Source organism: Oncorhynchus tshawytscha, linkage group LG10, assembly GCF_018296145.1.
Source record: "Oncorhynchus tshawytscha isolate Ot180627B linkage group LG10, Otsh_v2.0, whole genome shotgun sequence".
Taxonomy (NCBI): domain Eukaryota; kingdom Metazoa; phylum Chordata; class Actinopteri; order Salmoniformes; family Salmonidae; genus Oncorhynchus; species Oncorhynchus tshawytscha.
Window position 1 is genome coordinate 73,672,822 of NC_056438.1, and position 72,089 is coordinate 73,744,910.

Sequence of the window (72,089 nt, forward strand, 5' to 3'; positions counted from 1 at the left end):
GGGAAGCCCTGCGCTTAACACTAATCCTGTAGTGTTGGGTTTGGGGAAGCCCCCGCGCTTACCACTAATCCTGTAGTGTTGGGTTTGGGGAAGCCCCGCGCTTAACACTAATCCTGTAGTGTTGGGTTTGGGGAAGCCCTGCGCTTAACACTAATCCTGTAGTGTTGGGTTTGGGAAGCCCCGTGCTTAACGCTAATCCTGTAGTGTTGGGTTTGGGGAAGCCCCGCGCTTAACACTAATACTGTAGTGTTGGGTTTGGGGAAGCCCCGCGCTTAACACTAATCCTGTAGTGTTGGGTTTGGGGAAGCCCCGCGCTTAATACTAATCCTGTAGTGTTGGGTTTGGGGAATCCCCGCGCTAACGCTAATCCTGTAGCGTTGGGTTTGGGGAAGCCCCCGCTAACACTAATCCTGTAGTGTTGGGTTTGGGGAAGCCCGCGCTAATACTAATCCTGTAGTGTTGGGTTTGGGGAATCCCCGCGCTTAACACTAATCCTGTAGTGTTGGGTTTGGGGAAGCCCGCGCTTAACACTAATCCTGTAGTGTTGGGTTTGGGGAAGCCCGCGCTTAATACTAATCCTGTAGTGTTGGGTTTGGGGAATCCCCGCGCTAACACTAATCCTGTAGCGTTGGGTTTGGGAAGCCCCGCGCTAATACTAATCCTGTAGTGTTGGGTTTGGGGAATCCCCCGCGCTTAACACTAATCCTGTAGCGTTGGGTTTGGGGAAGCCCCCGCGCTTAATTCAGCCTAACGTTGATTAAACGTAATGCATCATCCTCCATGCTGTAGATACATTACTAATGGTATGGTGCAGATGAGTGACTTGCCAACCAGCGCAGGTCATTCCGGGCTACAACACAGTCACTTTTTAGAGCACCAATCAGAGTCAAGAGGGGTGTGGGGCAGGCGGGCGGGGGTAAAGGTGATGTAATTGGATAGGGGATAGGGAATAAGGGTAACATGAGAGTTAACAGGGGTGAAGAGGTACACATTGACATCCTTCCCGTAATCTTCAAAACAAATGTTATTGGTCTCCTACACATGGGTAGCAGATGTTATTGGTCTCCTACCCATGGGTAGCAGATGTTATTGCTCTCCTACACAAGGGTAGCAGATGTTATTGGTCACCTACCCACGGGTAGCAGATGTTATCGGTCTCCTACACATGGGTAGCAGATGTTATTGCTCTCCTACACAAGGGTAGCAGATGTTATTGGTCACCTACCCACGGGTAGCAGATGTTATCGGTCTCCTACACATGGGTAGCAGATGTTATTGGTCTCCTACACATGGGTAGCTGTCACACCCTGACCATAGTTTGCTTTGTATGTTTCTATGTTTTGGTTGGTCAGGGTGTGATTTGAGTGGTCATTCTATGTCGGATGTCTTGTTTGTCTATTTCTATGTCTGGCCTGATATGGTTCTCAATCAGAGGCAGGTGTTAGTCATTGTCTCTGATTGGGAACCATATTTAGGTAGCCATGGTTTCACTGTGTGTTTGTGGGCGATTGTTCCTGTCTCTGTGTTTTGCACCAGATAGGGCTGTTTTTGGTTTTCCACATTTATTGTTTATGTTAGTTTATTCATGTCTAGTGTCTTTATTAAAAAACATGAATAACCACCACGCTGCGTTTTGGTCCGCCTCTACTTCACCTAAAGGAAACCGTTACAGAATCACCCACCACAACAGGACCAAGCGGCGTGGTAACAGGCAACAGCAGCAGCAGGAGCAGCGTAATAAGGACTTCTGGACGAGAAGAAATCCTCGACGGGAGAGGACCCTGGGCAAAGCCAGGGGAGTGTCGCCGCCCCAAGGTGCAGCAGGAGAAACGGCAGCAGGAGCAGCGAGAGGAATGGACATGGGAGGACGAATTGGACGGAGAAGGACCCTGGGCTCAACCTGGAGAATATCGCCGCCCCAAAGAAGAACTGGAGGCGGCGAAAGCGGAGAGGCGCTGGTATGAGGAGGCAGCGCGGCGTCGTGGATGGAAGCCCGAGAGTCAGCCCCAAAAATGTCTTGGGAGGGGGCACACAGGAAGTGTGGCAAAGCCAGGTAGGAGACCTGCGCCAACTTCCTGTGCTTACCGGGGGGCTAGAGAGACCGGACAGGCACCGTGTAATGCTGTGAAGCGCACGGTGTCCCCAGTGCGGGTGCATAGCCCGGTGCGGTACATTCCAGCTCCGCGTATCGGCCGTGGCTAGAGTGGGCATCGAGCCAATTGCCATGAAGCCGGCTCTACGCATCTGGTCCCCAGTGCGTCTCCTTGGGCCGGCTTACATGGCACCAGCCTTGCGCACGGTGTCCCCGGTTCGCCTGCATAGCCCAGTGCGGGCTATTCCACCTCGCCGCACTGGCAGGGCGACCGGGACCATTCAACCGGGTAAGGTTGGGCAGGCTCGGTGCTCAAGAGCTCCAGTGCGCCTGCACGGTCCGGTCTATCCGTCACCACCTCCACGCACCAGCCATCCGGTGGCAGCCCCCCGCACCAGGCTGTCTCTCCGGCTCATCCTTACAGAGGCTCCCGCCTGTCCAGCGCTGCCGGAGCCTTCCTCCTCTCCAGCGCTGTCGGAGTCTCCCGCCTCTCCAGCGCAGCCGGAGTCTCCCGCCTATTCAGCGCTACCAGAGCTCCCGCCCCTCATTCCAGAGGCACCAGAGCTACTCAGTCCAGCGCTGCCAGAGCCTTCCTCTCCAGCGTTGCCGGAGCTTCCCGTCTGCCCAGCGCCATCTGAGCCACTCGTCTGCCCAGAGCCGCCTGAGCCACCCGTCTGCCCAGAGCCGCCTGAGCCACCCGTCTGCCCAGCGCCGCCTGAGCCACCCGTCTGCCCAGCGCCGCCAGTGCCGCCAGTCTGCCAGGAGCCGCCAGTCTGCCAGGAGCCGCCAGTGCCGCCAGTCTGCCAAGGGCCCGCCAGTGCCACCAGTCAGCCAGGGGCCGCCAGTGCCACCAGTCAACCAGGGGCCGCCAGTGCCGCCAGTCAGCCAGGGGCCGCCAGTGCCGCCAGTCAACCCAGAGGCGCCAGAGCCCCTCAGCCCAGAGGCGCCAGAGCCCCTCTGTCCCGAGCAGCTGCCCCTCTGTCCCGAGCAGCTGCCCCTCTGTCCCGAGCAGCTGCCCCTCTGTCCCGAGCAGCTGTCCCTCTGTCCTGAGCAGCTGTCCCTCTGTCCCGAGCAGCTGTCCCTCTGTCCCGAGCAGCTGTCCCTCTGTCCCGAGCTGCCCCTCTGTCCCGAGCTGCCCCTCTGTCCCGAGCTGCCCCTCAGTCCAGTGGGGTCATTAAGTAGGGTTGCCGTGGCTAGGAGGCCACGGAAGCGGACAAGGTGGGGGACTAAGACTACGGTGAAGTGGTCCAGCACCAGAAGTGAAGTGGTGAAGTGGTCCAGCACTACGTCCAGCACCAGAGCCGCCACCGCGGACAGATGCCCACCCAGACCCTCCCGATAGGTTCAGGTTTTGCGGCCGGAGCCTGCACCTGGGGGGGGGTGCTGTCACACCCTGACCATAGTTTGCTTTGTATGTTTCTATGTTTTGGTTGGTCAGGGTGTGATCTGAGTGGGCATTCTATGTTGGATGTCTTGTTTGTCTATTTCTATGTCTGGCCTGATATGGTTCTCAATCAGAGGCAGGTGTTAGTCATTGTCTCTGATTGGGAACCATATTTAGGTAGCCTGGGTTTCACTGTGTGTTTGGTGTTATGTTATTGCAGATGTTATTGGTCACCTACCCACGGGTAGCAGATGTTATTGGTCTCCTACACATGGGTAGCAGATGTTATTGGTCACCTACCCACGGGTAGCAGATGTTATTGGTCTCCTACACATGGGTAGCATTTGTTATTGGTCTCCTACACATGGGTAGCAGATGTTATTGGTCTCCTACACATGGGTAGCAGATGTTATTGGTCTCATACACATGGGTAGCAGATGTTAATGGTCACCTACCCACGGGTAGCAGATGTTATTGGTCTCCTACCCACGGGTAGCAGATGTTATTGGTCACCTACACATGGTTAGCAGATGTTAATGCGAGTGCAGCGAAATGCTTGTGCTTCTAGTTCCCGACAGTCCAATCATATCTAACAAGTAATATCTAACAATTCCACAACAACTACCTGAAACACACAAATCTACGTAAGGAATGGAATAATAATATATAAATATATGGATGAGCAATGTCATAGCAGCATAGACTAAGATACGATAGATAGAATAGAATGATAGCATAGAATAGAATAGATAGTATAGATAGTATAGAATAAATAGCATATATAGAATAGGTATAATAGAATAGATACTATAGAATAGATAGAATAGAATGATAGCATAGAATAGATAGTATAGAATAAATAGCATATATAGTATAGAATAGGTATAATAGAATAGATACTATAGAATAGATAGAATAGAATGATAGTATAGACTAGATAGAATAGAATAGATAGTATAGAATTAATAGCACATATAGTATAGAATAGGTATAATAGAATAGATAGTATAGAATAAATAGCACATATAGTATAGAATAGGTATAATAGAATATATACTATAGAATAGATAGAATAGAATTATAGAATAGATAGTATAGAATGATAGTATAGAATATAATGATAGAATAGGTAGCATAGAATAGATCGTATAGGATAGAACAGTATAGTATAGAATAGATAGAATAGAATGATTGTATAGAATGATAGAATAGGTAGTATAGAATAGATAGAATAGATAGTATAGGATAGAATAGTATAGAATAGATAGAATAGAATGATAGTATAGAATAGAATAATAGAATAGGTAGCATAGAATAGATAGAATAGATAGTATAGGATAGAATAGAATAGATAGTATAGGATAGAATAGTATAGAATAGACAGAATGATAGTATAGAATAGAATGATAGAATAGATAGAATAGAATGATAGTATAGAATAGCATGATAGTATAGAATAGAATGATAGAATAGATCGAATAGAATGATAGTATAGAATAGAATGATAGAATAGAATGATAGTATAGAATAGATAGAATAGAATGATAGTATAGAATAGAATGATAGTATCGATAGAATAGAATGATAGTATAGAATACAGTATCTTGTCAGGTAGGTTGGAGTGACAGAGCATCCTGATACATTTCAATGCCATGTCTTTAATCATATCCATTATAAAACTCTATGGCATTGTAATAGTTATTTAAACACCCCAAAATACAACTGATTTAATTGGATAGTTTAATCCAAAATCAAAGTCTGTCAAATGTTTTGAGGTGGCAGCTTGGTAGCCTGAAGGTTAGATAGACTGGCCAGCAACCGGAGGGTTGCCGGTTTAAATTCTGAGTGTGATGGAATATGAGCCAATAACCGGAAGCTGAGCCAGAGTTGTGTCCATATTCCAAGCCCATCTTTTCTGTAAATCCTAAATCCATTAGTACAAATCTGCAAGCCTCAATCCAGAATAAATGGGAAAGATCTGCACCATATAATTCCATGAAAATAGATTCAGACTTGAACTATCCCTCCAATGCATCATGACGACAGCTAGCACCACAGCTATAATAGATAGGGGATCACGGGTGAATGGATCTATCAGGGGAGCTAACCAGGGAAGGGGGACCAGGCAACAGCCACAGCACCACTTAGGTCTAAAAACATTCTCTCCATACACCCCAGGACTCACCACCGTCGCCTAGCAACCAGCGAACTCCAAACAGTACCTACTGCATTTCCCGAACTGGCTAGTCCCGCCAGACATAATTATATCTCTCTCTTTAGCCAATCATGTTGCGCTGTGCTCCATAAATAACACATGACTCCTCTACTGAGCCCAAACGTCAACAAACACTTTCTCCAGTCAACAGAGAGAAGAGGAGGAGAAGGAAGAGAGGAGAGAAAGAGAGATACAAGAAAAACAGATAGCCTATGATTACTGCATCATAATGATGCAGAGGCGATGATAAGTAGGGGTGAGGCCTGAAAAACATTGGCAGTAGAAACTAAAGTCCATGCTAGCATAATGGCCTTATACTGTAAGTCATTATTTGAAAACACAAATGCATAAAGATGAGCCAACATACGTTTTCAGGGTTTCAAAACTGTAACAATTCTCCTCCTCTTCTGAGGAGGAGTAGGAAATATCGAACCAATGCGCAGCGTGGTAAGTGTCCATGTTGTTTATTATAACCGGAAAACTGAAACAAAAACAAAAGTAGAACAAAACGCAACAGTTCTGTCAGGTACTCACACAAAACAGAAAACAATCACCCACACCTCAAAATGGGAAAACAGGCTACTTAAGTATGGTTCTCAATCAGAGACAACGATTGCCAGCTGCCTCTGATTGGGAACCAAACACAGGCCAAACACAGAGATAGAAAACATTGAACACAAAACATAGAATGCCCACCCCAACTCACACCCTGACCAAACTAAAACAGAGACATAAAAAAGGAACTGAGGTCAGGACATGACAAAAACATTCACAGTGTCACGCGGAGCGGAACAGGTGAACCCAAGAGCAGACTCAGATGAGGACACTGGGATGAGGTAACCAAGATATTTATTGAAACACAGGGGGAAGATTGAGTGCAAGCAAGGGGAAGTTCGGGTGGGTTGCAGGAAACCAGGTGCGGAGGCTGAGGCTGGAGCGAGAGGGGTTGGGACAGGGTAAGCAGGTCCAGCTTCAGGCAAGGGAAAACAGGCACAACAGGAACAAACGGCTAGAAACATGGACTGACTGCGCAGAGATTACGATCTGGCAGTGTGGAAGTGGCAGGACTGAGTATTTGTAGAGGTCTTGATTATGGAACAGGTTGCAGCTGGTGGGGATCTGCTCTGACTCCAGCTCACCTGTCTCTGCCCACACAATCACACGCACACACACACACAGAGAGAGAGGGAAAGGGAGAGAGCACTGGGGGAGTGGTGACAGGTCAAGGAGACACCGGATGAGCACTAAAGGGCGTGGCAGGAGCAGATGTGACACACTGGCGGCGATTAGAAAACAGCTTATGAGGCCTTAAAACCATGACAACAATGCTTTATAGTTAAAGGTTTTCAATGGCAGTAGAATTGTCTTATATGCCAGATCTTCTATGTATCAAATGTTCGGAGAAATGATCCCTTGACCCTTTGGGAACTATCTTTAGATTTTACGATCAATATTGAATTTCCACCCCAAGACATTTTTGACAGAGTGATCTAAGGTGTCACTGTTGATGGGGCAAGAAGTTACGGCCACAATTACTATCACTTCACAACATCACATGGGTTAAAGCTTGGGTTGCTGGAGACATATTTATTTCTGGAGAAATAATTAGCTAAAGATGTTGTCTGGGTGCTGAACGATAAGAGTTGGTGAAGTGTATGAATATGAAGACCCTTAATGTGTAATAATGCCTTTCCAAAGATTCCAAAGCCCAGCTTATCGTTTCAGGGCGTTGGCATCTCAATACTGGCAATGACCACTGTTTTTCCTGTGCACATTTCCGAAGTGAATCCATTTTTAGGCTACAGTCTAGGCCGCAATGTTCTTCAGTACTGAACCTGGAGAGCCTTTGGGCGTGCAGGCTTTTGTTCCAACATTACACTAACATCCCTCAAATCAACTAATCATAAAGCTCTTGATTAGTTCAATCTGATTAGTTTGATTTGATTAGTTCAATCTGATTAGTTCAATCTGACTGATTAGTGTTGGGTTGGAGCAAAAACCTGCAGGCCTACCAGGAATTAAGTTCACTGGTCTAGGCACTAGGGTCATTGCATTCTTGATGCAGCCATAACATTACGTTACAGTACACATGTGACAATGATGTCACATGATCCTGTAGCTACAGAAGCCACACTGAAATACCCTGTGAGTGATCAGGAGGAGGGATGGTGACTGGTGTGAATGATCGGGAGGAGGGATGGTGACTGGTGTGATTAGTGATCATGAGGAGGGATGGTGACTGGTGTGGATGATCGGGAGGAGGAATGGTCACTGGTGTGAATGATCGGGAGGAGGGATGATGACTGGTGTGATAAGTGATCAGGAGGAGGGATGGTGACTGGTGTGATCAGTGATCACGAGGAGGGATGGTGACTGGTGTGATCAGTGATCATGAAGAGGGATGGTGACTGGTGTGATCAGTGATCAGGAGGAGGGAGGGTGACTGGTGTGATCAGTGATCAGGAGGAGGGATGGTGACTGGTGTGATCAGTGATCAGGAGGAGGGATGGTGACTGGTGTGATCAGTGATCAGGAGGGATGGTGACTGGTGTGATCACTGTGCACCGAAATGCAGTTATCAGATAATAAAGGGGAAAGGGGGATACCTAGTCATTTGTACAACTGAATGCATTCAACTGAAAAGCCAACCCCTCTGAATCAGAGAGGTGCAGGGGGCTTCCTTAATCCACATCCATGTGATCGGCACCCAGAGAACAGTTGTTGTTGGGGGTCAACTGCCTTTCTCAGGAGAAGAATGACAGATATTTACTTTATTGGCTCAAGGATTAGATCTAGCAACCTTTCGGTTACTGGCCCAATGCTCCTACCCATCACTTGTCCTACCTATCTCTGCTGCTTCACTCCTCCATCTGTCTTTCATTGGGCCGCTCACACACCGGGAGGTGCCACTTTCTGGACCCCAATGTGATGTTTCTCTGACTCAAACCACGCCTGTCACTTTGTTCTGTTGATGTAATTCTGTTCTGAGTCCCAAGCCGTTGCTATAGAAGGCATGGTAATGGATCGGCCCGTTGCTATAGAAGGCATGGTAATGGATCGGCCCGTTGCTATAGAAGGCATGGTAATGGATCGGCCCGTTGCTATAGAAGTCATGGTAATGGATTGGCCCGTTGCTATAGAAGGCATGGTAATGGATTGGCCCGTTGCTATAGAAGGCATGGTAATGGATCGGCCCGTTGCTATAGAAGGCATGGTAATGGATCGGCCCGTTGCTATAGAAGGCATGGTAATGGATCGGCCCGTTGCTATAGAAGTCATGGTAATGGATTGGCCCGTTGCTATAGAAGGCATGGTAATGGATTGGCCCGTTGCTATAGAAGGCATGGTAATGGATCGCCCGTTGCTATAGAAGGCATGGTAATGGATCGCCCGTTGCTATAGAAGGCATGGTAATGGATCGCCCGTTGCTATAGAAGTCATGGTAATGGATTGGCCCGTTGCTATAGAAGGCATGGTAATGGATCGGCCCGTTGCTATAGAAGGCATGGTAATGGATCGGCCCGTTGCTATAGAAGGCATGGTAATGGATCGGCCCGTTGCTATAGAAGGCATGGTAATGGATCGGCCCGTTGCTATAGAAGTCATGGTAATGGATTGGCCCGTTGCTATAGAAGGCATGGTAAGGGATTGGCCCGTTGCTATAGAAGGCATGATAATGGAACGGCCCGTTGCTATAGAAGGCATGGTAATGGATCGGCCCGTTGCTATAGAAGGCATGGTAATGGATCGGCCCGTTGCTATAGAAGGCATGGTAATGGATCGCCCGTTGCTATAGAAGGCATGGTAATGGATCGCCCGTTGCTATAGAAGGCATGGTAATGGATCGCCCGTTGCTATAGAAGGCATGGTAATGGATCGGCCCGTTGCTATAGAAGGCATGGTAATGGATCGGCCCGTTGCTATAGAAGGCATCAATTTAAATGATCCTGTGATTGATAGTTGGTGTTCTCAACTCTATTGATCAGTGGAGGCTCCTTGGAGAAGGAAGGGGAGGACCATCCTACTCAGTGAATTTCAGAATAATAAAATAGTGAACCGGTAAAAAAATGTGTCCTGTTTAGATAGAACTATAGTAAATATATTCACGTCACCAAGTCACTGAAAAGGTATCCTGTTTAGATAGAACTATAGTAAATATATTCACGTCACCAAGTCACTGAAAAGGTATCCTGTTTAGATAGAACTATAGTAAATATATTCACGTCACCAAGTCACTGAAAAGGTATCCTGTTTAGATAGAACTATAGTAAATATATTCACGTCACCAAGTCACTGAAAAGGTATCCTGTTTAGATAGAACTATAGTAAATATATTCATGTTACCAAGTCACTGAAAAGGTATCCTGTTTAGATAGAACTATAGTAAATATATTCACGTCACCAAGTCACTGAAAAGGTATCCTGTTTAGATAGAACTATAGTAAATATATTCACGTCACCAAGAAAATTATGTGGATATATTGAAGAAACATCTCAAGACATCAGCCAGGAAGTTAAAGCTTGGTCGCAAATGGTCTTCGAAATGGACAATGACCCCAAGCATAATTCCAAAGTTGTGGCAAAATGGCTTAAGGACCACAAAGTGGCCATCACAAAGCCCTGACCTCAATCCGTAGAAAGTTTGTGGGCAGAACTGAAAAAGCATGTGCAAACAAGGGGGGCTACAAACCTGACTCAGTTACACCAGTTCTGTCAGGAGGAATGGGCCAAAATTCACCCAACTTATTGTGGGAAGCTTGTGGAAGGCTACCTGAAACATTTTACCCAAGTTAAACCATTTAAAGGCAATGCTACAAAATACTATTTGAGTGTATGTAAACTTCTGACCCACTGGGAATGTGATGAAAGTAATAAAAGCTGAAATAAATCATTATCTCTACTATTATTCTGACATTTCACATTCTTAAAATAAAGTGGGGATCCTAACTGACCTAAGGCAGGGAATTTTTACTTGGATTAAATGTCAGGAATGGTGAAAATCTGAGTTTAAATGTATTTGGCTAAGGTGTATGTAAACTTCTGACTTCAACTGTATATATGTTTGTAGGTTAGGTTGTAGCAACCTCATGATGGGTATAGGGCAAATTCAAGTATCATGTAGTAGCCTAAACCTATCATTGTTACATTGAGCTGGGTGAATGGAAAATGAATGACAGTCATCACATATGCTGTAATAGAAAGAAGGCTCATGAAAAAATGTATTGACCTCCACTGCTATTGATGTACTAGGTCTACTTAAGTTATAGAAGAACTAAGGATGTATTCTCTGTATCAACCCCTGTGAATGAAAGTAAGCAAAGATCTGTATTTTACTTTCACAGTAGCTCCCTAGAATTGACAACACAGAAGGCCAGGTTCAGGGAGAAACTCATGGCCATTAAATAGAGGACAAGCTGACAATACATCTCATCCCTGTTTTACTGAATATATCCCTGGATATATTTTCTCAGTAGCCAATGTGGACAATAAACTGTTTCAAGGTCAACACCATTATGGGATTAATTTCCTCCAATATTGTGCTGTTGGCACATAGACAAAAGTGACTTGCTAAAATGATGAAACAGGGATACGGTTGTCAGCAGCGTTTGTTTTCTTGACCTTCCTTAATGTCAGCGCTTTTGGCATCAGCGCCCATGCACCGTGAATAACGTTGGGCCAACGTAGCATAAATCAACCGCAGCAGCAGTGCACCTATCAGCATTACTGAAAAAAAAACGACAGGTAGAACAACGTGCATCTGCCGGTTAACGTTAACTTTAACAAACAAAAGCACATACCACTTATAAAAGGGGAAAACGTTTGTTCTATAATCTTTGCACATACTTTTCATGTGTCTCTTACCTGTCCTGAGTTCGACATTTGTATGCTTCCTCAACGAAAGACAGCAGATTCAGATTGCCAGCTAGGCCTGCAGCCAAAGAATAGCACGCAACACTGACATCTGTAGGTTGATTTTGGTACTTCAGTTTTTAAATTAAGGACTCAACATTTTAAATTATGTACAGAACCGCGGGAAGCAGGGCTGTAGAGGGTGCTGCAGAACCCCCTAAAAAAATCGAAGAAGAAAAATGTCAGGAAATAAAAATATATCTATATAAAAAAAATCCCAAAAAGGAGTGCACTGGGCCTTTACTAATCCTGTAATAGCAGAATGATATAGCCTTTATCTACAGATGCTTTCAGACTTCAGAGGTTAACTTCCTGTGTTTACTCAACACCATGACACAGAAAGAGGAAGGAGGTCAGTCTATCTGTCAGTTGCTGTAAGGGTTGTTATCAGCAAGCAAACAGCAGCTGAGACACTGTTTTGTGGAATGGGAGGAATGCAGAGTACAGACTACAGTGGTGGTTTTCGATAACTGTACCACCAACTGAATTTTGCTCTGCCAGGAGTACCCCTGAAGTACCCCCTCATGTGCATTTTACCAGTAGGCCCAGGGCCAACTAGCCTTTTGGGGGCCCGAAGCGAGATTTGTTTTGGGGGAACCATTTACAGCTAATTTCCTGCAATTCTACCATTTTATAATGACTTGTTTCATGTCAATAAGATTTCTGAGTGAGAATTACTAACAAAATCAATGGGGGTCCCCAGGACATCAGGGCTGGCTAGACTAACTACCAATCTAAAAACATTTAGCTGACATTGCTCATTGAGTGACTGTCAGGGACTGACATAACAAGAGAGAAACTGCTGATGCACAAACACATTTCTAAATTGCCCCTGATGTATTCTACTATTCTAACTCACAATAGTAAATTGAGACCCCACTGAGTTCCCCCAAAGATGTGATAAATAAAAAGCTTATGTCGCTTCTGCCTGGAACCGGCCCTGAGTAGACCTATGGTTTGTGAGTCTTCTCCAGTAACCCCTGTGGTTAGGGCAAGTACCCCCAGGGATCCTAGTCCCCCTGATTGGGAACCACTGGGCCACAGTGTTGAAACATGCCACGACGTACACACACCCTATTCACTATTTAGTACGTTACTTTTGACCAGAAACGTATGGACCCTGGTCAAAAGTAGTGCACTCAATAGAGAATTGTGTAGCATTTGGAACGGGGCCACAGGCAGCACACACACATGCTTAAACACCATATACACACATATCTATGTGCTCATGTGGCCCAATTGACATTGAAAGGAATAAAACCACATTTGAAAATGTGTAGGAATGATAATGGACCTACTGTACATTTACAGTCTCTTCACTCTGTCCAGCTAGATAACAGTCATCTATAGTCTCTTCACTCTGTCCAGCTAGATAACAGTCATCTATAGTCTCTACACTCTGTTCAGCTTGATAACGGTCGTCTATAGTCTCTTCACTCTGTCCAGCTTGATAACAGTCATCTATAGTCTCTTCACTCTGTCCTAACAGTCATCTATAGACTCTACACTCTGTCCAGCTTGATAACAGTCATCTATAGTCTCTAGATAACAGTCATCTATAGTCTCTTCACTCTGTCCTAACAGTCATCTATAGTCTCTTCACTCTGTCCAGCTTGATAACAGTCATCTATAGTCTCTAGATAACAGTCATCTATAATCTCTTCACTCTGTCCAGCTTGATAACAGTCATCTATAGTCTCTTCACTCTGTCCTAACAGTCATCTATAGTCTCTTCACTCTGTCCAGCTAGATAACAGTCATCTATAGTCTCTTCACTCTGTCCAGCTAGATAACAGTCATCTATAGTCTCTAGATAACAGTCATCTATAGTCTCTTCACTCTGTCCAGCTAGATAACAGTCATCTATAGTCTCTACACTCTGTCCAGCTTGATAACAGTCATCTATAGTCTCTTCACTCTGTCCTAACAGTCATCTATAGTCTCTTCACTCTGTCCAGCTTGATAACAGTCATCTATAGTCTCTAGATAACAGTCATCTATAGTCTATTCACTATGTCCAGCTAGATAACAGTCATCTATAGTCTCTACACTCTGTCCAGCTTGATAACAGTCATCTATAGTCTCTAGATAACAGTCATCTATAGTCTATTCACTCTGTCCAGCTAGATAACAGTCATCTATAGTCTCTACACTCTGTCCAGCTAGATAACAGTCATCTATAGTCTCTACACTCTGTCCAGCTTGATAACAGTCATCTATAGTCTCTTCACTCTGTCCAGCTTGATAACAGTCATCTATAGTCTCTAGATAACAGTCATCTATAGTCTATTCACTATGTCCAGTTAGCTAACAGTCATCTATAGTCTCTAGATAACAGTCATCTATAGTCTCTTCCCTCTGTCCAGCTAGATAACAGTCATCCATAGTCTCTAGATAACAGTCATCTATAGTCTCTTCACTCTGTCCAGCTAGATAACAGTCATCTATAGTCTCTAGATAACAGTCATCTATAGTCTCTAGATAACAGTCATCTATAGTCTCTTCCCTCTGTCCAGCTAGATAACAGTCATCTATAGTCTCTAGATAACAGTCATCTATAGTCTCTAGATAACAGTCATCTATAGTCTCTTCCCTCTGTCCAGCTAGATAACAGTCATCTATAGTCTCTAGATAACAGTCATCTATAGTCTCTAGATAACAGTCATCTATAGTCTCTTCACTCTGTCCAGCTAGATAACAGTCATCTATAGTCTCTTCCCTCTGTCCAGCTAGATAACAGTCATCTATAGTCTCTAGATAACAGTCATCTATAGTCTCTTCACTATGTCCAGCTAGCTAATAGTCATTGAACAAAGATAGACAGTCAGGGAGCATCACAAATTCTAAAAGTGATGGACAGAGGACTACTTTTGGCAAATTTTGACTTCAAGGAAATATAATGTATTTCAGGTGTGGCCCTCTGGACCTCTGTGAAGACCAAATGCAGCCCCTGGGGCAAAATACATGTGACACCCCTGGCCTACATTGTAGTACATTATCACTGCTTACTTTGAGGAATATGACACAGTAATGTCTATGACTATAATGTGAAAGACTCTGTTTGACTTACAAGTTGTATATTCACGTCAATCGCCCGACGCCTTCAGAGAGCTTCTTCTCAACCAGAGGAATCCGATGTCCCTCCTAGACGGTCTCTTCTGGCTGTACACACCGTTGGGGTTAACGCTGTAGCACCTGTAGTACCAGAAACCTCCTAGGTAACTCTCAGCACAGTTCACATGCTGTCCTGGTCCATGTCGTAGGTAGAAAACCTCTGGATGTTGTTGTGGGTTAGGGTTATGATGAAAGGGGTTTAGGATTAAGTTGAATTTAATTGTGATACATTTTGAATCCAGATGTGTCATTCAACATAAAAACAACAATACATTTTTTAAAAATGCATTAGGCCCTAATTTATGGATTTCACATGAATGGGAATAGAGATATGATTCTGTTGGTCACAGATACCTTAAAAGGTAGGGGCATGTATCAGAAAACCAGTCAGTATCTGCTGTGATTACCATTTGAGTCATGTAGCTTGACACATCTCCTTCACATATAGTTGATCAGGCTGTTGATTGTGGCCTGTGGAATGTTGTCCCACTCCTCTTCAATGGCTGTGCGAAGTTGTTGGATATTGGCGGGAACTGGAACACGCTGTCATACACGTCGATCCAGAGCATCCCAAACATGCTCAATGGGCTACATGTCTGGCGAGTATGCAGGCCATGGGAGAACTGGTACATTTTCAGCTTCCAGGAATTTTGTACAGATCCTAGTGACATGGGCCATGCATTATCATGCTGAAACATGAGGTGATGGAGGCAGATGAATGGCACAACAATGGGCCTCAGGATCTCATCATGGTATATCTGTGCATTCAAATTGCCATCGATACAATGTAAGTGTCAACATGACAGCTAAGAAAGCCATTTATACAGTGTTACACTGTATACACTGAGTGTACAAAACATTAGGAACACCTTCCTAATACTGAGTTGCACACCCAGAACAGCCTCAATTCATTGGGTCATGGACTCTGCAAGGTGCCAAAAGTGTTCCACGGGGATGCTGGCCCATGTTGACTCCAATGCTTACCACAGTTGTGTCAAGTAGGCTGGATGTCCTTCGGGTGGTGGACCTTTCTTGATACACAAGGGAAACTGTGGAGTGTGGAAAAACCCAGCAGCGTTGAGGTTCTTGACACACTCAAACTGGTGTGCCTTGCACCAACTACCACACCCCGTTAAATATTTTGTATTGCCCATTCACCCTCTGAATGGCACACATATACAATCCATGGTTCAATTGTCTCAAGGCTAAAAAAAGACTTAATTAACCTTAACCTAATCTCTCCTTCATCTACACTGATTGAATTGGATTATAGAAGATATCCCTCTAGTGGTGTGGGGGCTGTGCTTTGGCAAAGTGGGTGGGGTTATATCCTTCCTGTTTGGCCCTGTCCGGGGGTATCATCAGATGGGGCCACAGTGTCTCCTGACCCCTCCTGTCTCAGCCTCCAGTAGTTTATGTGTCGGGGGGCTAGGGTCAGTTTGTTATTTCTGGAGTACGTCTCCTGTCTTATCTGGTGTCCTGTGTGAATTTAAGTATGCTCTCTCCAATTCTCTCTTTCTCTCTTTCTTTCTCTCTCTCTCTCTGAGGACCTGAGCCCTAGGACCATGTCTCAGAACTACCTGGCATGATGACTCCTTGCTGTCCCCAGTCCACCTGGCCGTGCTGCTGCTCCAGTTTCAACTGTTCTGCCTGTGGCTATGGAACCCTGACCTGTTCACCGGACGTGCTACCTGTCCCAGACCTGCTGTTTTTAAATCTTTAAAGACAGCAGGAGCGGTAGAGATACTCTTAATGATCGGCTATGAAAAGCCAACTGACATTTACTCCTGAGGTGCTGACTTGCTGCACCCTCGACAACTACTGTGATTATTATTATTTTACCATGCTGGTCATTTATGAACATTTGAATATCTTGGCCATGTTCTGTTATAATCTCCACCCGGCACAGCCAGAAGAGCTCATAGCCTGGTTCCTCTCTAGGTTTCTTCCTTGGTTTTGGCCTTTCTAGGGAGTTTTTCCTAGCCACTGTGCTTCTACGCATGCATTGCTTGCTGTTTGTGGTTTTAGGCTGGGTTTCTGTACAGCAGTTTGAGATATCAGCTTATGTACAAAGGGCTATATAAATACATTTGATTTGATTTGATTAAACAGATGAGGGGGATCATAGCTTTCACCTGGATTCACCTGGTCAGTCTATATCATGGAAAGAGCAGGTGTTCCTAATATTTTGTACACTCAGTGTATGTAACAGCAGATAATGATAGCAGTGTGGGAACTGGAAAATATGTTTTGGACTTCTCAAGGATCCATTTTGACCTAGATCTAACTTAAAGGTCCCTATTTTTCACAACTTTCAAAAATTGATACAGACTTTCTAGGCCTGCAGGAAAATTGTCTACAAAAGTATACACATTTTCTATTATAGGAATCACCTATAGATCTAGCTATTTATATATTCTTAATCACATTCCTTTACTTTAGATTGTGTGTATTGTTAGATATTACTAGTTAGATATTACTGCACTGTTGGAGCTAGAAACACAAGCGTTTCGTTACACCCACAATAACATCTGCTAAACACGTGTATGTGACAATAACACTTTATTTTATTTTCAAATTACTTTTAGTGACTGGAACGGATGGAGAGCATACAGATGCATGTGAATGGCAGACGACAGAAAATGAAAGTGATTTAATGAAATCACCACAACGTTGCAGTGTCGTCCTACGTGTCACTGACCCGTACTAGATTGCCTATTGCTGCTTTACGTTGACAGAACGGATAAATATTTAACTGTCGCAGAGAAGGTGGGTGGCATCGGGTCTCAGAGAAGAAAATGACACTAGTTGGCCTACGTCATGTGGCTGTGTTATCAATGGTGCGATGACAGGGTAATTGTTTATTTTGTTCATTTAAAAAAAGTGAGAGGAAAAAAACGTTGCTCCACATGGTTCACTAACCGGGTCCGCGCGCGACAATCACATTGACAACCGAGATGAGGGGCGGAAAAACTAGGCCTACCATGTGACTGAAATAGTGTATGTACAGAGGAAAACAGTTTAGGAGAGCATGATATCTATTTACCAGGTCAGATGAGGCAAGTGGCCAAGGGTAAGATATTCTGTCGCTATGGCACTTTACGCGCGGACATAAGTCAGTCGTTTCAGCACCATGGATAGCGAACGGAGACTCACGCAGGTAATCATAGAAATGCGGTCGGAAATCCGGAAATTGGAGTTAGAGAACATGGGGCTGAGAAGAGTTGGAAAGAAGTTAAGAAGGAGTACTACCTCCCCTACATTAGTGGCCGAATACAAAAGTGAGTCAAACATTCAGGTTTTCCTTTTTTCTCACTGTTTTTAGGTGTTGAAGCATATTGTTATTTTCTGTGTTCTTATCATTTGTTTCCCTTGACATGGTCAATTAACTAAAGCAGGGATTGGTAACTTGCTTTCTAATTTGGCACACAGAAACAAGAGGCCATGATTAACTTGGTCAAAAAGAATGGCACCGATTGGCCTATAGGTGGAGTTGTTATAAGCAGTCTCACTTAAACTCTCATATCTATAGGCCCGTTTGACCTAGAGACTTGAAACGTTGTATGTAGGTGTCTTTCCTTATGCTGAACCAATCTGCCTCAAGGAGGTCTGCCCCATAAGGTCCATCAGGATAGATTTTCCTCCATCTTGGAAATTTCGGAAAACATTTTAAAAACAGATTCTCATGAAACATAAGACCAAATAACACCCAATTTAGAATGTAGGCCCATGGCACATCCCTTAACTTAGCACATACGCTAATATGCTCAAATATGCTAAATATGCTATAAAAGTCTTCTCGTGGAAGATCAAATTTGGAATGTAGGCACATGGACATGTCTTAACTGAGTTTGAGATAATACCCCCAAAATATATGTCAATTTAAACCACTGTAAATCCACTCCACAGTGGCCTATCAACTTGAACTTGTCATCGCTGTCAGGCATATCCCTAAGATAAACCACACTGAATTTGTTATTGATATGTAAAAAATAAAAAAGTGAACTAACTCATTCTTTATATGTGTAATGTTAATGTTCAAAATCATATGCAATCATCTTTTCCTCATGAACCGTAGGTCAGATTCACTCCAGATTCTGCATGTAGACTCATTACATCAGAATAGTTGCTCCATTAAAATATAGCTACACTGTACATCTAGATGCACGTTAGCATGCCTAGTTAAATAAAGGTTCAATTAAAAATATATTTATTTTTTTAAAGCACGTATGCCAATGATAAAAATACTTATTAAAATGATTCTTCTCATTAACTATATTGACTCCAGAATGGGTATATGGACTCAATGAATTAGCCTCTAATGAATTTGAGATTGATTAGTTGCTGCATTCAAAGTCAGCCACCTTGCACTACTAGATGGCACCATATCACAACAGGGCTACAATAACTGAACCAATGGACATGGGGCCATGACATTTGGTATGTAAACCGTATGTATATGTCCTTAGAAGCATTGTGACTATAAAGTCACTGCACCAGACAAATTGGTGGCACTATAGATGTCATTGGCACCAGTGGCACCATGGACTTTGTCTCGTGCAAATTAATGTTTGATTTAAATTATGCATAAAAACTATGTGAATTATTGTTATTAGTATATCTGTATAATAATACTAGCCCTATTATTGGTCTGAATTTAGTGAAATGTGTATATTTTATTCTGGAAAATCTGAAATTGTAAGTCTTGCTGCTTGCACAGTCAGCATATATATATATATATATATATATATATATATATGAATATATGCAGTATATATATAAATATTCATATATAACCTCAATACATTAAGTAATGACTTTAAGAAGGATTATCTCCTGCATCCTACAGCACTACACAAAACTTCACTTGTGTCATCCTTGTGGTATTGAAAAATAAACATGGTAATGCTTTCACATAAAGGAAGATAGTTCCTACATGATGTGCTTGCTTTGTTATCCAACTGATCTTGTGTTCTTTCTGTCATCCTTTGAACACTGTTCATTGCTGCTTGCAGTTATATTTTTTGTTTGTATCCTCATGTGAAGAATACATGGGATAATGCAATGCATTTGGCTACACAACATTATTTTACAATCTGTCTATTGCCTTATTCAGAGAGCATCGTCATGACTGTGAGAAGATATTCCATCTTCCAGTCCTTGGTCGATCATCAACCCAGGAGATTTTAATGTGACCAGGGTGCAGAGAGAGAGAGAGAGAGAGAGAGAGAGAGATGGAATAACCCTCTGACGGAGGCACGGTGGACACTGGACAGCATAATGTGACATGTGAAGGGTGACATTTACTTAGTTGTTCCGTTCATCACCTGACCCTCGCCTGACCCTCATCTTCTTGTGATGTGTGTTTTGTCCTATATTTAAATTTATTTATATTTTTAATCCCAGCCTCTGTCCTCGCTTGAGGCCTTTTGCCTTTTGGTAGGCCGCCATTGTAAATAAGAATTTGTTCTTAATGTTCTTAAACTGACTTGCCTAGTTAAATAAAGGTTAAATAAATAACTATAGCCTTGGATTGATAAGAGTGCAACGTTACCCTCTTGTGGGTGTTTACTGTATTGCAGTTGAGGCTCATTATCACGCATGTAGCCATCACCGGCTTCTGTAATTCTCTGAGCAAATACCAACAGTAATTGTAACACAATTATTTTTGTGCATAGCCAAAAGAATTAAAGTCATTTCCCATTTTTAGGGAAACAATCTGAGGCAAATATGGGGGCCCCCATATTTATGGGGGCAAGTAGTTTATTAAAGGTTCAAGGTTGAGATTTCTTTGTAATAATGTACAAAACACCTACACACAAGGCTTTTTTAGATTGAAGTGCCTTCCTGAAGTGCAATAGTGCTTTCACAGGACTACAGGTTACAAAACAACAAACGGATCAACAGCAGTGACAAACATAACCTACCTCTAAACAGTTAGACTTGGCAGTAAGAGAACAGTAAAATAACAGTTAGACTAGGCAGTAAGAGAACAGTAAAATAACAGTTAGACTTGGCAGTAAGAGAACAGTAAAATAACAGTTAGACAAGGCAGTAAGAGAACAGTAAAATAACAGTTAGACTTGGCAATAAGAGAACAGTAAAATAACAGTTAGACTTGGCAATAAGAGAACAGTAAAATAACAGTTAGACTTGGCAATAAGAGAACAGTAAAATAACAGTTAGACTAGGCAGTAAGAGAACAGTAAAATAACAGTTAGACTTGGCAATAAGAGAACAGTAAAATAACAGTTAGACTAGGCAATAAGAGAACAGTAAAATAACAGTTAGACTTGGCAGTAAGAGAACAGTAAAATAACAGTTAGACTTGGCAGTAAGAGAACAGTAAAATAACAGTTAGACTTGGCAATAAGAGAACAGTAAAATAACAGTTAGACTTGGCAATAAGAGAACAGTAAAATAACAGTTAGACTAGGCAGTAAGAGTAAATAACACACATAGGCCTATATTTACTTTAACAAGTCACCTTGAGGGTTCAGAAACAACAAATCACAATTACCTCTCAGGACCTTTAGGACAAAATATTTTAGGCCTACCTGAAAAAAAAGTTGCTTTTATACATTTCACATGGTAACTAAGGGTCTCCTTAAAGGAACAGATGCCATGGTTCCTACCCTGTCACACTATTAGGCCTAGTGACATCATATATACCTCAGTTTACATTAGCACTGTGTCAAGGCTTTATGTGTGCATGCACACTGGTATTTAAATAACAAAACAGCATGGATATCATGTGATTGAGACTGTATTGGCCAACTCATCATAGTTGACAGGTCTAGTGCATGGGTACTGACTACTCAATAATGTAGCTAGCTAAGTATCTAGTGAGCACAAAGAAAGAATGCTAGATTTTGAAATGTGCGCGTTTGTGTAATATTTAAAAAAATCCATGTCACTTCCAATGTTGGCCACCTGATAAAATGCAATATGATATGAACTGAATAGACTGTATACACATACATTGTCCAGACTTGATACTGGGTTAAAGTTAATTGGATATATATCCAACTGGTAGAATGAGGATGAACGTGCTATATCTTTTTGCAACATTATGTTTTCCATGGTTCATCTCGCGTGATTTCGGTTCGCAGTTACCATTGCCCTGTAGAAGCTTGTCCGCCATCACTGCAAGGAGAAGCTAGGCAAAAATTGGGAGAAGAGGAGTGACAACAACAGCGCAGAGAGACGGACCCAAGCCCAAGGGGAAGGTCGAGGGGGATCTTTACCACTTTCCATTTGCAGGCATCCCTGTTGCAGCCTAAAATAGTATTTCATGATAACGTAGAGAAGACGGACGTACTAACTAATCATGTCCAACCTCAAAGGCGGCGTCAAGAAGGACACCAAGATGAGGATAAGAGCCTTTCCTGTAAGTATTGGCCGGGTACGCTGAGACGCGAGCACCGGGGATGTCATTTGCTAAAGACGGGCCTGGCTAGTTAGCTAAACTAGATACTTTGAAAATGTCACTGTCGGCTAACAACACCTAGCTTTGATTCGGTAAGTGTCTGTTATTTGTGCAGTGCACATTGGAAAATATCCTCTAGATAACTGTTCGTTAGCTAACTTGCGGTGTTGCTGACAAACTAGTTTCTAGCTAGGTCGTTGGCTAACTATATACATTGACAGCCAGCTAACCTTATTAGCTAGTTAGTTACCAAGCTAGGTTTCTGCTAACTAGCTACCTGGTTAACTACACTTTTAAGTCAACTATCTATCGTTAGCTAGTAAGCTACCGGCTAACGTACTAACGTTATCTAGTTCCTTAGCTGTGTAGCAAACTGCCCACCCGTAAAAACTGCCTGTAGCGTAGGCCTAACTTACTAACTCAGAAAGGGTATAACCAGAGTTTCTAAACTAATTTGTCAGTGTTTTGTTGTTGTTTTTTAAAAATCGGTGTCGTGATTTGTAGATATTTAGCATGGCAATATGTAGCCTGACTATGTTGCAGAACTAGCTAAACATGTATACCGATTGCTGTACGTTAGTTAGATAACGTTAGTCTCTCTTTTTATGAGAGCAGCCCTACACTGTTGGATGTCAGACATTGGCTGTATGTGTGAAGGAATGACATTGCAGTCAGGGCCCTGGGCTTAGACAGAAATGTACTCTCATCCCCTGAATATCTCGCACACACGCACAGTGTTACACTCTGACTGCTTGAATGCTGCAGGAATAACAGCAGCGGAATGGCCGTGCGAGTGCTTCTGTGACCACGCACTCAGTCTGTGCACCTGGACAGTAGCCAGGGTATGGGATATGCAGTTTTGTCTGCCTGCATACCTGCAGCAGCCCCACCTAATAATAACTGAGCAGGAGAAGGGATAAGCTTTTCATCTTACACAACTACTTGCCCCCCAGTTTATTTGGCCCATGTTCCAAATTTAGGCCCACCAAAGTGACTTTCAGTGTAGTGTGTGTGTGTTTAGGGCTTATGCGTTTGCTTGCATCTCTGCATGCTTGGGCAGGCTTTAATTTAGACTGCCACGAAGAACTGGATTCTATTTAGGCAGTTTTCCCCTTTGCACATGTTGGTGCATCCTGTACCCCTCAGTTCAGTTGTTGGCCCTGATATAATAAAACAGATTATGTAATTACTTTGTGGAGGGGAGGCACTCGGTGTAGAATAATGACTTGTTGGCATGGCCCCTCTCTCTCTCTCTCTCTCTCTCTCTCTCTCTCTTATTTATATATATATATTTTAAACTCTTAGGCTGAGTCAATCTCCCTCAATTACTCCTCATGTCAATGTGTGAGTTGAACATCCATCTCTGGCGGACAAACGGCCATGAAGTCAATCAAAGTTACAGGTTCCAGCCCTCTCCTAATAGGTGTATGGTTGTGGCTGGAGTGCTAATATGCTCTCTGGTCAGGTGACTGGATCCCTGAGGTTTGAATGGCCAAAAGAATGGACATCTTGACAGGGTTTGATAGCTAGCTAAGCTGTTGTAATACTAATAAGCTACGGGACAAAAAGACTTGACTCATCTTGGTGCCTCTGCTGTGCCCACATTAATTTTAATCAGAATCATATCTGTAGTTGATTAAAACAAATGTTATTGTCTGCATATTTTTTCCCCCTCACCTCATCTTGGAATTTTCCATTATTCTGCACCTGCGTAGGGAAAGACAAGATACTTTCCCACAACAAATTCTCTCATTCATTAATGTGTTTATACAGACAGGCTAGCATAACAACTCCTGGTTTGTTCACTTTGTTGTAGTTATAGACCCTATCTGCATTAATAATGTCAGATTATGATCATGTAGGCTAAAGCAAGCAAATATATAATTTACTGCTATGTACTCATTCTACTATTGATAATTACCAATACGTTAAATATAAAGGCTTAGACCGACGTCATGCTATTTCTAACACACCGGAGGTGATGTGACCTGGACACGTCAACCTTTGTTGATGACCATCGTCCAGCCCAACAACTACATGTACTTTTGTTTTTAAGCGTCTTTGAGATGACCTGTATAATGAAAATCCCTAAATGAAATAAATATATTATTGTTTTGGATTTGATTTATCGTGTGTTGTACCATCACAACCTACACAATAGTCCTAATACAGATGTTCTGACTACAATAAGCCTAGTCACTTGATTTCCTAATGCACCAACTCCTACCTTCTCTCTACCAATGAGAAACACAGACATCCCTAATAATAGACCAATGGCGTTGTCTCTGTTTCAAATGTGTCGAGACAAGGTGTGTTTCAACCGCCATGATTGAGTCACTGTGAAGTCATAATTGACTATTTTGTTTTTCATGTTATTATCACTCAAGTTTTAGGCCCTAGCTGCACCCGTGGTTTATCAAAGAAAACCCTTAGAAGATTTTTAAGTTAAGGCTTCAAATCCTCACGCAAATCACACAAATACATACTAGGTGCAGGGCTTGTCGTCGATCATAGCCATACCTAAACAACTTTTGAGACTGTATGAAACACTGTAAGATACTTATAAACTTGCATCATTGTTCTAACCCGATAGCAACCTCTAAATGAATTACCAACGTCTGTGCACTGCTGTCATATATCAATTGACAAAGATGTCATCTGTTCAGATTTGCAGAATGAGGAAACCATCCTTACTAAGAATGAACGGACACAGGTGAAAAGGGTTGAACGGTGCCGTTGTCATTGTTTCTTCATTGTGTCCGATTTCTCTCTCCCTAGATGACAATGGATGAGAAGTATGTCAACAATATCTGGGACCTTCTGAAGAACGCTATCCAGGAGATCCAGAGGAAGAACAACAGCGGGCTGAGCTTTGAGGAGCTCTACAGGAACGCCTACACAATGGTGCTGCACAAACACGGCGAGAAGCTCTACACGGGCCTGCGCGAGGTCGTCACCGAGCACCTCGTCAACAAAGTAAAGGACTACGCCTCCCACAATGCACCACTGTTTATCTTCTATAAATAATTTCCCATAATACGCTGTGAAGGTGACCATCCCTCACGCCTTGTTGTTTGGTTTTTATGGTCTTCAAGAGCAAAAGCATGTGTATGCATATGAAAATCGTAATAAGAGGCATCTGGTAGAAGTCAATTTAATCCGTAATCACAATGTCATTTTATATATCGTAAATGACCGTACCTTCATGAATTTGAGGATATAATCTTGAATCCCATTCAAAATAGTTTGACTGGCCTCCCGGGTGGCACAGTGGTCTAAGGCTGTGCCACCAGAGACTCTGGGTTCGAGCCCAGGCTCTGTCGCAGCCGGCCGCGACCGGGAGGTCCATGGGGCGACGCACAATTGTCCGGTAGGGATATCCTTGTCTCATCACGCACTAGCGACTCCTGTGGCGGGCCGGGTGCAGTGCACGCTAACCAGGTACACAGTGTTTACTCCGAGACATTGGTGCGGCTGGCTTCCGGGTTGGATGCGCGCTGTGTTCAGAAGCAGTGCGGCTTGGTTGGGTTGTGTTTCGGAGGACGCATGGCTTTCGACCTTCGTCTCTCCTGAGCCCGTACGGGAGTTGTAGCGATGAGATAAGATAATAACTGCTAACAATTGGATACCATGAAATTGGGGCGAAAAGGGGGTAAAATTCAACACAAAAAAAGAAAATAAATAAATAATGACAAAATTGGGGGAAAATGTAAAAAATAAATAATAATAATTAAATAAAAAATAAACATTGTGAATGGGTGTTGACTTACACAGCGAATTAGGCCCAGGAGTTTCTGTAACGTTTACCTTTTGTAACGGACACAATTTGATGTGCAAAATCAGCAGAGAACCTGTACACACACACAACACAGTGCAATCCACTTTGCAAATTAAGTACGCACGCAATGAAACAATCCCCCGTTCAGCTAAAATATACGGATGATAGAGCTGATGATAGAGCTATATAGCCTACATGAAAACTCACCACACTCAAAACTGAACCAGACAGACAGACTTGATTAAACTCTTGTGATTGATGAGTATGGGAGTTGTAGCAGTCTATTCTGTCTGGGGACTGGGCTGATTCATATGAACCACCAGCTGGTCTGCACTGGATTTTAGTATTTGGCATCGCCTTCTCTCATGAATATAACATTTAGCATACAGCAGGCCAGATAGCTGGGGTCATAACCTGTATGTCCACATGTTGTCCGTCTCCAGCTGTTCTAACACAGAGCCCTGGGTAGACGTTGCCCATAGGTACAGATCTAGGATCAGTTCATTCAATCTCATTCCTAACTTACACCATTATGTTGGAAACTCCAAAAGATGGAGACACTGATCTCAAATGTCTTTGCCTTGGATCAGTGTCTACAGGCAACTTCAACATAGACAGAAGCTATATCTTTACTAAGACTCTCAGTACTTATCTTATATCTTTACTAAGACTCTCAGTACTTATCTTATATCTTTACTCAGACTCTCAGTACTTATCTTATATCTTTACTAAGACTCTCAGTACTTATCTTATATCTTTACTAAGACTCTCAGTACTTATCTTATGTCTTTCCGCAGGTACGGGAAGATGTCCTAAACTCGTTAAACAATAACTTTCTGCAGACTTTGAATCAAGCGTGGAACGACCACCAGACAGCCATGGTCATGATCAGAGACATCCTGATGTACATGGTAGGTGGACTGCTTTAGGTCTAGTTCACGTGTCAAACTCATTCCACGGCGGGCCGAGTGTCTGCAGGTTTTCGCCCCACCCTTGTACTTGATTGATGAATTAAGGTCACTAACTAGTAAAGAACTCCCCTCACCTGGGTCTTAATTGAAAGTTTGACACTCCTGTTCTAGTGTGTTCTGTGGTTATTGATGGAAGAACAACAGTTTTGTTGTTACACTGAATTGGAAGTGTCCAGTCCATGTCGACCATGTCAAGAAGCACAACTACTGTCTGTATACCAGGGATATGCTGGAAAATATGCCGAATTTACATGAATCTGCAGAATTCCCAAACCCCGGTCCTGAAGGATTCTCCAGATGTTTTTTTAACCCCAGACAGGCCTAATCAGTAGTAAAGTTGTGGAGTTTTGTCTCCAGTGGTTTCCCTAAAGTGTAAATAATAGGTTCCTCGTATGAAAGAATGGCCCTGGCAGACTCTCCTAACGACGTGTCGTGGCGGGGGTTGGGCGGGCCAGCCTTCTAGTTGCTGTTTGCCCTGTTTACCCTGGTCAGACTCCTCAACGACACGTCATGGTGGGTGTTTGGCGGGCCAGCCTTCTAGTTGCTGTTTGCCCTGTTTACCCTGGTCAGACTCCTCAACGACACGTCATGGTGGGTGTTGGGCGGGCCAGCCTTCTAGTTGCTGTTTGCCCTGGGAAGACTCTCCTCAACGACACGTCATGGTGGGTGTTGGGCGGGCCAGCCTTCTAGTTGCTGTTTGCCCTGTTTACCCTGGTCAGACTCCTCAACGACACGTCATGGTGGGTGTTGGGCGGGCCTGCCTTCTAGTTGCTGTTTGCCCTGGTCAGACTCCTCAACGACACGTCATGGTGGGTGTTGGGCGGGCCAGCCTTCTAGTTGCTGTTTGCCCTGTTTACCCTGGTCAGACTCCTCAACGACACGTCATGGTGGGTGTTGGGCTAGTTGCTGGCCAGCCTCCTCTAGTTGCTGTTTGCCCTGGGAAGACTCTCCTCAACGACACGTCATGGTGGGTGTTGGGCGGGCCAGCCTTCTAGTTGCTGTTTGCTGTTTGCCCTGTTTACCCTGGTCAGACTCCTCAACGACACGTCATGGTGGGTGTTGGGCGGGCCAGCCTTCTAGTTGCTGTTTGCCCTGTTTACCCTGGTCAGACTCCTCAACGACACGTCATGTTGGGTGTTGGGCGGGCCTGCCTTCTAGTTGCTGTTTGCCCTGGGAAGACTCTCCTCAACGACACGTCATGGTGGGTGTTGGGCGGGCCAGCCTTCTAGCTGCTGTTTGCCCTGGGAAGACTCTCCTCAACGACATGTCATGGTGGGTGTTGGGCGGGCCAGCCTTCTAGTTGCTGTTTGCCCTGGGAAGACTCTCCTCAACGACATGTCATGGTGGGTGTTGGGCGGGCCAGCCTTCTTTTGCTGTTTACCCTGTTTACCCTGGGCAGACTCTTCAACGACACGTCATGGTGGGGGTTGGGCGGGCCAGCCTTCTAGTTGCTGTTTGCCCTGGGAAGACTCTCCTCAACGACATGTCATGGTGGGTGTTGGGCGGGCCTGCCTTCTAGTTGCTGTTTGCCCTGGGAAGACTCTCCTCAACGACACGTCATGGTGGGTGTTGGGCGGGCCAGCCTTCTAGTTGCTGTTTGCCCTGGGAAGACTCTCCTCAACGACATGTCATGGTGGGTGTTGGGCGGGCCAGCCTTCTTTTGTTTACCCTGTTTACCCTGGGCAGTTCAACGACACCCTGGGCCAGAGTTGCTGTTTGCCCTCTCCTCAACGACATGTCATGGTGGGTGTTGGGCGGGCCAGCCTTCTTTTGCTGTTTACCCTGTTTACCCTGGGCAGACTCTTCAACGACACGTCATGGTGGGGGTTGGGCGGGCCAGCCTTCTAGTTGCTGTTTGCCCAGGGCAGAACAAAGAACTTCTGTTTTATTTCTCCAGTTTTTTGGGCAACTAGTGGTAACTCTCCTTGATTTACTGTAACAGTAAGGCCAACTGTCTGTGTGCTGTATGAGGTGGGGGACAATCCAGTGACACAGCCGCTATGGAGACTGCAGAATGGAGACTGCAGAATTCTCTCGGGATTCTTTTGTTTTTCTCTCTCCTTCTCCCCGCTTCTCTTCCCCCCCACCCTTCTCAATTTAAAGGGCTCGATCTCTCTCTTTCTCCTCAATTCAAAGGGCTTTAGTGGCATGGGAAACATATGTTAACATTGCCAAAGCAAGTGACAAGGATAATAAACAGAAGTGAAATAAACAATATAAAACTAACAGTAAAGAGTACGCTCACAAAAGGAAGGAAGTTTGACCTTTCCCTGCATCCTGGGTCTCCAGTTAGTTGCCTGGCCTGCTCAGTGTTAGGTGCAGAAATGGGAAGATGATGTAGTGTTATTTTGGTAATAAAAACATCTAATCCCAGAACTGAGATTTCAGACATATTTATTTTGTGTCTGCCTAGTAGGCTATAGATTAGTATTGGTGAGTGTAACCAAGTACCACGGACACCAGCCTATCAGGTATCATGGCTTTTCAGTACAAAAAATATGACTTTTTGAAGTCCTCCCCCTTACCCGTTCCTGAATTTTTAATTTGAGTAAACTCTAACTGTGCAAAGAATTTTCTCTTCAGAGGACAAAGTATTCAAATGGGTTTTATTCTAACTTACCGGCTGCTCTAACGCGCTGTACTCCCCTTGGCTCCAGGACCGGGTGTACGTGCAGCAAAACAACGTGGAGAACGTCTACAACCTGGGCCTGATCATCTTCAGAGACCAGGTGGTGCGCTACGGCTGCATCCGAGACCACCTGCGACAGACCCTGCTGGACATGATCGCACGGGAGAGGAAAGGAGAGGTGGTGGACAGGTAAGGACTGTTCTGGGATCTGTTTAACAAAATAAAGACCTGTATCTATTCAGTGTATTAGTGCTGATCTGGGATCAGTTTTGCCTTTCTGATCATGACTGACTTGCTTTGTGTATACAGTCCCTGCTACTGTTGATCAGATAGTGGGTATTTGGTGAGGCTGGTGCATAAGTCATATCCTAGGGGACAAGGGCTATCTCTGATGTGAGGTTTAAGCCCCTGAAACCATTCCATCTTTCTCTTTGGCTGTTTTTTAAAAATGTTTGCCTATGATAAGGGCAGTAGCACATCCTATTCACAGAGAACTGACCTTTCAATTTGGGAGATTAACTACTACATTAATACCCAACTCATCACCACTCTGGCAAATAGGTTTTACTCAATGTTACTTCTTTTTTTTTTTTTAACTGTTTGTTTTAAGGAGTCATAAAACTATAAATCCTATCATAGGGTTTTTATCTCTTTAAAGAGCGAAATCCCCCCTCAAAAATCTAGATCATATGTTTATTCCATGTGTGTGTGTGCACAGGGGAGCGATCAGGAACGCCTGTCAGATGCTGATGATTCTGGGTCTGGAGGGTAGGTCTGTGTACGAGGAAGACTTTGAGTCCCCCTTCTTAGAAATGTCTGCAGAATTCTTCCAGGTGGGTTGGGTAACATTTTACTCACTCCTTTGTTGTTTTTTTGTCCAGTCATTGTGACTGCTGAGATTTGTTTTATGATGTTGACATGGATGCTAAAACCACAAAAACACGCAACCAAGCTATTACTAAACGTTAAGCTGCATTTAGTCAGTGGAGCTTCTCTCTATCCTCATTTAACCCCATATAGCAACATTCCAACATAGGTGACCTCTTGGTTCATGAGTCGAAACCCATCAGTTCGCCATTTTGTGCTCCTCAACAATTGTCCACACTAATAAAATGCTTTTTATTTTCAGTTTTACATAAATTTGTATTGCCCTATAAACCTCTTCCAACTTCCACTTTGTTCTGAATCTGAAATACCTCTATCTCACATCAAACCGTACCCTGTTTTACCCCCCTCCTCCTCATCCGTACCCTGTCCTACCCCCCCTCCTCCGCAAACCCTACCCTGTCCTACCCCCCCTCCTCCGCAAACCCTACCCTGTCCTACCCCCTCCTCCTCAAACCCTACCCTGTCCTACCCCCTCCTCCTCAAACCCTACCCTGTCCTACCCCCCTCCTCCTCAAACCCTACCCTGTCCTACCCCCTCCTCCTCAAACCCTACCCTGTCCTACCCCCTCCTCCTCAAACCCTACCCTGTCCTACCCCCTCCTCTGCAAACCCTACCCTGTCCTACCCCCTCTCAAACCTTACCCTGTCCTACCCCCCTCCTCAAACCCTACCCTGTCCCCCCCTCCTCCTCAAACCCTACCCTGTCCTACCCCCTCCTCCTCAAACCCTACCCTGTCCTACCCCCCCTCTCAAACCTTACCCTGTCCTCCCCCTCCTCCTCAAACCCTACCCTGTCCTACCCCCTCCTCCTCAAACCCTACCCTGTCCTACCCCCTCCTCCTCAAACCCTACCCTGTCCTACCCCCTCCTCCTCAAACCCTACCCTGTCCTACCCCCTCCTCCTCAAACCCTACCCTGTCCTACCCCCCCTCCTCCTCAAACCCTACCCTGTCCTACCCCCCTCCTCCTCAAACCCTACCCTGTCCTACCCCTCAGATGGAGAGCCAGAAGTTCCTAGCGGAGAACAGTGCCAGTGTGTACATCAAGAAGGTGGAGGCCAGGATCAACGAGGAGATAGAGCGGGTGCTGCACTGCCTGGACAAGTCCACAGAGGAGCCCATCGTCAAGGTGGTGGAACGGGAGCTCATCTCCAAACACATGAAGACCATCGTGGAGATGGAGAATTCTGGCCTGGTTCACATGCTCAAGAACGGCAAGACAGAAGGTGAACGTGGAAAACAGGCTTGTTTTACAGGCAACGGATTAAGACTGAATTAAGTTATAATCAAGACTGAGGACTTGTGTGTTTAATTATATCTGGAGTCCTGGGCTCTTTTTTTTTTTTTTCTCTCTCTCTCTCTCTCTCTCTCAAAAAGCATCCGAGTATGAGTGCTGAACACATCATCCTGTCCATAGAATCTTTTTCACTGTGGTCTAAAAGAAGAAAACGTAATCCTAGATCAGTGTTCCTGTTCTTGCCCGGACATAGGCATGTTATCCAGGGTTAATCAATGATTCTCCAGACCTAGCGATTGTCTTCTATCCAGTCCTATTTTTTTGACTGTCCACACTCATATCAGATTTGCACATTCCCACTGATGTAGCCTCTGAAGTAGCACACAGATGTAACGCTCATTTCCTGTCACTGTTACATAACATTTTCGGTGTGGTTGATAACAGCAAGTCATGTGCGCACAAACAAAAATCACTTTTAGATCATACAAATGACGCCACATATTGGAGCATCAGAATTGCGTTAGGATTGAGGTCCACACGTATGGACATGGTATGAATCTTCAGGCAAAAGATCATATTCAATATATGACTCATTGTTGCTGTTCATACATTAGGAAAAATATCAGATTGGGATCAGATATGGAAATAATTGGCAAAAGATCTGAATGGGTTGCCTATGTAACCGTAGCCAATTAGGCACAATCTACCGGACACCCAAAGCTGATTAGTGAAGCTACTGGAGACAAAAGTGAAACGGGGAGAAATAAAATCTCTGCACACTTCCAGTCAGATCCACATTTATTTTAATTATAGCTGAGCAATCGGAGCATATCTCCACAAACAATAGTGGGGTAGAAGGCCACACAGAGAGCCAGAGATAATTAAACACGTGTGTTAGTCTGAAGTACCCAAAAGGGCCACTAGATGTCATACTATCAGACAGGGTTACAAATACAATTTTCTTAATTTTATTTCACCTTTATTTAACCAGGTAGGCTAGTTGAGAACAAGTTCTCATTTGCAACTGCGACCTGGCCAAGATAAAGCATAGCAGTGTGAACAGACAACACAGAGTTACACATGGAGTAAACAATAAACAAATCAATAACACAGTAGAAAAAAGGGGAGTCTATATACATTGTGTGCAAAAGGCATGAGGAGGTAGGCGAATAATTACAATTTAGCAGAATAACACCGGAGTGATAAATGATCAGATGGTCATGTACAGGTAGAGATATTGGTGTGCAAAAGAGCAGAAAAGTAAATAAATAAAAACAGTATGGGGATGAGGTAGGTAAAAATGGGTGGGCTATTTACCGATAGACTATGTACAGCTGCAGCGATCGGTTAGCTGCTCAGATAGCAGATGTTTGAAGTTGGTGAGGGAGATAAAAGTCTCCAACTTCAGCGATTTTTGCAATTCGTTCCAGTCACAGGCAGCAGAGAACTGGAACGAAAGGCGGCCAAATGAGGTGTTGGCTTTAGGGATGATCAGTGAGATACACCTGCTGGAGCGCGTGCTACGGGTGGGTGTTGCCATCGTGACCAGTGAACTGAGATAAGGCGGAGCTTTACCTAGCATGGACTTGTAGATGACCTGGAGCCAGTGGGTCTGGCGACGAATATGTAGCGAGGGCCAGCCGACTAGAGCATACAGGTCGCAGTGGTGGGTGGTATAAGGTGCTTTAAGTGACAAAACGGATGGCTCTGTGATAAACTGCATCCAGTTTGCTGAGTAGAGTGTTGGAAGCTATTTTGTAGATGACATCGCCGAAGTCGAGGATCGGTAGGATAGTCAGTTTTACTAGGGTAAGTTTGGTACAAGACCTGTTAAAGATGAGTTGACTGAATCAAACCCTCGTGTTGATGATTTTCAAATCAGAGAGACAAATAAGTTAACTCTGTCACTCGTGTATTTACTGGTTCAGTTCTCTTTCTTTTACCGGAATTTGCTTCAAGCGCATTTCCTGAGCTCTGCATTTACCTCACAGATTAACTCTGAAACCAGACACGCAGAAATACAGACAAGACAGAGCCAGTGAATCTTAGACATCTAAACCAATGTCAAGTTCTGACTGTAGATCTGTGTATTGGTTTGAACTTCCTTCATAAACGTATCTATTCTCCATTTTCCTCTCCCCCTCTTCCTCTCTCCCATCTCTTCCTCTCCTTCTCTCTTTCTTTTGCGCTCCAGACCTGGGCTGCATGTACAAGCTGTTCAGCCGTGTGCCTAACGGCCTGAAGACCATGTGTGAGTGTATGAGCTCCTACCTGAGGGAGCAGGGCAAGGCTCTGGTGTCAGAGGAGGGAGAGGGCAAGAACCCTGTCGACTACATCCAGGTATGCTGGGCCTAACCTCAAATCAAAGATTGTCTGGCATTTTTATTCTCAGAACATGTCCAAAACAATCAGGGCACAGATTATTTCCTGACCAGAAAGAACTCAAATCTGAAGCGTGTTTAAAATAGTAACATTGGTAACTACCCCCATAAGCATTGAAGCTAAGGTTCCAGCCCACTCTTTTTAGGGAGTATCTTTTGGTTATCACTACGGCAACAGCTTCCAGGAACGACACAATATGTACATCTTACAGTAATTCAGAAAATAAGAAAAAGGAATAAAAACTATGTACATAACTGCCAAGTGCTACAGTATTTGGAATTTCAGTACAGAAGAAAAATAATTGTTGACCACAATACCAATGATCTTTTTAGGGCAACACCAAGAGTTACAGTGGGGCAAAAAAGTATTTAGTTCTCCCACTTAAAAAGATGAGGTCTGTAATTTTCATCATTAGGTACACTTCAACGAAGTAAATTAATGGGACCCAAACTATCTGCACTAACCCTACGCACACTCACTATACATACATATCATATACACACTCACTAGACTATATATACACACTATATACAGTGGGGCAAAAAAGTATTTAGTCAGCCACCAATTGTGTAAGTTCTCCCACTTAAAAAGATGAGAGAGGCCTGTAATTGTCATCATAGGTAAACTTCAACTATGACAGACAAAATGAGAAAAAAAAAATCCAGAAAATCACATTGTAGGATTTTTAATTTATTTATTTGCAAATTATGGTGGAAAATAAGTATTTGGTCACCTACAAACAAGCAAGATTTCTGGCTCTCACAGACCTGTAACTTCTTCTTTAAGAGGCTCCTCTGTCCTCCACTCGTTACCTGTATTAATGGCACCTGTTTGAACTTGTTATCAGTATAAAAGACACCTGTCCACAACCTCAAACAGTCACACTCCAAACTCCACTATGGCCAAGACCAAAGAGCTGTCAAAGGACACCAGAAACAAAATTGTAGACTTGCACCAGGCTGGGAAGACTGAATCTGCAATAGGTAAGCAGCTTGGTTTGAATAAATCAACTGTGGGAGCAATTATTAGGAAATGCAAGACATACAAGACCACTGATAATCTCCCTCGATCTGGGGCTCCACGCAAGATCTCACCCGTGGGGTCAAAATGATCACAAGAACGGTGAGCAAAAATCCCAGAACCACACGGGGGGACCTAGTGAATGACCTGCAGAGAGCTGGGACAAAAGTAACAAAGCCTACCATCAGTAACACACTACGCCGCCACGGACTCAAATCCTGCAGTGCCAGACGTATCCCCCTGCTTAAGCCAGTACATGTCCAGGCCCGTCTGAAGTTTGCTAGAGAGCATTTGGATGATCCAGAAGAAGATTGCAATGTCATATGGTCAGATGAAACCAAGATATAACTTTTTGGTAAAAACTCAACTCGTCGTGTTTGGAGGACAAGGAATGCTGAGTTGCATCCAAAGAACACCATACCTACTGTGAAGCATGGGGGTGGAAACATCATGCTTTGAGGCTGTTTTTCTGCAAAGGGACCAGGACGACTGATCCGTGTAAAGGAAAGAATGAATGGGGCCATGTATCGTGAGATTTTGAGTGAAAACCTCCTTCCATCAGCAACGGCATTGAAGATGAAACGTGGCTGGGTCTTTCAGCATGACAATGATCCCAAACACACCGCCCGGGCAACGAAGGAGTGGCTTCGTAAGAAGCATTTCAAGGTCCTGAAGTGGCCTAGCCAGTCTCCAGATCTCAACCCCATAGAAAATCTTTGGAGGGAGTTGAAAGTCCGTGTTACCCAGCAACAGCCCCAAAACATCACTGCTCTAGAGGAGATCTGCATGGAGGAATGGGCCAAAATACCAGCAACAGTGTGTGAAAACCTTGTGAAGACTTACAGAAAACGTTTGACCTCTGTCATTGCCAACAAAGGGTATATAACAAAGTATTGAGATAAGCTTTTGTTATTGACCAAATACTTATTTTCCACCATAATTTTCAAATCAATTCATAAAAAATCCTACAATGTGATTTTCTGGATTTTTTTTCTTCTAATTTTGTCTGTCATAGTTGAAGTGTACCAATGATGAAAATTACAGGCCTCTCATCTTTTTAAGTGGGAGAACTTGCACAATTGGTGGCTGCCGAAATAGTTTTTTGCCCCACTGTAACACGTAAACCATTGTGTTTGTGTTATTTCTTATTGTAAAGTGTGCTGTGATTTTAAATTCCCTTTAAATAAAGTTGGATTTGATTCTCTGTCCTATAGGGCCTGTTGGACCTGAAGACGCGGTTCGACCGTTTCCTCCTGGAGTCGTTCAACAACGACCGGCTCTTCAAGCAGACCATCGCCGGAGACTTTGAGTACTTCCTCAACCTCAACTCCCGCTCCCCAGAGTACCTCTCCCTCTTCATCGACGACAAGCTCAAGAAGGGAGTCAAAGGGGTACGTCAGTGTTCAACCTGCTAAATGTTATATTGCTACACTTCAATGGACTAATGTCATGTAGTACCCTACCTTCCATACCTACCCTACCTTCCTTACCTACCCTACCTTCCTTACCTACCCTACCTTCCTTACCTACCCTACCTTCCATACCTACCCTACCTTCCTTACCTACCCTACCTTCCATACCTACCCTACCTTCCCTACCTCCCGTACCCACCTACCCTACCTTCCATACCTACCGTACCTACCCTCCCTTCCGTACTTACCCTCCCTACCTACCCTCCCTTCCGTACCTACCCTCCCTTCCGTACCTACCCTCCCTTCCGTACCTACCCTCCCTACCGTACCTACCCTCCCTTCCGTACCTACCCTCCCTTCCTACCCTACCCTACCTTCCGTACCTACCCTACCTTCCGTACCTACCCTACCTTCCGTACCTACCGTCCCTACCGTCCCTACCTACCGTCCCTACCTACCGTCCCTACCTACCCTACCTTCCATATCTACCCTACCCACCCTACCTTCCATACCTACCATACCTACCCTACCTACCGTCCCTACCTACCCTACCTATCGTCCCTACCTACCCTACCTACCGTCCCTACCTTCCATACCTACCGTCCCTATCTAGCCTACCTTCCACACCGACCCTACCTTCCACACCGACCCTACCTTCCACACCGACCCTACCTTCCATACCTACCCTACCTTCCACACCGACCCTACCTTCCACACCGACCCTACCTTCCACACCGACCCTACCTTCCACACCGACCCTACCTTCCATAACTACCTTCCATACCTACCCTACCTCCCATACCTACCCTACCTCCCGCGCCTACCCTACCTCCCGCGCCTACCCTGCCTTCCGCGCCTACCCTATCTTCCGCTCCTTCTGCGCCTACCCCACCTTCCGCGCCTACCCCACCTTCCGCGCCTTCCGCGCCTACCCCACCTTCCGCGCCTACCCCACCTTCCATATCTTCCTCACCTACCCTACCTTCCATACCTTACCGCACCTACCCCACCTTCCATATCTACCGTACCTACCCTACCTTCCATGCCTTACCATACCTATCATACCTTCCATAGTGCACTAGTTCTGGACAGGACCACAGCATAAAAATACGCTTTTATTAAAGGAAAACTATTCAAACCAATATCCTAACTCTGTCTGTTTGGGTCTCCAGCTGACAGAACAGGAGGTGGAGTCCATCCTGGACAAGGCCATGGTTCTTTTCCGGTTCATGCAGGAGAAGGATGTGTTTGAGAGGTACTACAAACAGCACTTGGCCCGGAGGCTGCTCACCAACAAGAGTGTCTCCGACGACTCTGAAAAGAACATGATCTCTAAGCTAAAGGTGAGGAGATCAACGAGTCTGCTGTCAATTACACATTGACATTTCCTACCCAATATATTACGAATTCATTTGATTTTAATTAGATTATTACTTTATTATCATTAATAATCAGGAATTCAGGATGTTCTTGACTATCTTACATCTCTAAGCATTAGAATGGACTGGTAGTTGTTTGACCTGGTTTTCCATATTGTGCTGGTCTCAACCCTGAACATGTGACTCGCTGTGCTGTGTGACTCGCTGTGCTGTGTGACTCGATGTGCTGTGTTGTCTTCTCTGTGTAGACTGAGTGTGGCTGTCAGTTCACCTCTAAACTGGAAGGGATGTTCAGAGACATGAGCATCTCCAACACCACCATGGACGAGTTCAGACAACACCTACAGTCCACGGGGGTAAGACTGTTATACCTCCACACACCCCTAACAGTCCACATTGTCTACACACACACACACACCCCTAACAGTCCACATTGTCACACACACACACACACACCCCTAACAGTCCACATTGTCTACACACACACACACACACACACCCCTAACAGTCCACATTGTCTACACACACACACACACACCCTAACAGTCCACATTGTCTACACACACACACACACCCCTAACAGTCCACATTGTCTACACACACACACACACCCCTAACAGTCCACATTGTCTACACACACACACACACACCCCTAACAGTCCACATTGTCTACACACACACACACACACCCTAACCCCTAACAGTCCACATTGTCTACACACACACACACCCCTAACAGTCCACATTGTCTCACACACACACACACCCCTAACAGTCCACATTGTCTCCACACACACACACACACACACCCTAACAGTCCATATTGTCTCTCACACACACACACACACACACACCCCTAACAGTCCACATTGTCTACACACACACACACCCCTAACAGTCCACGTTGTCTCCACACACACACACCCCTAACAGTCCACGTTGTCTCCACACACACACACACACACCCCTAACAGTCCACGTTGTCTCCACACACACACACACACACCCTAACAGTCCACATTGTCACACCCCTAACACACACACACACACACCCTAACAGTCCACATTGTCTCACACACACACACACACACACCCTAACAGTCCACATTGTCTCCACACACACACACACCCCTAACAGTCCACATTGTCTACACACACACACACACACCCTAACAGTCCACATTGTCTCACACACACACACACACCCCTAACAGTCCACATTGTCTACACACACACACACACACCCCTAACAGTCCACGTTGTCTCCACACACACACCCTAACAGTCCACATTGTCTACACACACACACACACCCCTAACAGTCCACACACACACACACCCCTAACAGTCCACGTTGTCTCTAACACACACACACACACACACACACACACCCTAACAGTCCACGTTGTCTCCACACACACACACACCCCTAACAGTCCACGTTGTCTCCACACACACACACACCCCTAACAGTCCACGTTGTCTCACACACACACCCCTAACAGTCCACGTTGTCTCACACACACACACCCTAACAGTCCACGTTGTCTCCACACACACACCCCTAACAGTCCACGTTGTCTCCACACACACACCCTAACAGTCCACGTTGTCTCCACACACACACCCCTAACAGTCCACGTTGTCTCCACACACACACCCCTAACAGTCCACGTTGTCTCCACACACACACCCCTAACAGTCCACGTTGTCTCCACACACACACACCCTAACAGTCCACGTTGTCTCCACACACACACCCCTAACAGTCCACGTTGTCTCCACACACACACACCCTAACAGTCCACGTTGTCTCACACACACACACCCCTAACAGTCCACGTTGTCTCCACACACACACACACCCCTAACAGTCCACGTTGTCTCCACACACACACACACCCCTAACAGTCCACGTTGTCTCCACACACACACACACCCCTAACAGTCCACGTTGTCTCTCACACACACACACACCCCTAACAGTCCACGTTGTCTCCACACACACACACCACCCCTAACAGTCCACGTTGTCTCACACACACACACACCCCTAACAGTCCACGTTGTCTCCACACACACACACACCCTAACAGTCCACGTTGTCTCCACACACACACGTTGTCTCCACACACCCTAACAGTCACGTTGTCTCACACACACACACACACCCTAACAGTCCACGTTGTCTCCACACACACACACACACACCCTAACAGTCCACGTTGTCTCCACACACACACACACACACCCTAACAGTCCACGTTGTCTCCACACACACACACACACCCCTAACAGTCCACGTTGTCTCCACACACACACACACACACCCTAACAGTCCACGTTGTCTCCACACACACACACACACACCCTAACAGTCCACGTTGTCTCACACACACACACACACACACCCTAACAGTCCACGTTGTCTCACACACACACACCCTAACACAGTCCACGTTGTCTCACACACACACACACCCTAACACACCCCTAACGTTGTCTCACACACACCCTAACAGTCCACGTTGTCTCCACACACACACACACACACACACACACACACACACCCCTAACAGTCCACGTTGTCTCCACACACACACACACACACACACACACACCCTAACAGTCCACGTTGTCTCCACACACACACACACACACACACACCCCTAACAGTCCACGTTGTCCACACACACACACACACACCCTAACAGTCCACGTTGTCTCCACACACACACACACACACACACACCTAACAGTCCACGTTGTCTCCACACACACACACACACATCCCTAACAGTCCACGTTGTCTCCACACACACACACACACACACCCTAACAGTCCACGTTGTCTCACACACACACACACACCCCTAACAGTCCACGTTGTCTCACACACACACACACACACACACCCCTAACAGTCCACGTTGTCACACACACACACACACACACACACACACACCCTAACAGTCCACGTTGTCTCCACACACACACACACACACACACACCCCTAACAGTCCACGTTGTCTCACACACACACACACACACCCCTAACAGTCCACGTCACGTTGTCTCCACACACACACACACCCCTAACAGTCCACGTTGTCTCACACACACACACACCCCTAACAGTCCACGTTGTCCACACACACACACACACCCCTAACAGTCCACGTTGTCTCCACACACACACACACACACACACACACACCCCTAACAGTCCACGTTGTCTCCACACACACACCCTAACAGTCCACGTTGTCTCCACACACACACACACACATCCCTAACAGTCCACGTTGTCTCCACACACACACACACACACCCCTAACAGTCCACGTTGTCTCCACACACACACACACACACACACCCTAACAGTCCACGTTGTCTCCACACACACACACACACCCTAACAGTCCACGTTGTCTCCACACACACACACACCCCTAACAGTCCACGTTGTCTCCACACACACCCTAACAGTCCACGTTGTGTCCACACACACACACCCCTAACAGTCCACGTTGTCACACACACACACACACACACACACACACACCCTAACAGTCCACGTTGTCTCCACACACACACACACACACCCCTAACAGTCCACGTTGTCTCCACACACACACACACACCCTAACAGTCCACGTTGTCTCACACACACACACACACCCTAACAGTCCACGTTGTCTCCACACACACACACACCCCTAACAGTCCACGTTGTCTCACACACACACACACACACCCCTAACAGTCCACGTTGTCTCACACACACACACACACAACAGTCCACGTTGTAACAGTCCACGTTGTCACACACACACACACACACACCCCTAACAGTCCACGTTGTCTCACACACACACACACCCTAACAGTCCACGTTGTCTCCACACACACACACCCTAACAGTCCACGTTGTCTCCACACACACACCCCTAACAGTCCACGTTGTCTCACACACACACACACACCCTAACAGTCCACGTTGTCTCACACACACACCCCTAACAGTCCACGTTGTCTCCACACACACACACACCCCTAACAGTCCACGTTGTCTCCACACACACACACACCCCTAACAGTCCACGTTGTCTCACACACACACACACCCCTAACAGTCCACGTTGTCTCACACACACACACACACCCCTAACAGTCCACGTTGTCTCCACACACACACACACCCTAACAGTCCACGTTGTCTCCACACACACACACCCCTAACAGTCCACGTTGTCTCCACACACACACACACCCCTAACAGTCCACGTTGTCTCCACACACACACACACCCCTAACAGTCCACGTTGTCTCCACACACACACACACACCCCTAACAGTCCACGTTGTCTCACACACACACACACACCCCTAACAGTCCACGTTGTCTCCACACACACACCCCTAACAGTCCACGTTGTCTCCACACACACACACACCCCTAACAGTCCACGTTGTCTCTAACACACACACACACACCCCTAACAGTCCTAACAGTCCACGTTGTCTCCACACACACACACACCCTAACAGTCCACGTTGTCTCCACACACACACACACCCCTAACAGTCCACGTTGTCTCCACACACACACACACCCTAACAGTCCACGTTGTCTCCACACACACACACACCCTAACAGTCCACGTTGTCTCCACACACACACACACCCCTAACAGTCCACGTTGTCTCCACACACTAACACACACACACACACCCTAACAGTCCACGTTGTCCACACACACACACACACACACACCCCTAACAGTCCACGTTGTCACACACACACACACACACACACACACACACACCCCTAACAGTCCACGTTGTCTCCACACACACACACACACACCCTAACAGTCCACGTTGTCACACACACACACACACCCCTAACAGTCCACGTTGTCTCACACACACACACACACACACACCCCTAACAGTCCACGTTGTCTCACACACACACACACACCCCTAACAGTCCACGTTGTCTCACACACACACACACATCCCTAACAGTCCACGTTGTCTCCACACACACACACACACACCCCTAACAGTCCACGTTGTCTCCACACACACACACACACACCCCTAACAGTCCACGTTGTCTCCACACACACACACCACCCTAACAGTCCACGTTGTCTCCACACACACACACACACCCTAACAGTCCACGTTGTCTCACACACACACCCCTAACAGTCCACGTTGTCTCCACACACACACACACCCTAACAGTCCACGTTGTCTCCACACACACACCCCTAACAGTCCACGTTGTCACACACACACACACCCACACACACACACCCTAACAGTCCACGTTGTCTCACACACACACACACACACCCCTAACAGTCCACGTTGTCTCCACACACACACACACACCCCTAACAGTCCACGTTGTCTCCACACACACACACACACCCCTAACAGTCCACGTTGTCTCACACACACACCCCTAACAGTCCACGTTGTCTCCCACACACACACACACACCCCTAACAGTCCACGTTGTCTCCACACACACACACACACACCCCTAACAGTACACGTTGTCTCACACACACACACACACCCCTAACAGTCCACGTTGTCTCCACACACACACACACACACACCCTAACAGTCCACGTTGTCTCCACACACACACACACACACACACCCCTAACAGTCCACGTTGTCTCACACACACACACACACACACACCCTAACAGTCCACGTTGTCTCACACACACACACACACACCCTAACAGTCCACGTTGTCTCCACACACACACACACACACACCCTAACAGTCCACGTTGTCTCCACACACACACACACACACACACTAACAGTCCACGTTGTCTCACACACACACACACACACACACACACACACACACACACACACACACACACACCTAACAGTCCACGTTGTCTACACACACACACACACACACACACACACACACACCTAACAGTCCACGTTGTCTCCACACACACACACACACACACCCTAACACACACCTAACAGTTGTCTCACACACACACACACACACACACACACACACACACACACCCTAACAGTCCACGTTGTCTCACACACACACACACACACACACCTAACAGTCCACGTTGTCTCCACACACACACACACACACACCCCTAACAGTCCACGTTGTCTCACACACACACACACACACACACACACACACACACACACCTAACAGTCCACGTTGTCTCCACACACACACACACACACACCCCTAACAGTCCACATTGTCTCACACACACACACACACACACCCTAACAGTCCACGTTGTCTCACACACACACACACACACACACACACACACCCTAACAGTCCACGTTGTTCCACACACACCTAACACACACACACACCCCTAACAGTCCACGTTGTCTCACACACACACACACACACACACACCCCTAACAGTCCACGTTGTCTCCACACACACACACCCCTAACAGTCCACGTTGTCTCCACACACACACACACACACACACACACACACCCCTAACAGTCCACGTTGTCTCCACACACACACACACACACACTAACACACACACCCCTAACAGTCCACGTTGTCTCCACACACACACACACACCGCTAACAGTCCACGTTGTCTCTAACACACACACACACACACACACCCTAACAGTCCACGTTGTCTCCACACACACACACACACACACACACACCTAACAGTCCACGTTGTCTCACACACACACACACACACACCTAACAGTCCACGTTGTCACCCTAACAGTCCACGTTGTCTCCACACACACACACACACCACACCCTAACAGTCCACGTTGTCTCCACACACACACACACACACACCTAACAGTCCACGTTGTCTCACACACACACACACACACACACACACACCCCTAACAGTCCACGTTGTCTCCACACACACACCCCTAACAGTCCACGTTGTCTCCACACCACACACACACACACACACCGCTAACAGTCCACGTTGTCTCCACACACACACACACACACACCCTAACAGTCCACGTTGTCTCCACACACACACACACACACCCCTAACAGTCCACGTTGTCTCCACTAACACACACACACACACCCCTAACAGTCCACGTTGTCTCCACACACACACACACCCTAACAGTCCACGTTGTCTCCACACACACACACACACACCCCTAACAGTCCACGTTGTCTCCACACACACACACCCTAACAGTCCACGTTGTCTCCACACACACACACACACACACACACACACACCCTAACAGTCCACGTTGTCTCCACACACACACACACACAGTCACGTTGTTCACCTACCCTAACAGTCCACGTTGTCTCCACACACACACACACACACCCTAACAGTCCACGTTGTCTCACACACACACACACACACACCCCTAACAGTCCACGTTGTCTCCACACACACACACACCCTAACAGTCCACGTTGTCTCCACACACACCCCTAACAGTCCACGTTGTGTCCACACACACACCCCTAACAGTCCACGTTGTCTCCACACACACACACACACACACACCCCTAACAGTCCACGTTGTCTCCACACACACACACACACCCCTAACAGTCCACGTTGTCTCACACACACACACACACACACCCCTAACAGTCCACGTTGTCTCACACACACACACACACACACCCCTAACAGTCCACGTTGTCTCACACACACACACACCCCTAACAGTCCACGTTGTCTCACACACACACACCCCTAACAGTCCACGTTGTCTCACACACACACACACACACACACCCTAACAGTCCACGTTGTCTCCACACACACACACACCCTAACAGTCCACGTTGTCTCCACACACACACACACACACCCCTAACAGTCCACGTTGTTCACACACACACACACCCACACACACACACACACCCCTAACAGTCCACGTTGTCTCCACACACACACACACACACCCCTAACAGTCCACGTTGTCTCCACACACACACACACACACACACCCTAACAGTCCACGTTGTCTCACACACACACACACCCCTAACAGTCCACGTTGTCTCCACACACACACACACAACACACACACACACACACACACACACACACACACACACACACCTAACAGTCCACGTTGTCTCCACACACACACACACACCTAATAGTCCACGTTGTCTCCACACACACACACACACACACACCCCTAACAGTCCACATTGTCTCACACACACACACACACCCCTAACAGTCCACATTGTCTCCACACACACACACACACACCCCTAACAGTCCACGTTGTCTCCACACCACACACACACACACACACACCCCTAACAGTCCACGTTGTCTCCACACACACACACACCCCTAACAGTCCACGTTGTCTCACACACACACACACACACACACACACCCCTAACAGTCCACGTTGTCCACACACACACACACACACACCCTAACAGTCCACGTTGTCTCCACTAACACACACACACACACACACACACCCCTAACAGTCCACGTTGTCTACACACACACACACACCCCTAACAGTCCACGTTGTCTCCACACACACACACACCGCTAACAGTCCACGTTGTCTCCACACACACACACACCGCTAACAGTCCACGTTGTCTCCACACACACACACACACACCCTAACAGTCCACGTTGTCTCCACACACACACACACACACACCCTAACAGTCCACGTTGTCTACACACACACACACACCCCTAACAGTACACGTTGTCTCCCCACACACACACACACACCGCTAACAGTCCACGTTGTCTCACACACACACACACACACCGCTAACAGTCCACGTTGTCTCCACACACACACACACCACACCGCTAACAGTCCACGTTGTCTCCACACACACACACACCCCTAATAGTCCACGTTGTCTCCACACACACACACACACACACACCCCTAACAGTCCACATTGTCTCCACACACACACACACACACACACCCCTACCAGTCCACGTTGTCTCCACACACACACACACACCCCTAACAGTCCACGTTGTCTCCACACACACACACACACCCCTAACAGTCCACGTTGTCTCCACACAGCCCTAACAGTCCACGTTGTCTCCACACACACACACAACCCTAACAGTCCATTGTCACACACACACACACACACACACACCCTAACAGTCCACGTTGTCTCCACACACACACACACACACACACCCCTAACAGTCCACGTTGTCTCCACACACACACCCTAACAGTCCACGTTGTCTCCACACACACACACACCCCTAACAGTCCACGTTGTCTCCACACACACACCCTAACAGTCCACGTTGTCTCTCCACACACACACACACACACACACACCCCTAACAGTCCACATTGTCTCCACACACACACACACACACACACACACCCTAACAGTCCACATTGTCTCCACACACACACACACTAACACACACACCCCTAACAGTCCACATTGTCTCCACACACACACACACACCACCTAACAGTCCACGTTGTCTCCACACACACACACACCCCTAACAGTCACGTTGTCTCCACACACACACACCCTAACAGTCCGCGTTGTCTCCACACACACACCCCTAACAGTCCACGTTGTCTCCACACACACCCTAACAGTCCACGTTGTCCACACACACACACACACACCCTAACAGTCCACGTTGTCTCACACACACACACACACCCCTAACAGTCCACGTTGTCTCACACACACACACACACCCTAACAGTCCACGTTGTCTCCACACACACACACACACACACCCTAACAGTCCACGTTGTCTCCACACACACACACACACCCCTAACAGTCCACGTTGTCTCCACACACACACACACACACCCTAACAGTCCACAGTTGTCTCCACACACACACACACACACACACACCCTAACAGTCCACGTTGTCTCCACACACACACACCCACCCTAACAGTCCACGTTGTCTCCACAACACTAACACACACACACACCCCTAACAGTCCACGTTGTCACACACACACACACACACCCTAACAGTCCACGTTTTCCACACTCCACACACCCCTAACAGTCCACGTTGTCTCACACACACACACCCTAACAGTCCATTGTTGTCTCACACACACACACCCCTAACAGTCCACATTGTCTCACACACACACCCCTAACAGTCCACATTGTCTCCACACACACCCCTAACAGTCCACATTGTCTCCACACACACACCCTAACAGTCCACATTGTCTCACACACACACCCCTAACAGTCCACATTGTCTCCACACACACCCCTAACAGTCCACATTGTCAACACACACACACACCCCTAACAGTCCACGTTGTCTCCACACACACACCCCTAACAGTCCACGTTGTCTCCACACACACACCCCTAACAGTCCACGTTGTCTCCACACACACACACACACACACACCCCTAACAGTCCACGTTGTCTCACACACACACACACACACACACCCCTAACAGTCCACGTTGTCTCCACACACACACACCCCTAACAGTCCACGTTGTCTCCACCACACACACACACACACACACACCTAACAGTCCACATTGTCTCCACACACACACACACACCTAACAGTCCACGTTGTCTCCACACACACACCTAACAGTCCACATTGTCAACACACGCACCCTAACAGTCCACACACCCCTAACAGTCCACATTGTCAACACACACACACACACACACACACACACACACACACACACACACACACACCCCTAACAGTCCACATTGTCAACACACACACACCCCTAACAGTCCACATTGTCACACACACACCCCTAACAGTCCACATTGTCAACACACACACACCCCTAACAGTCCACATTGTCAACACACACACACATCCCTAACAGTCCACATTGTCACACCTAACAGTCCACATTGTCGCCACTAACACACACACCCCTAACAGTCCACATTGTCAACACACACACACACCCCTAACAGTCCACATTGTCAACACACACACACACCCCTAACAGTCCACATTGTCGCCACCCCCTAACAGTCCACATTGTGCCCCCCCCTAACAGTCCACATTGTCGCCACCCCTAACAGTCCACATTGTCGCCACACCCCCAACAGTCCACATTGTCGCCACCCCCTAACAGTCCACATTGTCGCCACCCCCTAACAGTCCACATTGTCGCCACCACCCCCTAACAGTCCACATTGTCGCCACCCTAACCCCCAACAGTCCACATTGTCGCCACCCCCTAACAGCCCACATTGTCGCCACCCCCTAACAGTCTACATTTGTAACAGCCACCCCCTAACAGTCCACATTGTCGCCACCCCCTAACAGTCTACATTGTCGCCACCCCCCACCCAACAGTCCACATTGTCGCCACCCCCTAACAGTCCACATTGTCCACATTGCCCCCCCCTAACAGTCTACATTGTCGCCACCCCCCCTAACAGTCCACATTGTCACCACCTATTTCCATCAAATGAAAAACTGGCATTGCCCTAACCTGTCTTGTTTCTGTGTTCTAAACCCTGGACTCCTGTGTGTCTTGGTTCTCCTTTTCATGTTGTGACTGCCGTTTCTCCCAGCTGTCTCTAGGGGGCGTCGACCTCACAGTAAGAGTACTCACCACTGGCTATTGGCCCACACAGTCGGCCACGCCCAAATGCACCATCCCCCCCTCCCCGAGACACGCCTTCGAGGTCTTCAGAAGGTACCAGCCATGCTCTGAGCCTCATCGATGGATCTGTTATCTATTACATGTGTCTTCCACAGTGTAGTCAATTTAATATATATTCTTCTGTTAGGTTCTACTTGGCCAAACACAGTGGCAGACAGTTGACCCTCCAGCACCACATGGGCTCAGCCGACCTCAACGCAACCTTCCACGGCCCCATCAAGAAGGTAAAGGTTTCCTGTCGACAATAAGGCATGGGGGGGGTTACTCAGAATGATGTGAACTGTAGCTTTCCTGTTGTATGTTAATGTCAATACTGTTTTACATTTCTCTCTCCACTCTCCCTTCTCTTAACCCTTCTCCATCTCTTTCTACCTGTACCTCTGGTCACTCTGTCTCAATTCAAGGGGCTTTATTGGCATGGGAAACATATGTTAACATTGCCAAATTAAGTGAAATAGATCATTAACAAAAGTGAAAAACTAAAATGTACAGTAAACATTACACTCACAGAAGTTCCAAAAGAATAAAGACATTTCAAATGTCATATTATGTGTATGTACAGTGTTGTAATGATGTGCAAATGGTTAAAGTACAAAAGGGAAAATAAATCAACATATATACAGGTTGTATTTACAATGGTGTTTGTTCTTCATTTCTTTTCTTGTGGCAACAGGTCACAAATCTTTCTGCTGTGATGCACACTGTGGAATTTCACCCAGTAGATATGGGAGTTTATCAAAATTGGGTTTGTTTTCGAATTCTTTGTGGGTCTGTGTAATCTGAGGGAAATATGTGTGTCTAATATGGTCATACATTGGGCAGGAGGTTAGGAAGTGCAGTTCAGTTTCCACCTCATTTTATGGGCAGTGTGCATATAGCCTGTCTTCACTTGAGAGCCAGGTCTGCCTACGGCGGCCTTTCTCAATAGCAAGGCTATGCTCACTGAGTCTGTACATAGTCAAAGTTTGGGTCAGTCACAGTCTCTCTCCGTCTCTCCAGGAGGATGGTTCGGAGGTGGGAGTGGGAGGAGCCCAGGTGACGGGCTCTAACACCAGGAAGCACATACTGCAGGTCTCCACCTTCCAGATGACCATCCTCATACTCTTCAACAACAGAGAAAAGTCCACGTTTGAGGTAAGAGCCAGATACAGGTCAGTCTCCATCGCATCAAAGTGTTAGAATTCACAGATAAATATGGCAAGCTGAAAGAAAACAAATCTTCTTTCCTCCTCCTCCTCCCATTTTCCGCTCCACTTCCTCCTTCACTCCCTCTGCTCCTCCTTTACCCTCTCTTCCACTCCGTCCCCACTGTAGGAGATCCAGCAGGAGACAGACATCCCGGAGAGGGAGCTGGTGCGAGCGCTGCAGTCGCTGGCCTGCGGGAAGCCCACCCAGCGCGTTCTCACCAAGGAGCCCAAGTCCAAGGAGATCGAGAACGGCCACGTGTTTACAGTCAACGATCAGTTTACCTCCAAGCTGCACAGAGTCAAAATACAGACGGGTGAGTGTGTCTCTGTTATTCTAAATGATAAAAGGACCCATGTCACAGTGGTCTTCTGGTCTGGGGAGCTACAGGCTTAGGGGGTCATCTTCCAACTATTGCTCATTTAACATCTGGGCATGTTAACCTTTGACTTTGCCCTGATGACCTGAGATGTGTTCAGCTGGATGCGCAAATAGAGATATGCTATTTAGAACAAACATGCTTCTCTGACATGTCGTGTTTTGCAAAATAATTGGCTCTATTTGTGGTATTTCTATCTGCAACGTTCGGCTACTGAACGTGGCCTTGTGCTGAGGTTGCGGCCCCCCCAGCCCCCTCCGCTGAGGTTGCCAGCCCTCCCTCCGCTGTGCTAAGGTTGCGGTCTCTCTCCCTCCAGTCGCTGCTAAGCAGGGCGAGTCGGACCCAGAGAGGAAGGAGACGCGGCAGAAGGTGGATGACGACAGGAAGCATGAGATCGAGGCGGCCATCGTCCGCATCATGAAATCCAGAAAGAGGATGCAGCACAACGTCCTGGTAGCAGAGGTGGGTGCGGCCTTAACGTCCTGGTAGAGGAGGCCTTAACGTCCTGGTAGAGGAGGCCTTAACGTCCTGGTAGAGGAGGCCTTAACGTCCTGGTAGAGGAGGCCTTAACGTCCTAGTAGAGGAGGCCTTAACGTCCTGGTAGAGGAGGCCTTAACGTCCTGGTAGAGGAGGCCTTAACGTCCTGGTAGAGGAGGCCTTAACGTCCCGGTAGAGGAGGCCTTAACGTCCCGGTAGAGGAGGCCTTGACGTCCCGGTAGAGGAGGCCTTGACGTCCCGGTAGAGGAGGCCTTGACGTCCCGGTAGAGGAGGCCTTGACGTCCCGGTAGAGGAGGCCTTGACGTCCCGGTAGAGGAGGCCTTGACGTCCCGGTAGAGGAGGCCTTGACGTCCCGGTAGAGGAGGCCTTGACGTCCCGGTAGAGGAGGCCTTGACGTCCCGGTAGAGGAGGCCTTGACGTCCCGGTAGAGGAGGCCTTGACGTCCCGGTAGAGGAGGCCTTGACGTCCCGGTAGAGGAGGCCTTGACGTCCCGGTAGAGGAGGCCTTGACGTCCCGGTAGGTAGGGGAGGCCTCGACGTCCCGGTAGGTAGGGGAGGCCTCGACGTCCCGGTAGGTAGGGGAGGCCTCGACGTCCCGGTAGGTAGGGGAGGCCTCGACGTCCCGGTAGGTAGGGGAGGCCTCGACGTCCCGGTAGGTAGGGGAGGCCTCGACGTCCCGGTAGGTAGGGGAGGCCTCGACGTCCCGGTAGGTAGGGGAGGCCTCGACGTCCCGGTAGGTAGGGGAGGCCTCGACGTCCCGGTAGGTAGGGGAGGCCTCGACGTCCCGGTAGGTAGGGGAGGCCTCGACGTCCCGGTAGGTAGGGGAGGCCTCGACGTCCCGGTAGGTAGGGGAGGCCTCGACGTCCCGGTAGGTAGGGGAGGCCTCGACGTCCCGGTAGGAGGTGAGTTGTTTCCTGGACACAGAGTAAGCTTAGGCCTATAGAGCATCCATAGAGATTCTAACGGTAAGTGGTAGTGTTACCATGGAGATGGCCTTTCAGCAGTTGAGCAAATCAAATGGAGACTTCCTCTCCCCTCCTTTTGAAGAAGAAGAGGGAAAGTAGAGAGAAAAAGCGCTTTTATGAAATGAGAAGCTCCTTCTCTCGTGCGTCATCAGTTAAATGACGTTTACAGGGGTGGATCCCAAAATACATTTGTGAAGTGACAAAAACAAGTTGGTTGTGCAAGACATTTTCTAGGTAACCTTGAGGCATATTGTTTTAACACGTCTGAAGGAGAAAAGCATACAGACAAAACAAACACTGATTCAAAGGGGGTGAGGCAGATTCCAAACCTCTTCCAATAAAGACTCGTAGTATTCACATGACTCTTCTCGATGAAAGGTGGCTGTAGAGGAGGGGAGGAGCCTCTTCCGTTCTCCTACTAACCCATTGACATTCATCTACTATACCACTTATCAGTTTCTGGGGTTACTGTGGGCAGAGGAGAAAGGGTGGAGGACGGACCTTTGCCCTAGACTAAAGAATAACTAGCTCAATGGGAGAATTTCCATTGAATCTGTTTAGGGAAACCGGCCCATGGGGTCTGGAGAGAACTCTGCCTTGATCTCCACTAGCTGTACTGCCCTGGACTTGGTTTATTTCACAGGGACAACACACATTGTTCAATATTTCAGACTAAAAGGCGCTGTGTAGCCAATCTGTTGTCTGCATTGGCCGTGCAGCAGTAAGGGTGATCGGGCCACTGCAGAAGTCAGGGCATTCGTACTTCTCAGAGCAGTGCAGAGCTGTTGTCAAGGAAGTGAGTTTGTGTTTATACAGGACCGCCCTCACCTTCCATCAACCAATCATGTCAATGCGTAGTTTTACGGAGCCCTCTGCGTTGTTACGAAATGTGCAAGGTGCACGGCGATGCGGTATGGAGCTCAATTTGGCCTCTGCATGCTTCCGGAGGCTCCGCAACGCCCTCCATATGGAAACACCGACCACATTTTCAGATCAAAAGCATAAATTGTCTCTGAGCAAAGCTGTTAGATTTCCATCTGTTGTCCATTCAGTCCCTCGTCACAGCATGTGTAGGGTTGGTGTGCAGCCAGGTTTGGAAGGTAGTTTTTATTATTATAATCTGCATCCCTAGATCATTTCTGAGTCAATTTGGTTGAATATAAGATTTTGTTTTCAATGTTTATTTTTACATGGAAATGTTTATCCCTACAATATTTCAGTGAGTGCTTTGAGGTAACTTTTGCAACATGAGTGCCGGCAATCATCTGTGCTATTCTTTTACCTATCATGTTATGGTTTTTAATGAAAATACACTGGATATTTCGGGACATAAAATTTCAGTACAGGACATTAACATGATATTTCAAGGACATTTTTAGCACAGTCTCTTGAACCAGAGAAACGATAGTGTAGTGTCTAATAGTGTTATTGTATTGCCTTTCTCCCCAGGTCACCCAGCAGCTGAGGGCCCGGTTCCTCCCCAGCCCCGTGGTCATTAAGAAGCGCATTGAAGGACTCATAGAGAGAGAATATTTGGCACGGACGCCTGAGGATCGCAAAGTCTACACCTACGTTGCATAAGAGGAGAGGAGCATTGTGGGAGAGGAGAAATGGATTGAGGGGAGGTTTTTTTGGAGGGGGAGTGTTGTGCGCATGGACTGGGAAGTTCCTTTTTAAAAGATAAATTCTGGGAAGCTGACTCCTCCCTTTACAAAAATGACAAAAACCAGAAGTTAAATGGCAAAAAAAATAATACAAAAAAAAAAAAATCCATGAAGTGTTGTAGATTTTTTTTTATCAGGCCAACTACTATTACTCTTGCTCCCTGTGAGAATTTCAACATGGATGGATTCCAGCTTTTCACCGTTTTACCCTTGTAGAGATCGACCTTAAAAGAATCCCTTGGGAAAGATGTGAAGGCACCACTTTTTTTTTTTTTGGTTTGTTTTTTTGGTTTTCAATACTGTATAAAAATGAGAATGAATTATTAAAAACAAAACAGCAAATGTGGATTGCTAACAAAAATAAAATAAAAAATATTGAATATTGAGGCTTTATTTCTTAACCAACAATTATTTAATGCTGATCCTTCAGGCTAACACTAGCTATAAAATCGTTGAATTCAAGTGTGTGTGTGTCCTGAGTTTCAGACAGGGATATACTCAATCTGTGTTTAAAGCCAAGTTCTTTATTACCAATGAAAGACAATGAGGGCAGGTTAGACATACTTAAAGCTAGAATCCTTAGTTGCTACAACTATTTTTTTTAAACGTATTTTTACCTATTTCAATCTTAAAGAACACGTTTCAAATTCCTCATGAGCTCAGTTCAGCTGTTGTGTCCCGTTTTGTAAACAAAAACATGGTTAAAAATGTTGATATCCTGGATGGTCAGTCCTTGCATCCATAAGCTCTGTCTGAATGAGTGGCTACATTTTTTTTCAGGCCCGTCCCTCAGCTGGGATTCTAGTTTAGAGACAAATGAGCGACCGTGACTGTGTCAGGATGAGCGATCTACCACCTCATGGCTGTTGGTCACATACTGAAGCTTTGCATTTCCTTAACACAGTGAAAAGTACAAAGGGGAGAATTCCATTTTCATCAATGACTGAAGTGAACATTTAACTTTAGTGGAAGTTGGGATTCTACACGGAACAAAAATGCAAACGGAACATGTGAAGTGATGGTTTCATGAGCTGAAATAAAAGATTCCAGAAATGTTTCATATGCACGAAAAGCTTATTTCTCTAAAATTGTGAACAAATGTTCACATGCCTGTTAGTGAGCATTTTTCCTTTGCCAAGATAATCCATCTACGTGACAGGTGTGGCATATCAAGAAGCTGATTAAACAGCATGGTCATTACATAGGTGCACCTTGTGCTGGGAACAAAATCCCACTCTAAAATGTGCAGTTTTGTCACAATACAATGCTACAGATGTTTTGAGGGAGCATACAATTCGCATAATGACTGCAGGGATGTCAACCAGCGAATGTTTCCCTCCCATAAGCCACTTCCAATGTTGTTTTAGAGAATTTGACAGTAAGTCCAACCGGCCTAACATACGGCAGACCAGGTGTAACCACGCCAGCCCAGGGCCTCCACATCTGGCTTCTTCACCTGTGGGATTATCTGAGACCAGCCACCTGGACGGCTGATGAGACTGGGTTTGCACAACTGAAGAATTTCTGTACAAACTGTCAGAAGCTGTCCCAGGGCAGCTCACCTACGTGCTCGTCATCACCAGGGTATTGACCTGACTGCAGTTTGGTGTCGTAACCGACTTCAGTGGGCAAACGCTCACCTTCGATGGCCACTGGCATGCTGGAGAAGTGTGCTCTTCACGGATGAATCCCAGTTTCAACTGTACCAGGCAGATGGCAGACAGTGTTTATGGCGCCTTGTGGGCAAGTGATATGATGATGTCAACGTTGTGAACACGGTGGCGGTGGGGTTATGGTATGAGCAGGCATAAGCTACAGACAACGAACACAATTGCATTTTATCAAGGCAATTTTAATGCGGAGATACCGTTACCAGATCTTGAGGCCCATTGTCGTGCCATTCATCAGCCGTCATCATGTCATGTTTCAGCATGATAATGCACGCCTCCATGTCACAAGGATCTGTACACACTTCCTAGAAGCTAAAAATGTTCTAGTTCTTCCATGGCCTGCATACTCAGACATGTTGAGCATGTTTGGGATGTTCCGGACCGACGTAGTGTTCAGTTCCTGCCAATATCCAGCAACATTGCACAGCCATTGAGGAGTGGGACAACATTCCACAGGCAACAGCCTGATCAACTCGATGTGAAGGAGATGTGTTGTGCTGCACGAGGCAAATGGTGGTCACACCAGATACTGACTGGTTTTCTGATCCACGCTCCTTCCTTTTTTAAAGGTATCTGTGACCAACAGATGCATATCTGTATTCCCAGTCATGTGAAATCCAAAGATTAGAGCCAAATTAATTTTTCAATTGACTGATTTCCTTATATGAACTGTAACTCAGTAAAATCTTTAAAATTGTTGCATATTGCCTTTATATTTTTGTTTAGCCTTAGAGCTGAATCATTTCAGCTAGTATTAGAATTGGTTCTTTAGGTAAGAAAGAGTTTATCAAATGGTTGAGTGTGTTTGGTTCCATTGGGGTCACAGCTTGAGACTGGAAAATACAAGCTTATGTTGATATGGTGCGGCTGGGTCACACAATAACAGTCTTAAGCAACTTTTGACATTCGTATGCGATGAATACAATCTTATAGTGTGTTGTACATAACTACTGTAGCCAAGCACCTCCAAGCACGGTATCCCCACCATGTGAACCTTGTTCTCTACTTCTACCTAGACCATGGGTCCATCAAAGTGACCTTTAGCAGACTGGAGGTCATCAAGTCAGAGCTTCTGGACCAGCATGCCCCCTGATGTAACTAATCTGGGGGGAAGAGGATGAGAACGGTGTAGTCAGTACATGGACATGCCAGAATGGACAAAAGAGTTGATGTTGACAGATATTTTTTTATTGCAGAAACTACCATGGCATAGCCCCAAGGAATATCCAGACCATTGGTTTGTTATGTCTACTGTGCAAGTGTCCACCACCCTTGGGTCCTAACTCTTCTGCAGTGGAATTTTTTATTACTTTTTTTTTTATTTCACCTTTATTTTTAACCAGGTAGGCCAGTTGAGAACATGTTCTCATTTACAACTGCGACCTGGCCAAGATAAAGCAAAGCAGTGTGAAGGAAACAACAACACAGAGTTACCCATGGAATAAACAAGCGTACAGTCAATAACACAATAGAAAAAAATAAAGTATATATTAGAGGTTGACCGATTATGAGTTTTCAACGCCGATACCGATTATTGGAGGACCAAAAAAGTCGATACAGATTAATCGGCTGATTTAAAAAAAGTATATATTTATTTGTAATAATGACAATTACAACAATACTGAATGAACACTTATTTTAACCTAATATAATACATTAATAAAATCAATTTAGCCTCAATAAATAATGAAATGTTTAATTTGGTTTAAATAATGCAAAGCAAAGTGTTGGAGAAGAAAGTAAAAGTGCAATATGTGCTATGTAAGAAAGCTAACGTTTCAGTTCCTTGCTCAGAACATGAGAACATATGAAAGTTGGTGGTTCCTTTTAACATGAGTCTTCAATACTCCCAGGTAAGAAGTTTTAGGTTGTAGTTATTATAGGAATTATAGGACTATTTCTCTCTATACCATTTGTATTTCATTAACCTTTGACTATTGGATGTTCTTATAGGCACTTTAGTATTGCCAGTGTAACAGTATAGTTTCCGTCCCTCTCCTCGCTCCTCCCTGGGCTCGAACCAGCAACACAACGACAACAGCCACCCTCGAAGCAGCGTTACCCATGCAGAGCAAGGGGAACAACTACTAGAAGGCTCAGAGCGAGTGACGTTTGAAACGCTATTAGCACGCGCTAACTAGCTAGCCATTTCACTTCGGTTACACCAGCCTCATCTCAGGAGTTGATAGGCTTGAAGTCATAAACAGATAGGCTTGAAGTCATAAACAGATAGGCTTGAAGTCATAAACAGTGCAATGCTTGACGCACAACGAAGAGCTGCTGGCAAAACGTCTGAAAGTGCTGTTTCAAATCAAATCAAATTTTATTTGTCACATACACATGGTTAGCAGATGTTAATGCGAGTGTAGCGAAATGCTTGTGCTTCTAGTTCCGACAATGCAGTAATAACCAACAAGTAATCTAACTAACAATTTAAAAACTACTGTCTTATACACAGTGTAAGGGGATAAAGAATATGTACATAAAGATATATGAATGAGTGATGGTACAGAGCAGCATAGGCAAGATACAGTAGATGGTATCGAGTACAGTATATACATATGAGATGAGTATGTAAACAAAGTGGCATAGTTAAAGTGGCTAGTGATACATGTATTACATAAGGATGCAGTAGATGATATAGAGTACAGTATATACGTATGCATATGAGATGAATAATGTAGGGTATGTAACATATTAGGTAGCATTGTTTAAAGTGGCTAGTGATATATTTTACATCATTTCCCATCAATTCCCATTATTAAAGTGGCTGGAGTTGAGTCAGTGTCAGTGTCAGTGTGTTGGCAGCAGCCACTCAATGTTAGTGGTGGCTGTTTAACAGTCTGATGGCCTTGAGATAGAAGCTGTTTTTCAGTCTCTCGGTCCCAGCTTTGATGCACCTGTACTGACCTCGCCTTCTGGATGATAGCGGGGTGAACAGGCAGTGGCTCGGGTGGTTGTTGTCCTTGATGATCTTTATGGCCTTCCTGTGACATCGGGTGGTGTAGGTGTCCTGGAGGGCAGGTAGTTTGCCCCCGGTGAGGCGTTGTGCAGACCTCACTACCCTCTGGAGAGCCTTACGGTTGTGGGCGGAGGAGTTGCCGTACCAGGCGGTGATGCAGCCCGCCAGGATGCTCTCGATTGTGCATCTGTAGAAGTTTGTGAGTGCTTTTGGTGACAAGCCGAATTTCTTCAGCCTCCTGAGGTTGAAGAGGCGCTGCTGCGCCTTCTTCACGATGCTGTCTGTGTGAGTGGACCAATTCAGTTTGTCTGTGATGTGTATGCCGAGGAACTTAAAACTTGCTACCCTCTCCACTACTGTTCCATCGATGTGGATGAGGGGGTCTTCCCTCTGCTGTTTCCTGAAGTCCACAATCATCTCCTTAGTTTTTTTGACGTTGAGTGTGAGGTTATTTTCCTGACACCACACTCCGAGGGCCCTCACCTCCTCCCTGTAGGCCGTCTCGTCGTTGTTGGTAATCAAGCCTACCACTGTTGTGTCGTCCGCAAACTTGATGATTGAGTTGGAGGCGTGCGTGGCCACGCAGTCGTGGGTGAACAGGGAGTACAGGAGAGGGCTCAGAACGCACCCTTGTGGGGCCCCAGTGTTGAGGATCAGCGGGGTGGAGATGTTGTTGCCTACCCTCACCACCTGGGGGCGGCCCGTCAGGAAGTCCACTACCCAGTTGCACAGGGCGGGGTCGAGACCCAGGGTCTCGAGCTTGATGACGAGCTTGGAGGGTACTATGGTGTTGAATGCCGAGCTGTAGTCGATGAACAGCATTCTCACATAGGTATTCCTCTTGTCCAGATGGGTTAGGGCAGTGTGCAGTGTGGTTGAGATTGCATCGTCTGTGGACCTATTTGGGCGGTAAGCAAATTGGAGTGGGTCTAGGGTGTCAGGTAGGGTGGAGGTGATATGGTCCTTGACTAGTCTCTCAAAGCACTTCATGATGACGGAAGTGAGTGCTACGGGGCGGTAGTCGTTTAGCTCAGTTACCTTAGCTTTCTTGGGAACAGGAACAATGGTGGCCCTCTTGAAGCATGTGAGAACAGCAGACTGGTATAGGGATTGATTGAATATGTCCGTAAACACACCGGCCAGCTGGTCTGCGCATGCTCTAGGGCGCGGCTGGGGATGCCGTCTGGGCCTGCAGCCTTGCGAGGGTTAACACGTTTAAATGTCTTACTCACCTCGGCTGCAGTGAAGGAGAGTCTGCATGTTTTCGTTGCAGGCCGTGTCAGTGGCACTGTATTGTCCTCAAAGCCGGCAAAAAAGTTATTTAGTCTGCCTGGGAGCAAGACATCCTGGTCCATGACTGGGCTGGTTTTCTTCTTGTAGTCCGTGATTGACTGTAGACCCTGCCACATGCCTCTTGTGTCTGAGCCGTTGAATTGAGATTCTACTTTGTCTCTGTACTGGCGCTTAGCTTGTTTGATAGCCTTGCGGAGGGAATAGCTGCACTGTTTGTATTCGGTCATGTTTGAATGAATGTTTACACGCCTGCTTCTGCCTACCACCACTCAGTCAGATTATATGCAACGCAGGACACGGTAGATTATGAAAACTTGAAATCGGCCCTAATTAATCGGCCATTCCGATTAATCGGTCGACCTCTAGTGTGGAGCCTACCAACATGTTGATGGTGGGGTATTGCAGGTTAGTATACAGACTGTGTGGAGCCTAGCAACACGTTGATGGTGGGTTATTACAGGTTAGTATACAGACTGTGTGGAGCCTACCAACACGTTGATGGTGGGGTATTACAGGTTAGTATACAGACTGTGTGGAGCCTAGCAACATGTTGATGGTGGGGTATTGCAGGTTAGTATACAGACTGTGTGGAGCCTACCAACACGTTGATGGTGGGGTATTACAGGTTAGTATACAGACTGTGTGGAGCCTAGCAACACGTTGATGGTGGGGTATTACAGGTTAGTATATATTGCATCTGAAAGGATCCCAGACCTTGTGTCTCAGATATATCCAGATGGTGACCGTAAACTTCCTGATTGAAAAGTAATTTAAAGTAATACAATAAACCAGTATGGTCAGATGTTGATCTTTATGCGGAAGCTGAGTTCACAAACACACACAAGCAATCTCTCTCTCTCTCAGCTCTCTCCTTGTTCCTGCGTACCATATGGACTGTACCACCTGGACAAACAGATGGGATGTTGGTAAAACAGAATCCTGATAGTTCTGTCGCCTATACAAAGAAAGTCACACCCAACAATTCAATGAGTAAACCTATTAAGCAACGTTTTGGTAATGTAGTGCCTTTTTTTAACCAGATACATGTGTAGCCTAAGACAGCAGCATAGAGAGAGAGGGGGAGGGTTTAATTTGTGTAGCCTATGACAGCAGCGTAGAGAGGCAGAGGGAGGGTTTAATTTGTGTAGCCTATGACAGCAGCGTAGAGAGGCAGAGGGAGGGTTTAATTTGTGTAGCCTAAGAGAGCAGCATAGAGAGGCAGGGGGAGGGTTTAATTTGTGTAGCCTAAGAGAGCAGCATAGAGAGGCAGGGGAGGGTTTAATTTGTGTAGCCTAAGACAGCAGCGTAGAGAGGCAGGGGAGGGTTTAATTTGTGTAGCCTAAGACAGCAGCATAGAGAGGCAGGGGAGGGTTTAATTTGTGTAGCCTAAGACAGCAGCGTAGAGAGGCAGGGGAGGGTTTAATTTGTGTAGCCTAAGACAGCAGCATAGAGAGGCAGGGGAGGGTTTAACTTGTGTAGCCTATGAGAGCAGCATAGAGAGGCAGGGGGAGGGTTTAATTTGTGTAGCCTAAGACAGCAGCGTAGAGAGGCAGGGGGAGGGTTTAACTTGTGTAGCCTATGAGAGCAGCATAGAGAGGCAGGGGAGGGTTTAATTTGTGTAGCCTAAGACAGCAGCGTAGAGAGGCAGGGGGAGGGTTTAATTTGTGTAGCCTAAGACAGCAGCATAGAGAGGCAGGGGAGGGTTTAACTTGTGTAGCCTATGAGAGCAGCATAGAGAGGCAGGGGAGGGTTTAATTTGTGTAGCCTATGAGAGCAGCGTAGAGAGGCAGAGGGAGGGTTTAATTTGTGTAGCCTATGACAGCAGCGTAGAGAGGCAGAGGGAGGGTTTAATTTGTGTAGCCTATGACAGCAGCGTAGAGAGGCAGAGGGAGGGTTTAATTTGTGTAGCCTAAGACAGCAGCGTAGAGAGGCAGGGGGAGGGTTTAATTTGTGTAGCCTAAGACAGCAGCATAGAGAGGCAGGGGAGGGTTTAATTTGTGTAGCCTAAGAGAGCAGCATAGAGAGGCAGGGGAGGGTTTAATTTGTGTAGCCTAAGACAGCAGCGTAGAGAGGCAGGGGGAGGGTTTAATTTGTGTAGCCTAAGACAGCAGCATAGAGAGGCAGGGGAGGGTTTAATTTGTGTAGCCTAAGACAGCAGCGTAGAGAGGCAGGGGGAGGGTTTAACTTGTGTAGCCTATGAGAGCAGCATAGAGAGGCAGGGGAGGGTTTAATTTGTGTAGCCTAAGACAGCAGCGTAGAGAGGCAGGGGGAGGGTTTAATTTGTGTAGCCTAAGACAGCAGCATAGAGAGGCAGGGGAGGGTTTAACTTGTGTAGCCTATGAGAGCAGCATAGAGAGGCAGGGGAGGGTTTAATTTGTGTAGCCTATGAGAGCAGCATAGAGAGGGAGGGGGAGGGTTTAATTTGTGTAGCCTAAGACAGCAGCGTAGAGAGGCAGGGGAGGGTTTAATTTGTGTAGCCTAAGACAGCAGCATAGAGAGGCAGGGGAGGGTTTAACTTGTGTAGCCTATGAGAGCAGCATAGAGAGGCAGGGGGAGGGTTTAATTTGTGTAGCCTATGAGAGCAGCATAGAGAGGCAGGGGAGGGTTTAATTTGTGTAGCCTAAGAGAGCAGCATAGAGAGGGAGGGGGAGGGTTTAATTTGTGTAGCCTATGACAGCAGCGTAGAGAGGCAGGGGGAGGGTTTAATTTGTGTAGCCTAAGAGAGCAGCGTAGAGAGGCAGGGGGAGGGTTTAATTTGTGTAGCCTAAGAGAGCAGCGTAGAGAGGCAGGGGAGGGTTTAATTTGTGTAGCCTAAGACAGCAGCGTAGAGAGGCAGGGGAGGGTTTAATTTGTGTAGCCTAAGACAGCAGCGTAGAGAGGCAGAGGGAGGGTTTAATTTGTGTAGCCTAAGAGAGCAGCATAGAGAGGGAGGGGAGGGTTTAATTTGTGTAGCCTAAGACAGCAGCATAGAGAGGGAGGGGAGGGTTTAATTTGTGTAGCCTAAGACAGCAGCATAGAGAGGCAGGGGAGGGTTTAATTTGTGTAGCCTAAGACAGCAGCATAGAGAGGCAGGGGAGGGTTTAATTTGTGTAGCCTATGACAGCAGCGTAGAGAGGCAGGGGAGGGTTTAATTTGTGTAGCCTATGACAGCAGCGTAGAGAGGCAGGGGAGGGTTTAATTTGTGTAGCCTAAGACAGCAGCATAGAGAGGCAGGGGGAGGGTTTAATTTGTGTAGCCTAAGACAGCAGCATAGAGAGGGAGGGGGAGGGTTTAACTTGTGTAGCCTAAGACAGCAGCGTAGAGAGGGAGGGGAGGGTTTAATTTGTGTAGCCTAAGAGAGCAGCATAGAGAGGCAGGGGGAGGGTTTAATTTGTGTAGCCTAAGAGAGCAGCGTAGAGAGGCAGGGGAGGGTTTAATTTGTGTAGCCTAAGAGAGCAGCGTAGAGAGGCAGGGGGAGGGTTTAATTTGTGTAGCCTAAGACAGCAGCATAGAGAGGCAGGGGAGGGTTTAATTTGTGTAGCCTAAGAGAGCAGCGTAGAGAGGGAGGGGAGGGTTTAATTTGTGTAGCCTAAGAGAGCAGCATAGAGAGGCAGGGGGAGGGTTTAACTTGTGTAGCCTATGACAGCAGCATAGAGAGGCAGGGGAGGGTTTAACTTGTGTAGCCTAAGACAGCAGCATAGAGAGGCAGGGGAGGGTTTAACTTGTGTAGCCTATGAGAGCAGCATAGAGAGGCAGGGGAGGGTTTAATTTGTGTAGCCTATGAGAGCAGCATAGAGAGGCAGGGGAGGGTTTAATTTGTGTAGCCTAAGAGAGCAGCATAGAGAGGCAGGGGGAGGGTTTAATTTGTGTAGCCTAAGAGAGCAGCATAGAGAGGCAGGGGAGGGTTTAATTTGTGTAGCCTAAGAGAGCAGCATAGAGAGGGGGAGGGGAGGGTTTAATTTGTGTAGCCTATGACAGCAGCGTAGAGAGGCAGGGGAGGGTTTAATTTGTGTAGCCTAAGAGAGCAGCATAGAGAGGCAGGGGAGGGTTTAATTTGTGTAGCCTAAGAGAGCAGCGTAGAGAGGCAGGGGGAGGGTTTAATTTGTGTAGCCTAAGAGAGCAGCGTAGAGAGGCAGGGGGAGGGTTTAATTTGTGTAGCCTAAGACAGCAGCGTAGAGAGGCAGGGGGAGGGTTTAATTTGTGTAGCCTAAGACAGCAGCGTAGAGAGGCAGAGGGAGGGTTTAATTTGTGTAGCCTAAGAGAGCAGCATAGAGAGGGAGGGGAGGGTTTAATTTGTGTAGCCTAAGACAGCAGCATAGAGAGGGAGGGGAGGGTTTAATTTGTGTAGCCTAAGACAGCAGCATAGAGAGGCAGGGGAGGGTTTAATTTGTGTAGCCTAAGACAGCAGCATAGAGAGGCAGGGGAGGGTTTAATTTGTGTAGCCTATGACAGCAGCGTAGAGAGGCAGGGGGAGGGTTTAATTTGTGTAGCCTATGACAGCAGCGTAGAGAGGCAGGGGGAGGGTTTAATTTGTGTAGCCTAAGACAGCAGCGTAGAGAGGCAGGGGGAGGGTTTAATTTGTGTAGCCTAAGACAGCAGCATAGAGAGGGAGGGGGAGGGTTTAACTTGTGTAGCCTAAGACAGCAGCGTAGAGAGGGAGGGGGAGGGTTTAATTTGTGTAGCCTAAGAGAGCAGCATAGAGAGGCAGGGGAGGGTTTAATTTGTGTAGCCTAAGAGAGCAGCGTAGAGAGGCAGGGGAGGGTTTAATTTGTGTAGCCTAAGAGAGCAGCGTAGAGAGGCAGGGGGAGGGTTTAATTTGTGTAGCCTAAGACAGCAGCATAGAGAGGCAGGGGAGGGTTTAATTTGTGTAGCCTAAGAGAGCAGCGTAGAGAGGGAGGGGAGGGTTTAATTTGTGTAGCCTAAGACAGCAGCATAGAGAGGCAGGGGAGGGTTTAACTTGTGTAGCCTATGACAGCAGCATAGAGAGGTAGGGGAGGGTTTAATTTGTGTAGCTTATAACAGCAGCGTAGAGAGGCAGAGGGAGGGTTTAATTTGTGTAGCCTATGACAGCAGCATAGAGAGGCAGGGGGAGGGTTTAACTTGTGTAGCCTATGACAGCAGCATAGAGAGGCAGGGGAGGGTTTAACTTGTGTAGCCTATGACAGCAGCATAGAGAGGCAGGGGAGGGTTTAACTTGTGTAGCCTATGACAGCAGCATAGAGAGGTAGGGGGAGGGTTTAATTTGTGTAGCCTATGACAGCAGCGTAGAGAGGCAGGGGAGGGTTTAATTTGTGTAGCCTATGACAGCAGCGTAGAGAGGCAGGGGGAGGGTTTAATTTGTGTAGCCTATGACAGCAGCGTAGAGAGGCAGGGGAGGGTTTAATTTGTGTAGCCTATGACAGCAGCGTAGAGAGGCAGGGGAGGGTTTAATTTGTGTAGCCTAGCAGCTAGAGGCAGGGGGAGGGTTTAATTTGTAGTAGAGGCAGCGTAGAGAGGGGGGGGTTTAATTTGTGTAGCCTAAGACAGCAGCGTAGAGAGGCAGGGGAGGGTTTAATTTGTGTAGCCTAAGACAGCAGCGTAGAGAGGCAGGGGGAGGGTTTAATTTGTGTAGCCTAAGACAGCAGCGTAGAGAGGCAGAGGGGAGGGTTTAATTTGTGTAGCCTAAGACAGCAGCATAGAGAGGGAGGGGAGGGTTTAATTTGTGTAGCCTAAGACAGCAGCATAGAGAGGCAGGGGAGGGTTTAATTTGTGTAGCCTAAGACAGCAGCATAGAGAGGCAGGGGGAGGGTTTAATTTGTGTAGCCTAAGACAGCAGCGTAGAGAGGCAGGGGAGGGTTTAATTTGTGTAGCCTATGACAGCAGCGTAGAGAGGCAGGGGGAGGGTTTAATTTGTGTAGCCTAAGACAGCAGCGTAGAGAGGCAGGGGAGGGTTTAATTTGTGTAGCCTAAGACAGCAGCATAGAGAGGCAGGGGAGGGTTTAATTTGTGTAGCCTAAGACAGCAGCGTAGAGAGGGAGGGGAGGGTTTAATTTGTGTAGCCTAAGACAGCAGCATAGAGAGGCAGGGGAGGGTTTAATTTGTGTAGCCTAAGACAGCAGCGTAGAGAGGCAGGGGAGGGTTTAATTTGTGTAGCCTAAGAGAGCAGCGTAGAGAGGCAGGGGGAGGGTTTAATTTGTGTAGCCTAAGACAGCAGCATAGAGAGGCAGGGGGAGGGTTTAATTTGTGTAGCCTAAGAGAGCAGCGTAGAGAGGGAGGGGGAGGGTTTAATTTGTGTAGCCTAAGACAGCAGCATAGAGAGGCAGGGGGAGGGTTTAATTTGTGTAGCCTATGACAGCAGCATAGAGAGGCAGGGGGAGGGTTTAATTTGTGTAGCCTAAGACAGCAGCATAGAGAGGCAGGGGGAGGGTTTAATTTGTGTAGCCTAAGACAGCAGCGTAGAGAGGAGGGGGAGGGTTTAATTTGTGTAGCCTAAGAGAGCAGCATAGAGAGGCAGGGGAGGGTTTAATTTGTGTAGCCTAAGAGAGCAGCGTAGAGAGGCAGGGGAGGGTTTAATTTGTGTAGCCTAAGAGAGCAGCGTAGAGAGGCAGGGGAGGGTTTAATTTGTGTAGCCTAAGACAGCAGCATAGAGAGGCAGGGGAGGGTTTAATTTGTGTAGCCTAAGAGAGCAGCGTAGAGAGGAGGGGAGGGTTTAATTTGTGTAGCCTAAGACAGCAGCATAGAGAGGCAGGGGGAGGGTTTAATTTGTGTAGCCTATGACAGCAGCATAGAGAGGTAGGAGGGGAGGGTTTAATTTGTGTAGCCTATAACAGCAGCGTAGAGAGGCAGGGGGAGGGTTTAATTTGTGTAGCCTATGACAGCAGCATAGAGAGGCAGGGGAGGGTTTAACTTGTGTAGCCTATGACAGCAGCATAGAGAGGCAGGGGGAGGGTTTAACTTGTGTAGCCTATGACAGCAGCATAGAGAGGCAGGGGGAGGGTTTAACTTGTGTAGCCTATGACAGCAGCATAGAGAGGTAGGGGGAGGGTTTAATTTGTGTAGCCTATGACAGCAGCGTAGAGAGGCAGGGGAGGGTTTAATTTGTGTAGCCTATGACAGCAGCGTAGAGAGGCAGGGGGAGGGTTTAATTTGTGTAGCCTATGACAGCAGCGTAGAGAGGCAGGGGGAGGGTTTAACTTGTGTAGCCTATGACAGCAGCGTAGAGAGGCAGGGGGAGGGTTTAATTTGTGTAGCCTATGACAGCAGCGTAGAGAGGCAGGGGAGGGTTTAATTTGTGTAGCCTATGACAGCAGCGTAGAGAGGCAGGGGAGGGTTTAATTTGTGTAGCCTAAGAGAGCAGCGTAGAGAGGCAGGGGAGGGTTTAATTTGTGTAGCCTAAGAGAGCAGCGTAGAGAGGCAGGGGGAGGGTTTAATTTGTGTAGCCTAAGACAGCAGCGTAGAGAGGCAGGGGAGGGTTTAATTTGTGTAGCCTAAGACAGCAGCGTAGAGAGGCAGAGGGAGGGTTTAATTTGTGTAGCCTAAGAGAGCAGCATAGAGAGGGAGGGGGAGGGTTTAATTTGTGTAGCCTAAGACAGCAGCATAGAGAGGGAGGGGAGGGTTTAATTTGTGTAGCCTAAGACAGCAGCATAGAGAGGCAGGGGAGGGTTTAATTTGTGTAGCCTAAGACAGCAGCATAGAGAGGCAGGGGAGGGTTTAATTTGTGTAGCCTATGACAGCAGCGTAGAGAGGCAGGGGGAGGGTTTAATTTGTGTAGCCTATGACAGCAGCGTAGAGAGGCAGGGGGAGGGTTTAATTTGTGTAGCCTAAGACAGCAGCATAGAGAGGCAGGGGGAGGGTTTAATTTGTGTAGCCTAAGACAGCAGCATAGAGAGGGAGGGGGAGGGTTTAATTTGTGTAGCCTAAGACAGCAGCGTAGAGAGGGAGGGGAGGGTTTAATTTGTGTAGCCTAAGAGAGCAGCATAGAGAGGCAGGGGGAGGGTTTAATTTGTGTAGCCTAAGAGAGCAGCGTAGAGAGGCAGGGGAGGGTTTAATTTGTGTAGCCTAAGAGAGCAGCGTAGAGAGGCAGGGGGAGGGTTTAATTTGTGTAGCCTAAGACAGCAGCATAGAGAGGCAGGGGAGGGTTTAATTTGTGTAGCCTAAGAGAGCAGCGTAGAGAGGGAGGGGAGGGTTTAATTTGTGTAGCCTAAGAGAGCAGCATAGAGAGGCAGGGGAGGGTTTAACTTGTGTAGCCTATGACAGCAGCATAGAGAGGCAGGGGGAGGGTTTAATTTGTGTAGCCTAAGACAGCAGCATAGAGAGGCAGGGGAGGGTTTAATTTGTGTAGCCTATGACAGCAGCATAGAGAGGCAGGGGGAGGGTTTAATTTGTGTAGCCTATGAGACAGCAGCATAGAGAGGCAGGGGGAGGGTTTAATTTGTGTAGCCTAAGACAGCAGCATAGAGAGGCAGGGGAGGGTTTAATTTGTGTAGCCTAAGAGAGCAGCATAGAGAGGCAGGGGAGGGTTTAATTTGTGTAGCCTAAGAGAGCAGCATAGAGAGGGGGGGAGGGTTTAATTTGTGTAGCCTATGACAGCAGCGTAGAGAGGCAGGGGAGGGTTTAATTTGTGTAGCCTAAGACAGCAGCATAGAGAGGCAGGGGAGGGTTTAATTTGTGTAGCCTAAGAGAGCAGCGTAGAGAGGCAGGGGGAGGGTTTAATTTGTGTAGCCTAAGAGAGCAGCGTAGAGAGGCAGGGGAGGGTTTAATTTGTGTAGCCTAAAACAGCAGCGTAGAGAGGCAGGGGGAGGGTTTAATTTGTGTAGCCTAAGACAGCAGCGTAGAGAGGCAGAGGGAGGGTTTAATTTGTGTAGCCTAAGAGAGCAGCATAGAGAGGAGGGGAGGGTTTAATTTGTGTAGCCTAAGACAGCAGCATAGAGAGGGAGGGGAGGGTTTAATTTGTGTAGCCTAAGACAGCAGCATAGAGAGGCAGGGGGAGGGTTTAATTTGTGTAGCCTAAGACAGCAGCATAGAGAGGCAGGGGAGGGTTTAATTTGTGTAGCCTATGACAGCAGCGTAGAGAGGCAGGGGGAGGGTTTAATTTGTGTAGCCTATGACAGCAGCGTAGAGAGGCAGGGGGAGGGTTTAATAAGACAGCAGCATAGAGAGGCAGGGGAGGGTTTAATTTGTGTAGCCTAAGACAGCAGCATAGAGAGGCAGGGGAGGGTTTAATTTGTGTAGCCTAAGACAGCAGCATAGAGAGGGAGGGGAGGGTTTAATTTGTGTAGCCTAAGACAGCAGCGTAGAGAGGCAGGGGAGGGTTTAATTTGTGTAGCCTAAGAGAGCAGCATAGAGAGGCAGGGGAGGGTTTAATTTGTGTAGCCTAAGAGAGCAGCGTAGAGAGGCAGGGGAGGGTTTAATTTGTGTAGCCTAAGACAGCAGCGTAGAGAGGCAGGGGAGGGTTTAATTTGTGTAGCCTAAGACAGCAGCATAGAGAGGCAGGGGAGGGTTTAATTTGTGTAGCCTAAGAGAGCAGCGTAGAGAGGGAGGGGAGGGTTTAATTTGTGTAGCCTAAGACAGCAGCATAGAGAGGCAGGGGGAGGGTTTAACTTGTGTAGCCTATGACAGCAGCATAGAGAGGTAGGGGGAGGGTTTAATTTGTGTAGCTTATAACAGCAGCGTAGAGAGGCAGGGAGGGTTTAATTTGTGTAGCCTATGACAGCAGCATAGAGAGGCAGGGGAGGGTTTAACTTGTGTAGCCTATGACAGCAGCATAGAGAGGCAGGGGAGGGTTTAACTTGTGTAGCCTATGACAGCAGCATAGAGAGGCAGGGGAGGGTTTAACTTGTGTAGCCTATGACAGCAGCATAGAGAGGTAGGGGAGGGTTTAATTTGTGTAGCCTATGACAGCAGCGTAGAGAGGCAGGGGAGGGTTTAATTTGTGTAGCCTATGACAGCAGCGTAGAGAGGCAGGGGGAGGGTTTAATTTGTGTAGCCTATGACAGCAGCGTAGAGAGGCAGGGGAGGGTTTAATTTGTGTAGCCTATGACAGCAGCGTAGAGAGGCAGGGGAGGGTTTAATTTGTGTAGCCTATGACAGCAGCGTAGAGAGGCAGGGGAGGGTTTAATTTGTGTAGCCTATGACAGCAGCGTAGAGAGGCAGGGGAGGGTTTAATTTGTGTAGCCTAAGAGAGCAGCGTAGAGAGGCAGGGGAGGGTTTAATTTGTGTAGCCTAAGACAGCAGCGTAGAGAGGCAGGGGGAGGGTTTAATTTGTGTAGCCTAAGACAGCAGCGTAGAGAGGCAGAGGGAGGGTTTAATTTGTGTAGCCTAAGAGAGCAGCATAGAGAGGGAGGGGGAGGGTTTAATTTGTGTAGCCTAAGACAGCAGCATAGAGAGGGAGGGGAGGGTTTAATTTGTGTAGCCTAAGACAGCAGCATAGAGAGGCAGGGGAGGGTTTAATTTGTGTAGCCTAAGACAGCAGCGTAGAGAGGCAGGGGAGGGTTTAATTTGTGTAGCCTATGACAGCAGCGTAGAGAGGCAGGGGAGGGTTTAATTTGTGTAGCCTATGACAGCAGCGTAGAGAGGCAGGGGAGGGTTTAATTTGTGTAGCCTAAGACAGCAGCATAGAGAGGCAGGGGGAGGGTTTAATTTGTGTAGCCTAAGACAGCAGCATAGAGAGGGAGGGGGAGGGTTTAATTTGTGTAGCCTAAGACAGCAGCAGAGAGGGAGGGGAGGGTTTAATTTGTGTAGCCTAAGAGAGCAGCATAGAGAGGCAGGGGAGGGTTTAATTTGTGTAGCCTAAGAGAGCAGCGTAGAGAGGCAGGGGAGGGTTTAATTTGTGTAGCCTAAGACAGCAGCGTAGAGAGGCAGGGGGAGGGTTTAATTTGTGTAGCCTAAGACAGCAGCATAGAGAGGCAGGGGAGGGTTTAATTTGTGTAGCCTAAGAGAGCAGCGTAGAGAGGGAGGGGGAGGGTTTAATTTGTGTAGCCTAAGAGAGCAGCATAGAGAGGCAGGGGGAGGGTTTAACTTGTGTAGCCTATGACAGCAGCATAGAGAGGCAGGAGGAGGGTTTAACTTGTGTAGCCTAAGACAGCAGCATAGAGAGGCAGGGGGAGGGTTTAACTTGTGTAGCCTATGACAGCAGCATAGAGAGGCAGGGGGAGGGTTTAATTTGTGTAGCCTATGACAGCAGCATAGAGAGGCAGGGGAGGGTTTAATTTGTGTAGCCTAAGAGAGCAGCATAGAGAGGCAGGGGGAGGGTTTAATTTGTGTAGCCTAAGAGAGCAGCATAGAGAGGCAGGGGAGGGTTTAATTTGTGTAGCCTAAGAGAGCAGCATAGAGAGGGAGGGGAGGGTTTAATTTGTGTAGCCTATGACAGCAGCGTAGAGAGGCAGGGGAGGGTTTAATTTGTGTAGCCTAAGAGAGCAGCATAGAGAGGCAGGGGAGGGTTTAATTTGTGTAGCCTAAGAGAGCAGCGTAGAGAGGCAGGGGAGGGTTTAATTTGTGTAGCCTAAGAGAGCAGCGTAGAGAGGCAGGGGGAGGGTTTAATTTGTGTAGCCTAAGACAGCAGCGTAGAGAGGCAGGGGGAGGGTTTAATTTGTGTAGCCTAAGACAGCAGCGTAGAGAGGCAGGGAGGGTTTAATTTGTGTAGCCTAAGAGAGCAGCATAGAGAGGGAGGGGAGGGTTTAATTTGTGTAGCCTAAGACAGCAGCATAGAGAGGGAGGGGAGGGTTTAATTTGTGTAGCCTAAGACAGCAGCATAGAGAGGCAGGGGAGGGTTTAATTTGTGTAGCCTAAGACAGCAGCATAGAGAGGCAGGGGGGAGGGTTTAATTTGTGTAGCCTATGACAGCAGCGTAGAGAGGCAGGGGAGGGTTTAATTTGTGTAGCCTATGACAGCAGCGTAGAGAGGCAGGGGGAGGGTTTAATTTGTGTAGCCTAAGACAGCAGCATAGAGAGGCAGGGGGAGGGTTTAATT

At 46.8% G+C, this 72,089-nt stretch overlaps 1 protein-coding gene across 1 annotated transcript; it reads left to right on the top strand.

Moving 5' to 3' along the window:
- Positions 1 to 21,818: 21,818 nt before the first annotated feature.
- LOC112239245 (cullin-3-like) lies at positions 21,819 to 54,621 on the top strand. Its single transcript, XM_042329020.1, has 16 exons — positions 21,819 to 22,105; positions 24,923 to 25,120; positions 26,720 to 26,833; positions 29,551 to 29,711; positions 30,241 to 30,355; positions 31,407 to 31,635; positions 33,841 to 33,986; positions 36,263 to 36,439; positions 37,633 to 37,803; positions 38,088 to 38,195; positions 49,458 to 49,582; positions 49,677 to 49,773; positions 50,549 to 50,683; positions 50,864 to 51,050; positions 51,430 to 51,575; positions 54,025 to 54,621. Exons 1-16 carry the CDS (start codon positions 22,046 to 22,048, stop codon positions 54,154 to 54,156), a joined length of 2,301 nt encoding a protein of 766 aa, XP_042184954.1. The 5' UTR covers positions 21,819 to 22,045; the 3' UTR covers positions 54,157 to 54,621.
- Positions 54,622 to 72,089: the final 17,468 nt, after the last annotated feature.

Excerpts from the sequence above, each read along its gene's own strand:
- LOC112239245 (XM_042329020.1), top strand. The coding sequence starts at position 22,046 with ATGTCCAACCTCAAAGGCGGCGTCAAGAAGGACACCAAGATGAGGATA. Across the intron at positions 22,106-24,922 it reads TGAGGATAAGAGCCTTTCCT|ATGACAATGGATGAGAAGTA; the intron begins GTAAGTATTGGC and ends CTCTCTCCCTAG. Across the intron at positions 38,196-49,457 it reads AACACCTACAGTCCACGGGG|CTGTCTCTAGGGGGCGTCGA; the intron begins GTAAGACTGTTA and ends CGTTTCTCCCAG.